The sequence below is a fragment of the Elaeis guineensis genome, chromosome 2, assembly GCF_000442705.2.
Source record: "Elaeis guineensis isolate ETL-2024a chromosome 2, EG11, whole genome shotgun sequence".
Taxonomy (NCBI): domain Eukaryota; kingdom Viridiplantae; phylum Streptophyta; class Magnoliopsida; order Arecales; family Arecaceae; genus Elaeis; species Elaeis guineensis.
Genome location: NC_025994.2, coordinates 63,289,801 through 63,361,889, shown reverse-complemented (window position 1 = coordinate 63,361,889; position 72,089 = coordinate 63,289,801). Strand labels below are relative to the sequence as shown.

At 39.3% G+C, this 72,089-nt stretch overlaps 1 protein-coding gene and 1 non-coding gene across 7 annotated transcripts; one reads left to right on the top strand and one right to left on the bottom strand.

The window, feature by feature from the left end:
* The first annotated feature begins 10,772 nt into the window (after positions 1-10,772).
* On the top strand, positions 10,773-10,878 carry LOC114913032 (small nucleolar RNA R71). The gene has a single exon (XR_003799056.1). It is a non-coding gene; the product is annotated as a small nucleolar RNA R71 (small nucleolar RNA).
* Positions 10,879-33,659: 22,781 nt separating this feature from the next.
* Positions 33,660-51,486, bottom strand: LOC105034307 (nuclear transcription factor Y subunit A-10). 6 transcript variants are annotated; one of them, XM_073251794.1, is made up of 6 exons: positions 51,343-51,486; positions 50,138-50,523; positions 47,713-47,828; positions 47,515-47,583; positions 34,930-35,064; positions 33,660-34,569 (listed from the first exon to the last, which is right to left on the bottom strand). In XM_073251794.1, exons 2-6 carry the CDS (start codon positions 50,415-50,417, stop codon positions 34,168-34,170), a joined length of 1,002 nt encoding a protein of 333 aa, XP_073107895.1. In that variant the 5' UTR covers positions 50,418-50,523; positions 51,343-51,486; the 3' UTR covers positions 33,660-34,167. The 6 variants fall into 6 exon arrangements, with proteins under 6 accessions (XP_073107895.1, XP_073107898.1, XP_073107894.1 ...); XM_073251797.1 differs by having other exon boundaries at positions 50,138-50,408; positions 51,343-51,482; XM_073251793.1 differs by lacking the exon at positions 51,343-51,486 and adding an exon at positions 51,203-51,342.
* Positions 51,487-72,089: the final 20,603 nt, after the last annotated feature.

Below are 72,089 nucleotides of genomic sequence, written 5' to 3'. Positions count from 1 at the left end.
AGCCGAGGTTGAGCTCGGAAATTTTCTGGCCACCTTCTCCTGGCAGAGCTCGAACCCCTTGATGAATGCTTCTTGGCCGAACCTGACGTTCAGGTCCCTTATCTCTGCGGAGGCCTTGAACTCCTCCACTGCAAGAACCCTGACCTTCGAGACCAGGACCAAAATCTGCTCCGTCAAGTTGGCGACCTCGGCCTTCGCCTTCCTCACCGTCTCCTCCGAGGTCTGCCTCTCTTCCTCCCGGACCTGCTTTTCTCTCTCCAGGGCCTCCTGGAGGGCAACTACTTCGGCTGCCTTTTCTTTAGGCAAGCACCTCGGCCGACGATGCTCCTCCACCTGGATGGCATCCCTCCTCGCCCGGTTCGTCGCCTCGATATTGGCGAGGAGCTGGTGCCCAATCTGTAAGGGCGGCTAGGAAATCAGAACAAGGGTCGAATAGCCGATTAAATGAAGGTTTGTTTACCTCGAGAAAGGACCCTAGGAAGTCCCAAACCCGCTGCTCAGGATCGGCGTGGTCGATCCTCTCGACGACTTCAGGCAGAATGCAGCCGTCGATCAACCGCTTGATCAGGTCCCTATTATTGAAGGATTCTCCGGCTCCTCTTCGGAACCGAGGGACTCGTCAGCGGCGGCTCGGCGGCTGCCCACCCTACGGGCCACCGACTTCTTCTCCTCCCCCTCTCGACTACAGGCGCCTCCGTGGAGCGGACCCCGAAACGGGAGCCCCAGTCAGCTGACTCCTTGAAGAGGCCCGGGGGGCCGTTGGTTCGGCGTCTGAAGGAACGTCGATCATGGGGGCCGCCTGGACAGGCGCGGCCAGGCTCGTCTCCTCCACCCTGGCCTTCTTTGCTATCCAGAGACCGCGGCACCTTTTCTTTTGTGGGCCTTGAAGCCCCTGGCGAGCATCCGTGCTGCTTCGGCGTCCTTCCTAAAAAAAAAAGGAGAGATCAGAAATCAATAATGGGATGAAAAAGGAAGGAGTGGCACACAAAAAAAAAAAAGAAGAAGAAGAAAGAATAGAGAAGAAAAAGAAAGAAAAAGAAGAAGGACAGAAGAAAAGAAGAGAAAGGAAAAGATGGAGTACTCGCAGGGATCCTGGGGACTCAGGCCGATGTTGAACAAAAATTCTCCCTCAGAAGGTTGGAAAGGGAGGGAGCGGAATAGTCAAGAAGCTTCCGGACGGCCTGGAGGTCGTCCTCCCCAGGCTGGGAGCCCGACGAACAGAGTCCCTCAGAGAGCCCCAAGGGGGCAGCCCCAACCTCAAGATCGGGCAGTGGACGAAGAGGTATTTTCCCTTCCAGTTGTGGATTGAAGAGGGGGCACCTTTCAGCAACCCCTTCTTGCCAAACTGAGGGAGAAATACCACCAGTCCTTCGCCGAAGGGTGACGCTTAAAGGTATAGAAATGCCTAAACAGAGAGAGGGACGGCTGGACCTTGACTACGTGGCAAAGGGAGAGAAACCCTATCAAAAACCTAAAAGAATTCGGAGCAACTGAAGCCAAAGAGATATCTAAGAACCGAAGAGGGCGACGACAAAGGGCAGAAGTGGAAGTCGGAGTCCGGCACGGAACACCTCCTGATACAACAAAAATGATCGGGTGGGGGAGCGCTAGCCCGGTCGGAGGGGCCAGGCAGCTCCAGGTCATACTCCGGAGGAACTCCATACTGAACCCTTATCAGAAGGAGTTCATCCGGAGTCAGGAGCAGGGAATGGCACCCAGTGCAAAAATCGGACGAGGCCCCACCCCAGGTGTGGGTTCATCTACAGAACGGGGGACCTGGGGGGTTGAGGCGAAAGAACTCCCGAACCGCTAGAAGCGAAAGTACCAGAAGACATTTCGAATACCTTCAAATGAAGACCCTAATGATCCCGAAGAAAATAGACGGGCAAAGGATGAGAGGTCACAGGAGACTAACTCAGAGAATACGACAGAAAAAATGGCAAAGAAAAGGCCCCTAAGTGGCGGGAAGAAAAACAAAGGTTCTGGGACTAACCTAGATCGCTCTGAGGGATGCAGAGGGGCGAGGACAGGGACGACTCGAAGGATGCCTATGGCCCAAGAAGACGTCGAGAGAATCAGGGCTCTCGAAGAAAGGGCAGATACCGATAGAACTCTCAAGCGGAATAGGGCCTCTAAAGGCGGAAGGACGGGTTTAAATAGACCCTGGGATCCGGTGCCATAATGATCGCGAATCCCCCAGGCCGGCCGCGCTCGACACGTGTCCCACTCACCACGGCAGGCGGCTAAAAGCGGCTGATGGCTGACAGAGCCATTACTGCACCGTACCTGGGCCAGCGTACCAGCGAGAATTTTGAAGGGTCCCTTCGTATCATCCCGATTCGAAAAGACTCCAGCACGCGCATATTTAATGCCAAAATATCTGAGGGCAGCCGTGCACAAGATTCAAAGGGGCAACTTCGGCTGTGCAAACCTCTCTGTACTTCCTTCATTCGAAATTCAAACTCGAAAGTAAGGGGACTGGTATTGGGTATAAAATACCTCAGCCGAAGTTTTCAACGGGATTAACCCTCGCGAGTCTCCTCCGACTCCGCTTAGACAGACCTTGTCCGGACTCCTACAGAGCCGGACTCCGCCCACAACTCCAACTGCCAAGTAGACTCCGCCCGGACTCCTACGGGAGCCGGGCTCCGTCACCAACTTCAATCGCTGGTAAGCTTCGTCCGGACTCCTACGGGAGCCGGACTTCGCCCCTGACTTAATTGCAGGAAGACTCCGCCCGACCCCTACGGGAGCCGGGCCTCGTCCCGACTCCGGCTGCAGACAGACCTTGTCCGGACTCCTACGGAGCCGACTCCGCCCACAACTTCGACCGCAAGCAGACTCCGCCCGGACTCCTACGGGAGCCGGCTCCGTCACCAACTTCAACCGCTGGTAAGCTTCGTCCGGACTCCTAGGGAGCTGGACTTCGCCCCTGACTTTAATTGCAGGAAGACTCCGCCCGGACCCCTACGGGAGCCGGCCTCGTCCCCGACTCCGCTGCAGACAGACCTCTCCGGACTCCTACGGGAGCCGGACTCCGCCCCACAACTCCGACCGCAAGCAGACTCCGCCCGGACTCCTACGGGAGCCGGCTCCTCACCAACTTCAACCCTGGTAAGCTTCGTCCGGACTCCTACGGGAGCGGACTTCGCCCCTGACTTTAATTGCAGGAAACTCCGCCCGACCCTTACGGGAGCCGGCCTCATCCCCGACTCTGCTGCAGAAGACCTCGTCCGGACTCCTACGGGAGCCAGACTCCGCCCCCAACTCCAACTGCCAAGTAGACTCCGCCCGGACTCCTACGAGAGTCGGACTCGCCAACAACTCCAACTGCCAAGTAGACTCCGCCCGGACTCCTAGGGAGCCGGGCTCCATCACCAACTTCAACTGCTGGTAAGCTTTGTCCGGACTCCTACGGGAGCTGGACTTCGCCCCTGACTTTAATTGCAGGAAGACTCCGCCCGGACCCCTACGGGAGCCGGGCCTCGTCTCCGACTCCGGCTGCAGGAAGACTCCGTCCGGACTCTCATGGGAGCCGGACCTCGTCCCCAACTTCGGCTGAAGGAAGACTTCGTTCGGACTCTTACGGGAGCCGGACTCCGGGCTCCTCTCAGACGGATAGCTAACCACCCCTCTCCGCCAGACACTCCAGCCGAACTCCGGCCGATAGGCCCGGACCCCCTGGCAAGCCGCAATAACGACCACGATTCTGCTCCACTTCCTGCGACGGATTCCACGCGGCTCCATCACTCTCTGGCAGACCGCAGTAATGGCCACGATCCTGCTCCACTTCCTGCGATGGATACCGTGCGATTCTTCCATTCTCTGGCAAGTCGCGACAACGGACGTCGCCCCGCCCCTCGTGGCAGACTCCACGTGGCACACCCCGGTGATAGCCACGGATCCACTCCACTACTCTTCGCAACAAACTCCGCCTGACTCTGAGCAGCCCATTGACAGATATCGCTATCAGTCTGCTGTCCCCTTTGCCTATAAAAGGGGTCCCCAGATACGTTATTCTCTAAGCTCTCATTTTTATGTAGAAACTCTGCTAAAATTTCCGTTCGAGCACCCATTCTTGTTGAGGCAGAGAACTGACTTGAGCGTCGAGGGTCTTACCGGAGCAACCCCACCTCCGGTTTAGACTTTTTTTGCAGGTCCCGGCGGTGACCGCGACTCCAACTTCTTCGGCGCAAGCAGATTCTCGCACCAACAAGTATGAACCATATCCTTCGATTATGGCTCATCCGTCCAGAGTATAGATTACCTTATCTCAACTACAAGTTTGAGATTTGAATTAGAAATACAACAATTTATCTCACCGAAGCACGTACCATACCTGTAGATCACGATGTGTCTGTGAGAGTATAGATTGTGCATGCTGAATCCAAACCTCTAAAGGATGAAGAAAAAATATCAAATAAATATGAAGCATAAAATAATTTTTTATTTCAGCGTATCAAAAATAAATACAAAAAAAAAAATAAATCTGTGTTGCCGATTTCATCGTCTTCATGAATTGGAGAAATCTAGCCTTCTATAGAACTCTGACTCACTGACATCCTGATGCTGAGGAGACTCCTGGACAACAGTTGGAAAATGTTTGATGGCTGCAGAGGGAGAGAAATAGATTTTGATGTGGAAAAAAATGGTGAAGATCTCGACCCCAGACGTCTTTTGCGATTTCTTTTTATAGACTTCATTTTACCATGCAGCCATATTTGTTTCATATCCCAACAGCTTCTTCTTATTGGTGTTTCTTCGTAAAACCATGCATCCTTTCGTATCTGTTCCACAGATTTTATTTTTTGTTTAGCCGTCCCGCTTTCTACGATAGCTTCCACGGATAAATTTAAATCGCGGTCGCTATTCGCGTGCTTGCTTGCCAATGCACGTCCATCCCATGCATTCAAATTGCTGGGTCCCACATACCTTTTAAATGCTTTAGTGACCACACGCTAGGCCCAGCCAACGTCTTTCTTCTTTTAATGTTCCCACGTGGGTCCCATTTTTTAAACTGTAAATCACCCATTATGTGAAAACTTGTTGACTTTTTAAATCATTCCCTTCTCAAACTTCATGTGCTGTAGACAGACCATGCAACCAACACTTGTACACCAAAGCTTCTGTATATTGTGTCGGCTGCATGAAGCAGTTTCAGCCTTTCATCATTTTGAATTTTTGAATTTTATTTTGAAATTGAGTTAGATTGATTTTGAGTATTACTTGCGTTTGAACTCAATCTCCTAATTATCTGCAAAAAAATTAAGAAGCATTAAATACCAATAATAAAGATTAAATGATATAATTTTTAATACTTCTAACATTATAATTCATGTATTATAATTCATGTACGCACCGTACCATTCTAATATAATATTATTTTTACTCGTCCTCGAATAAAATGATAAATTAGCACTGTGTACCACTCGTTCTTGAATTAAAAGTTATCTTAATAGTTTTAAGGTCAGATGATACCCGGCTAGACCATTAAAGTAATACTTCATCGGATTATCAATTCTACCCATCTAATGGTTGAGTGAAGTCCATAGAATTTTTAGAGTTTTTCTTTCACCAACTTTTCACTTCATTTTTTAAATCCTCTAACTTGTTGTGGACTTAGTTCTTTCTCTTTTTTTTTTTTTTTTTGAATGTATAGTCAGTGCAATGTCCCAATCCCTTAAGCTTTCTAATTGACCCATGTAACAGCTTTAGGCCAATAATGCCCAAACCAATTGACTTTAGGGCATTAGGTGCAGAGCACTCCTTAGGCTTACTTACTCGAGTCAAAAAGACTACGAGTTAAGACTGACTCTACAAGAGATTTCTTTGCATTCTCATTTTTTGATACGAACAACAATGCTTATTTAGGTGAAGGGGCCCGGTTACTCAATGAAAAATATTAAAAATCTATTTTATTAATCAGGATAAACTTTAACTTCAAGGTGGACTTTTTTTTTTGTAAACTTTGATTTTTTCACTTATACCCTCGTGAAGTAGATTCCTTATTAAGATCATTGGGCAGAAGGTTCTAGAATTACTTCAAAATTTATTCTAATCTAAACTCTACCATTTATTGAAATTTCTTAATAATTTATCCCTCAATATTTTTAAAATTATCTAAACCATTAATCATTCATTAATTAGAATGCCCGATTAACTTAATTTAAGACAAAATTTGGTACACAAAACTGATCATATTTTGAGGACTTGATTAATTTAATTATTCTCTCCCCATCTTTATTTTCATTGTACCCAATGGAAGAAGGGAATAAAAAAAATAGAATAAAATAAAAAAAATACAAGAAAAGATACCACCTGAATTCGATGTGCTCATTTATTGTCAGGTGAGAGATTCTTCCTTTGTGGGTGTGATTTGTTCGTGACTCCATCTGGGTCTAAGATGTGTTGCTCCCCCCAACTTGTTTGACTATCGTTCTCAAGTTTTCCTATCAAAAGAAAAGAAGATAGATAAAATGCATAAGCTGGGTTGCCTCCCAGGAGCGCTAAGTTTAAAGCCTTCAGCCAGACTGTACTGCGTATCATGGTGATATTGGATCTATTATATCAATTGATTCAATTAATTTTTCATCATTAATTCCATCTATGTAAGGCTTCAATCGTTGACCATTCACCTGAAAGAATTCCTTATTTGGATCTCTGAGTTCTACAGCCCCATGATGAAATACCTGAGTCACAATGAAGGGTCCGTCCCAGCATGAACGAAGTTTATCAAGAAAAAGATGCAATCTAGAATTGAAAAGCCACACTTTTTGATTGGGCTCGAATATTTTTCATACAATGAATTTGTCGTGATATGCTTTAGTTCGAGTCTTATAAATTCTAGCATTCTCATATGCTTCATTGTGTAGCTCTTCAAGTTTATTTAGCTGAAGACTCCTATTGAAACCTGCTTTTTTCATGTCAAAATTAAATTACCGTATGGCCTAAAATGCATGATGTTCCAATTCAACTGGCAGATGACAAGCTTTGCCGAATACAAGTCGGTAAAGAGACATTCCTATTGGTGTTTTAAAAGCAGTACGATAAGCCCAAAGTGCACCATTTAATGCACAGACCAATCCTTCCTATTGGGCCTAACCGTCTTCTCTAAAATATGTTTGATCTCCCTATTGGAGACTTCAACTTGGCCACTTGTTTGGGGGTGATAAGGTATGGCAACTTTATGGATTATTTTATATTTTTTTAATTACATTTTTAAAGTGCTTATTTGTGAAGTGTGTACCCCCATCACTTATGATGGCTCTTGGGCACCCAAATCAACTAAAGATGTTATGTTGAATAAACTTGATTACAATTTTATGATCATTGGTTCTGGTTACTATTGCCTCTATCATTTTGAAACATAGTCTACTATGACCAAAATATACTCAAATCCAAATGAGAAAGAAAGAGTCCCATGAAATCAATCCCCTAAACATCGAAAACTTCTACAACAAGAATAGGGGACAGAGGCATCATATCTTTTTTTGAAATATTTTTTGTTTGTTGGCATCGCATGCAATTACGGCTGAATTCATATGCATCTTTGAATAGTGTCGGCCAGTAAAATTCACTCTACAACACCTTTGCTGCAGTTTTTCTTCCACTAAATTAATATCCCCCACATGCCAGCGAGTGACAGAAGGTAAGAATACTTTGAACTTCACACTCAGGGACACAACGTCGGATCACTTGATCTGAGCAATATTTGAACAACTTTGGTTCTTCCTAGAAATAGTATTTTACTTGGAAAAAAAATCTATTTTTTTTTTGTTGGGTCCAGTGATACGAGATTTGTCCCACTGCCAAGTAATTGATTAAATGAGTGAACCAAGGAAGAACAGTGGAAGAGATTAAAAAGAGTTGTTCTTCCGAAAACCTATCTTTGATCGCTTCTTTATTGTGTTCTATCAAGATCCTAGAAATATAATCTGCTACCAATTTTTGGAACCCTTTTTTTCTAAAATTTTTAAATCAAATTCTTGTAATAGAAGGATCCATCTAATCAGCCTTGGTTTTGTATCCCTTTTTGATAGCAGATGTTTCAGTGCTATATGATCAGAGTATACTAGGACCTTGGAGCCCAGAAAAATCATCCATGAAGACCTCTAGGAATTTATCAACCATATCAGAAAAGATGGCCAAAATACATCGTTGAAAAGTGGCTGGTGCATTGCAGAGATCGAATGGTATACATCTGAATGTGAATGTTCCAAATGGCATGTGAAGGTGGTCTTTTCTTGATCAGTAGGGAACACCGAAATCTAGTTATATCCTGAATATCCATCCAGAAAATAGAAGAAACTTTATCCTGCTAGCCGTTCTAAGATTTGATCAATAAAAGGCAAAGAAAAATAATCTTTTCTAGTAACGGCATTCAGCTTGCGGTGGTCCACACATACTCGCCAATCAGTTGTTGTACGAGTAAGAATTAACTCGTCCTCATTGTTCTCTACTATAGTAATACCTGATTTCTTAGATACTACCTGGATTGGACTAACCCATTGGCTATCCAAAATCGGATAGATGATACTAGCATCAAGCCATTTTACTACTTTTTTTTCATAACTTTTTGCATATTCGGATTCAATCTTCATTGCATGTCCCTACGTGGTTTGGCCTCAAACTCACAGTGAATGCAATGCATGCAAACAAAAGGATCTATACCCTTTAGATCGGCAATCAACCATCCTATGGCTTCTTTATGCTTTTTGAGCACCCCTACAAGTTGTTCTTCCTGATCAGTGGTTAGGTGATCACTGGTACGGTATCATTAGGTCTGAGAAAAGAATATTTCAGCATGGCAGGAAGAGGTTTTAGCTCTAGGATAGGTGGTGCTTCTAAAGATGGTACTAGAGGGCTTGATTGAGTCGGTAATTGCTCATATTTTACAGTCCAAGGGAGAACAGTATTAAACTTGAGAGGTTCTAGCAAAGCATGTACTTCTTCAGTATATCCATCGATATCAAAATTATCTACTCCAAGATGTGTTAGGCATGCTGTAAAGGATCTGAGTTGAGCAAGGTAGGGGCATTATCTTCTACAACTTCCTCAAGTATGTTGATCTTGTTATGGTCATACGTGGGTGGTCTTTGAGATGCATTGAAAATATTCAATCTCAGCTTTTTATTTTTAAAGATACATCTATAATCCCGGTCCTACAATTTATACAAGCATTAGTAGTTGCTAGGAAGGGTCTTCCTAGGATGATTGGTATTTGGCTGGGGTTGCTGTCAGATTCCATATCTAGTGCAAAAAGTCAACAAGAAAGTAGAATTCATCTACTTTCACCAATACATCTTCTAGCATTCTACAGGATGCCTTAATAGATCGATCTGCTAGTTGTAAGGTCACTGTCGTAGGTTTTAACTCTCCAAATCCAAATAGGTCATAAACAGAGCTCGGAAGGAGGTTGACACTTGCATCCAAATCTAATAATACCTTTTTAATTGTGAGATCCCCTATGACACAGGATATAATTGGGGTACCTGGATCCTTTAGTTTGGATGGGGCAATTTGCTGAAAAACTGAGCTGGCATGCTCAGTTAGATAGATTTTTCTTGGTATCTATGCCTTAGATTTTCAATTTTGTGTGCACAGATCTTTAAAGAATTTGGCGTATGCAGGAACTTGCTTAATGGCATCAAGAAGGGGTAAGTTTATCTGAACCTGTTTGAAAAGTTCTAACATTTCATTCATCTTAATACCCTTCTTGTCGAGAGATAGAGGGGATTCTAAAGCACTGAAAAATGGAGCCTTAGGTGCAGGTGCTGGGTTAACAAATTCTCCCCTCTCTTTCGATTTCTTCTTTTCTCGTGTGGCTGGCATTGGTGGCTCTGATTGCTGGGTTACTCAGGTTGATTTAAGATTTTTTTCACTTCTAAGAGTCACCATCGATTTGGCATGTTCGAAAAAACTTTCAGGACTAGTGGAGCTCTCAGTCATGTACTGTCCATTTGGGTTATTGATGGGCTGACTTAGTAATTTACCTTCCTCCCTTCTACTAAAAGAAGTTGCTAATTGACCTATTTGGGTTTCTAACTTTGCTATTGATTGCATATGGGAGTGAAAAAGTTAGGTGTTTATTTCTAGTCCTTTAAGCCTTGCAGCACATTTTCTTCAAAAGTCGAGCTATGTGTACTTGGGGTGGGTTGAGAAGGGTTCTGATATTGTGATTGGGTGGATGCCTAGAAGTCGCACCCGGATAGCCTGATCCTTGTTGCACTGGAGGAACCATTGACTGTGGTTTCCATGAAAAATTCTGATGGTTCCTCCATCCTGTATTGTATGTACTAGAATAGGGATTGTTCGTACAAGAATAAAGATTTTTCTCGGTCTATAAGTGGTTTGGGCTTAATGGACTTGCTCTTCTATATATTCAAAAAATTATGGTGCGGCTGGACACTCACTCACAAAGTGAGTGGGGCTCGAATATAGTGCACATATATCTTGCGTCTCACAAGATGGAGAAGGAGAATGTCTTATACTTAATAATCGATCTAACTTTTGGGATAATTCATCTACTTTATGATGGATATCTATGGCATTTCCTACTTCATAGATTCCACCCCTCTTTGGGTTTAACATGGATTTGTCTCTAATAGAGGCAGACATATGATGTAATGAATTTTCACTTAAAGTTTCAAATAGTTGCCATGCCTCATCTTCACTTTTGAGCATGAATGTCCCACCGCATGATGCATCAACCATTTGTTAGTATCTTTCAGATAGCCCATCATAAAAATATTGGACTAACTACCACTTGGGTACAGCATGATGGGGATATTTTCTAATAAGTTCCTTGAACCTCTCTCATATTTCATGAAATATTTCTTCATCTAATTGGAAAAAACTAGTTATAATTTTTCTTATTTGATTAGTTTTTCCTATGGAAAAATATTTCTTGAGAAATTTCTCTTGGAGCTGGTCCCAGGTTGATATAGTCATGGAATCCAAAGTATGTAGCCAATATTTGGCTTTGTCCTTAAGTAGAAAAGAAATAATTTTAACCTAAGGGCATCATCGGAGAAGTAGTGAATCTTGACTATTGAGGATATCTCAAGAAATTAGTCAAGATATTTATAAGGGTCCTCGTTACTAAGTCCATAAAATGAAGGTAATATTTGGATTATACTGGACTTAATTTCATATTGGGTGGCCTCTACAGGGGGCACTTGAATACAAAGAGAGTAGATATATGTGGAAGGAGTAAAATACTCCTTCAACTGTCTAGGCGGATCATTCTCCTGATTTCGATCCATATTTCTACATTTGTTAGCTCTAAAGGTTCTTTCTATTTTTGGATCAAAAGGTGGGATTTTAGTCACAACGATCTACGACCAAGCATACACTCTACAATTACCTTAGAGCAAAAAAAGAAAATTTCAATTTTTATAGGATTTTTTTTTTGAAGTGAGAAAAGCGTGAGAGAGATCTAAAGAGAAATGCTTAAGAGTCCTTAATCTAAGTTAAAGTTTTTTTTTTAAGTTTTTCAAACACTTACTCAAACAAATTATTTCTATCCTAGGTTACCTTAAATCTAGACAACTTCTAACTACCAAGGCTGCCTTGGAGCCCTTCAAGTCAGAAATCAACTAACTAACTAGTTAGGTAAGGGTAAGATCGGTAAGAGCTACCCGTGCTTTCGCAACGGACCTAATAGAGAACCACATTTCTTCAGACTCTTGTCTCTGAACCCCATTTCTAGACACCAGTCAACTAATCAATCCTGACCCAATCTAACTCTTTCGGGTGCCTTGTCCTAATGAGCTCGAGCATCTTAAAGCTGACGTCTAATTGATTTTAAAATTAAGGCTTAGGTTAATGCAGAATGATGGATTGTGATTTTTAGGAAGGAGGGGTGATGAAATCCCCACCTTTCTGATTAATGAATTAGCCCTTAAGATATATTATGACCATGCAATGCAGCAAACAAAGTATCCAAACTTATAATTAGCATGCAGTCAAGACTAAATTAAATTAATTTTTTTTTTAGATTTTATGATTAGGCCTCTAATTTCTTAAATAATTTATGAGGTGTCAGTGTAAAATTTTTAAATTTTCTAGGAATGCAAATTTGACTAAGTTAGATAGTACTAAACATAGATTAAATTATGAATAAAAGTGAAAAATAAATCAAATAAAAATTTCTAAGTTAATTCAACCTTTTCATGCCCTAGGACAATCATTCAACGTAACTTTCAATTACGCTAGGGAAACCTTATGTCAAGGCAATCAAGATTGATGAAAAGAATAAAAGTGATCTAATTTCTTTTTTATTTTCAAAATAACTATGCCAAGAATCTCCGACAACGGTACCAAAATTTGATGCACGATGTCAAGGCACCAAAAATAAACCCAATTCTAACTTACCATATAGCTAGGGTGAATCGAGATCATATCTACAGAGATCTGAATAATTATTTAATAATTAATAAAAAAAAAGAGAGAATCAATTTTAATTAATTATTAAGAAAATAGTAATTTTAATTTAATTCATGAAAGAAAATCAAATAGAAAAAAAGTCTCAAAAATTCAGAATCTACCATGCAAAATAGATTTTATTTTTTTTTATTTTATGTAGCAATGATAGATTTGTAATTAAGATACAGTGTAATTTACCTCAGATAGGCATGAACCATATCCTTCGATTATGGCTCATCCATCCAGAGTATAGATTACCTAATCTCAACTACAAGTTTGAGATTTGAATTAGAAATACAACAATTTATCTTCCTATGCACGCACTGTACCTGTAGATCACGACGTGTTTGTGAAGAGTATAGGTTGTGCACGTTGAATCCAAACTCTAAAGGAAGAAGAAAGAATATCAAATAAATATGAAGCACAAAATAATTTATTATTTTATTATATCAAAAATAAATATACAAGAAAAAGAAAATAAATCTATGTTGCCGATTTCATCGTCTTTCGAGTTGGAAAATCTAGCCTTTCATGCAACTCTTGCGCACTGACAACCTGATGCTGAGGAGACTCCTGAAAAATAGTTGGAAAATGTTGATGGCAGCAAAGAGAGAGAAATGGGTTTTGATGTGGAGAAGAATGGTGAAGGTCTCGACCCCAGACATCTTCTACGATCTTCTTTTTATAGACTTCATTTTACATGTTCAAGCCATTTTTGTTTTGTATCCCAACAGCCTCTTTTTATCCTATTTCTTCATAAAATCATGTGTCCTTCCGTATCTGTTCCATAGATTTTATTTTCTGTTTAGCCATTCTGCTTTCTACGATAGCTTTCACGGATAAATTTAAAACGCGCTCGTTGTTCGCGTGCCTCCTTGCCAATGCACGTCCATCCCATGCATTCAAATTGTTGGATCCCACATACCTTTTAAATACTTTAGTGACCACACGCCAGGCCCAGCCAACGTCTTTCTTCTTTTAATGTTTTCATGTGGGTCCCATTTTTTAAACTTTAAATCACCCATTACGTGAAACTTGTTGACTTTTTAAATCATTCCCTTCTCAAACTTCATGTGCTGTGGATAGACAATGCAACCAACTCTTGTACACCAAAGCTTCTATAATTGTGTGAGCTGCATGAAGAGGTTTCGGGCCTTCCATCATTTTGGGCTTTTGAATTTTATTTTGAATTGAGTTAGATTGATTTTGAGCATTACTTGGGTTTGGACTCAATCTCCTACTTACCTACAAAAGAGATTAAGAAGCATTAAATACCAACTAATAAAGATTAAATAATATAATATTTAATACTTCTAACATTATAATTCATGTATTGATCACACTCCCTAACTCGAACTTTTACTCGTCCTTGAGCAAAATGGATAAATTGGCACTGTATACCAACTCGTTCTTGAATTAAAAGTTATCTTGACAGTTTTAAGGTCAGATGATACCCGACTAACTATTAAACTAACACTTCATCGGATTATCAATTCTACCCATTTAATGGTTGAGTGAAGTCCATAGAATTTTTAGAGTTTTCCTTTCACCAACTTTCCACTTCATTCTTTAAGTCCTCTAACTTGTTGTGGGCTTAGTGTAGTGTCCTTTTGCAATTTAGTCCATTTATGCTTTCTCTTTTTTTTTTTGAATGTATAGTCAGTGCAATGTCCAACCCCTTAAACTTTCTAGTTGACCCATGTAACGAGCTTTAGGCCAACAACTCTCAAACCAATTGGCTTTAGGGCATTAGGTCAGAGCACCCCTTAGCTTACTTACTCGAGTCAAAAAGACTACGAGTTAAGACTGACTCTACAAGAGTTTCTTTGCATTCTCACCTTTTGACACGAATAACAACGCTTCTTCGGCGAAGGGGCCTGGTAACTCAGTGAAAAATACTAAAAATCTATTTTATTAATCTAGATAAACTTTAACTTCAAGGTGGACTTTTTTTTTGTAAACTTTGACTTTTTCACTGATACCCTCATGAAGTAGATTCCTTATTAAGATCATTAGGCAGAAGGTTCTAGAATTACTTCAAAATTTATTCTGATTCAAACTCTACCATTTATTAGACTTTCCTAATAATTTATCTCTCAATATTTCTAAAAATATCTAAACCATTAATCATTCATTAATTAGAATGCCCGATTAACTTAATTCGAGATAGAATCAGATACACAAAACTGATCATATTTTGAGGAATCGATTAATTTAATTATTCTCTCTCCATCTTTATTTTCACTGTCCCCAATGGAAGAAGAGAATAAAAAAATAAATAAAATAGAGAAAGAAATTACAAGGAAAGATACCACCTGAATTTGATGTGCTCGTTTATTGTCGGTGAGAGATTTTTTCTTTGCGGGTGTGATTTGTTCGTGACTCCATCTGGGACTTAGATGTGTTGCTCCCCCCAACTTGTTTAATTATCATTCTCGGATTTTCATATCAAAAAAAAGTAGATAGATAAAATGCATCAGCTGGGTTGCCTCCCAAAAGCGTTAAGTTTAAAGTCTTCAACCAGACTGTATTGCATATCATGGTGATATTGGATCTATTATATCAATTGATTCAATTAATTTTCATCGTTAATTCCATCTATGTAAGGCTTCCATCGTTGACCGTTCACCTTAAAAATATTTTCTTGTTTCGGATCTCTGAGTTCTACAACCCTATAGGGAAATACCTGAGTCACAATGAAGGGTCCGTCCCAGCATCAACGAAGTTTATCAAGAAAAAGATGCAATCTAGAATTGAAAAGCCACACTTTGATTGGGCTCGAATATTTTTCATACAATGAATTTATTGTAATATGCTTTAGTTCGAGCCTTATAAATTCTAGCATTCTCATATGCTTCATTGTGTAGCTCTTCAAGTTTATTTAACTGAAGTCTCTTATTTGAACCTACTTTTTCTATGTGAAAATTAAATTGCCGTATACCCAAAATGCATGATGTTCCAATCCAACTGGCAAATGACAAGCTTTGCCGAATACAAGCGGTAAGGAGACATTCTAAGGGTATTTTAGAAGTAGTACGGTAAGCCCAAAGTGCACCGTTTAATCATACAGACCAATCCTTCCTATCGGCCTAACCGTCTTCTCTAAAATATATTTGATCTCCCTATTAGAGACTTCAACTTGGCCACTTATTTGGGTGTGATGAGGTGTGGCAACTTTATGGATTATTCTATATTTTTTATTAATTTTTAAAGTGCTTATTCATGAAGTGTGTACCCCTATCATTTATGATAGCTCTTGGACATCCAAACCGACTAAAGATGTTATGTTGAATGAACTTGATCACAACTTTGTGATCATTGGTTCTGGTTGCTATTGCCTCTATCCATTTTGAAACAATCTACTGTGACCAAAATATACTCAAATCCAAATGAGGAAGAAAAGGGTCCCATAAAATCAAACTCCCAAACATCAAAAATTTCTACGACAAGAATAGGGGACAAGGGCATCATATCTTTTTTTGAAATATTTTCTGTTTGTTGGCATCGCATGCAATTACAGCTGAATTCATGTGCTCTTTGAATAGTGTCAACCAGTAAAATCCACTCTGCAACACCTTTGCTGTAGTTTTTCTTCTACTAAAATGTCCCCCACATGCCAGCAAGTGACAGAAGGTAAGAATACTTTGGACTTCACACTCGGAGACACAATGTCGGATCACTTGATCTAAGCAATATTTGAACAACTCTGATTCTTCTCAAAAATAGTATTTTACTTAGAAAAAAAATCTAATTTTCTCTTATTGGGTCCAGTGAGATGGGATCTGTCCCACTGTCAAGTAATTGATTATATAAGCGAACCAAGGAAGAACAGTGGAAGAGATTAAAAAGAGTTGTTCATCTGGAAACCTATCTTTGATCGCTTCTTTATTGTGTTCTATCAAGATCCTAGAAATATGATCTGCTACCAAGTTTTTGAAACTTTTTTGTCTAAAATTTCTAAATCAAATTCTTATAATAGAAGGATCCATCTAATCAACCATGGTTTTGTATCTCTTTTTGATAGCAGATGTTTCAATGCTACATGATCAGAGTATACTAGGATCTTGAGCTCAAAAGGTATGATCTAAATTTTTTTAAGGCAAACACAACTGCGAGCAACTCTTTTTCGATCATGGTATAATTCAATTGGGCATCTGAAAGAGTTTTGCTTGCATAATATATTACATACAGTTCTCGATTAAATCTTTGCCTTAGGACTGCCCCTATAGCATAATCAGAAGCATCGCACATAATTTCGATCGGTAGGATCCCATCCGGAGGTTTTATGATTGGTGCAGTGGTTAGGCAGTTCTAAGTGTATTGTAAGCAGCTAGGCAATCTTCATTAAAATGAAAGAATTTTTCTTGGCTAGGAGGTTGCATAAAGGTCATGAGATTTTGTTAAAATTTTTAATGAAACGCTATAGAAACCTACATGGCCTAAAAAGGATCGTACTTGTTTAACCAAGGTTGGGGGAGGTAATTTTGAGATTACTTCAATCTTGGATTTATCTACTTCGATCCCTCGTTTGGATACAATATGTCCGAGCACGATTTTCTCACAAACCATAAAATGGCTCTTCTCCCAAATTAAAACCAAATTTGTTTCCACACATCGTTGAAGGACCTTGATTAGGTTCTGAAGATAGTCATCAAAGGTAGGGTCGAATATCGAAAAATCATCCATGAAGATCTCTAAAAATTTGTCAACCATATTAGAAAAGATGGCCAAAATACACCGTTGAAAAGTGACTGGTGCATTGCAGAGACCGAATGGCATACATTTGAATGTGAATGTTCCAAATGGGCATGTGAGGTGATCTTTTCTTGATCAGTAGGGAACATCGAAACCTGGTTATATCCTAAATATCTATCCAGGAAATAGAAGAAACTTTATTTTGCTAGCCATTCTAAGATTTGATCAATAAAAGCAAAGAAAAATGATTTTTTTTAGTAACGGCATTCAGCTTGCAGTAGTCCACACATACTCGCTAACCAGTTATTGTACGAGTAAGAATTAACTCGCCCTCATTGTTCTCTACTACAGTAATACCTGATTTTTTAGGTACTACTTGGGTTGGACTAATCCATTGGCTATCCAAAATTGGGTAGATGATACCAGCATCAAACCATTTTCCTACTTCTTTTTTCACAACTTCCTGCATATTCGGATTCAATCTTCGTTGCATGTCCCTACGTGGTTTGGCCTCAGCCTCACAGTGAATGCGATGCATGCAAACAGAAGGACCTATACCCTTTAGATCGGCAATCGCCCATCTAATGGCTTCTTTATGCTTTTTTAGCACCCCTACAAGTTGTTCTTCCTGGTCAGTGGAGGTCAATGCAATGATCACTGGTAGGATATCATTAGGTCCGAGAAAAAAATATTTCAGCAATGCATGAAGAGATTTTAGCTCTAAAATAGGAGGTGCTTCTAAAGATGGTACTAGAGGGCTTGATTGAGTCAGTAATTGCTCATATTTTATAGTCCAAGGGGGAATGGTATTAAACTTAAGAGGTTCTAGCAAAGCATGTACTTTTCAGTGTATCCATTGATATCAAAATTATCTACTCCAAGATGTGTTAGGCATGCCTGTAAAGGATCTGAGTTGAGAAAGGCAGGGGCGTTATCTTCTACAACTTCCTCTAGTATGTTGATCTCATTATGGTCATACGTGAGTGGTCCCTGAGATGCATTAAAATATTCGATCTCAGCTTCTTTTTTCGAAAGATACATCCATAACCCAGTCCTATAATTTATACAAGCATTAGCGGTTGCTAGGAAGGTCTTCCTAGGATGATTGGTATTTGGCTGGGGTCGCTGTTAGATTCCATATCCAGCATAAGAAGTCAACAGGAAAGTAGAATTCATCTACTTTTACCAACACGTCTTCTAGCATTCTACGGGTACCTTAATGGATCGATCTGCTAGTTGTAAGGTCACCATCGTAGGTTTTAACTCTCCAAATCCAAATAGGTCATAAACAGAAATCGAGAGAAGGTTGACACTTGCACCCAAATCTAATAATCCTTTTTAATCGTGAGATCCCCTATGACACAGGATATAATTAGGGTACCTGGATCCTTTAGTTTGGGTGGGGCAATTTGTTGAAAAACTGAGCTGGCATGCTCAGTTAGGTGGATTTTTCTTGGTATCTGTGCCTTAAATTTTATTTTTGTGTGCACAGATCCTTAAAAATTTGGCATATGCAGGAGCTTGCTTAATGACACTAAGAAGGAGTAAGTTTATCTGAACCTGTTTGAAAAGTTCTAACATTTCATTCATCTTAATATCCTTCTTGTCGAGAGACAGAGGGATTTTAAAGCACTGAGAAATGGAGCCTTAGGTGCAGGTGCTGGGTTAACGATCAAGCTGCACCTCAAAAGGAAGTAACTCCCATCAGCCTAATCTATGTGTGATATCTGAGGATTGGTCAAGACTCTATGGCGTGCACGGCTCCAACTCCCCCTCTATAAATAGAGGGGTGCGGGGACCTACCAAATAGGTTCTCGACTCCCACTCTCTCCTCGTTGTTCTCCATCTCCTGACTTTAGCATAAGAGGGTCGTCATCGAAAAATACTCTGACAAGGCTTTTTTGTAGGTTCAAGTCGAAGCTCAGACGGTGCCTCCAGCATACACCATCATCTCATCTGTTTGACCTCGAGTGTGGGAGCTGGATACAACATTGGCACTAGAGCAAGGGGGCCCCAACTAATTTTGGGGTCCTAATTTGAGAAGGAGAGAGTTCATCGAAGATCATCATGAGGCCATGATAAGGAGCATCAAATGTATCACGATGTTTGAACGAAGCATGGGCTAACAATGTTCAGGGGGAAGATGCCGCATCCGAGCCAATTTAGAAAAATCTTGCACCACTGCCGGCATCGATAGTTTCACAAGAACAGTATAATAGCCTCGTTCAACAAGTACAAGTCTTGTCTGCCATAGTACGAGGGATGCAACAGACCTCTGCACCTCAACCTATCTCAAAAGCTCTGTAGGAGTATACGAGTAGACCAATCGATCGATCTCACCCGCATAGTCCAAGGGCAGGTGCCAGTCAACTCAATCGGCTAGCTAGCTCCATCCAAAGGAGGCATAGATGCTTGCTGACTCCATTATCAAGGAGAGATTCTACACTGGACAACTTTTCTCCACATCACCAACTAGCTCGAGAGAATGAGATGGAAAAGAAGCTCTAGGAGATGCAATGCCAGAATAATGCACTACAAGCGCCACAGCAGCAAGATGTAAAGCTCGATTTCAACACCGAACCTCCATTCACCAAGAAGATCATGAGGGAACTATTACCACCTCATTTCAAAATACCATAAGTGGAACCATATGACAAAACCTCAAATCCATAGACAAGCTGGAGAATTTTAAAACTCTTATACTCCTATAGGGAGCAACTGACAGAACCCTCTATCGGATGTTTCCTTAACTCTGAGGAAGGTCGCTTGCCATTGGTATTTGAGCCTTCAGCCAAACATAGTGAGCTCTTTCAATCAGCTCGACCTCATGTTTGTTGTGCACGTCATCAGTAGTCCCCGTCAACATTGACATTCGGACTTTCTCATCAGCATCAAGCAATAGGAGAATGAGTCTCTTTGGGACTACATTAATCACTTCAATGCTGTGACCCTAGAGGTGCAAAATTTGGATCAATCAGTAGCTATGACTATTCTCAAGGTCAGACTCCTTCAAAGTGACCTTCTCTTCTCGCTCAATAAAAAATATCCAAAGGATTTTACTGAAATGTTGGAGCGAGCTGAGAGGTATGCTCATACACAGGAAGCTTGCAATCAGTAAGGGGAGAAGAATGACTAGAGAAAGAAAAAAGATTATCGATGAGTGCAACACCGACGTGTCGAGTCGAAGCTCCACCAATCTTAAACTCCACCTCAGAGAGACTGAGCCAGATCCCCTCCAAGGCGATGCTGATCTAGAACTCCTCCATAAATGTTTCATTACTTCACTCCATTGAATACCCCCGAGCTCAAATACTGATGGAGATAGAGCAATAGAAGGAACTGCCCAAGCCAAGGAGGATGGCTGCACCGATGCGGGCAAGGGATCCAAAGAAGTACTACAGATATCATTGGGATCATGGCCACAACACGGAGGAATGCTGGCAGATCAAGGAGGAGATAGAAGCACTTATCAGCGAGGGCGACTCCGATGCTATGTTGATGTCCAACAGAATCAAAGGAAACCAGGGGTGATCCTTCATCCATGAAGACCCCCAAAGAGATCGGTCGGTGGCATGAAAAATCCACACCATCTCTGGGGGGCAGTTCGATCACACCTCTCCTGGATCGAGCCGAGCTGAGGATAAGGAGCTAAAGAAGAGAAAGGTCGCGATGAAATCATCTTCTTCATACCGACCTAGAAGAAATAAAATATCCACATGATGATCCTATGGTCATAACTTTAAATATTTCAAATTATGATGTACACCATATTTTGGTTGATAATGAAAGTTCAATAGATATCTTATTTTATAATGCTTTTGTACAAATGGTTTGAATTCTGGATAGTTAATGAAGAAGAGCTCCCCCTTAGTCGGATTATTCGACAATACAGTGTCTGTAGAAGGAGCTATATCCCTACCCATGGTGGGGACAAACCCCGAAGCAGGCCATGATCGAGCTGACTTTCTTGGTCATGAAACTCCCATCTGCATATAATGCCATACTAGGTCATCCTGGACTAAACTCCCTATAAGCAGTTATGTCGACCTATCATCTAATAGTGAAATTCCTGACTCCCCATGGGATTGGTGAGCTTCGAGGCAATCAACAATTAGCAAGGGAGTGCTACATAGCGACTCTACGAGGAGAGACCCTTACAGAATGATGACCTGTGGAAGAATTGGATGCTCGGGATGAGCTAGTAGAATAGAGGAGTCAGCCGATGGAAGACCTCATTCAAATATTAGTAGAGAGGCTAACCCAACTAGAGTTGTTAAGGTCAGCTCCAACCTATGTGAAGAGGATCATCGACACCTCACCCCATTTCTCTGGGCCAATACCGATGAATATGCCTGGTCGACTCTAATATACCAAGCATAGATCTAGAGGTCAGCATTCATTATCTGAATGTAGACTCGAAGCATCCTCCGATCAAGCAAAAGAAGCAGAGCTTCACCCCTGAACGACAAAAACCATACAAGAAGAAGTTGTCAAGATCCTGAATGCCCAATTCATTTGGAAGATCTATTATCCGAAATGGATGGCCAATGTGGTGTTGGTCAAAAAGGTGAACGAAAAATGACGTGCGTGCATCGACTATACCAACCTCAACAAAATGTGCCCTAAAGATAGCTACCCTCTATCTTGAATTGATCAGTTGGTAGATGCAACCTCGAGCCATCAGCCACTCTTCTTTATGGATGCCTTCTCCGACTATAATCAAATTCATTTGCACCCAAAGATGAGGAGAAGATATCTTTTATTACTGATCCAGATTTTTTTTTGCTACAGGATCATGCCGTTTGGCCTGAAAAATATAGGAGCAACCTACCAATGGCTTGTCCATAAGATCTTCAGGGAGTAGATCGAAAGGAATATTGAGGTATATATAGATGACATGCTTATCAAAAGCAAAGTCATCGAGTGCCACATCACCGACTTTGAAGAGACGTTCACAATACTGTGGTATTTTCAAATGAAGCTCAACCCCAGCAAGTGCACCTTCGGTGTCACCTTCGATAAGTTCTTCGGCTTCATGGTGTCACAATATGGGATCGAGGCTAACTCTGAGAAGATTCAAGCTCTTTAAGAAATGAAACCCCCGAGAACCATCAAAGAAATGCAATGTTTGATGGGGGGATCGCTGCCCTTAGCAGGTTCCTCTCAAGGTCGGCTGAGAGAAGCCTCCCATTTTTCAAGACCCTCAAACAGGCAAAGGACTTTTAATGGTCCGAGGAGTGCCAGGCTGCATTCGATGAGCTAAAGAAGTACCTCGACTCACCACCTATCCTGAGTAAGCCAAAACCCAATAAGGTGTATACCTATATCTCACGATCCCATATTTAGCAATTAGCTCAATCCTCATTCCCAAGAAGCCAAAGTGTAGAAGCTAGTCTACTATGTCAATCAAGTTTTTCATGATGTCAAGGTTAGGTACACAAAGCTGGAGAAGGTGGTTTACACCCTTATAATATCTTTCAAGAAGCTGCATCGTACTTCTAGTCACACACCATTACTGTCCTCACCAACCAATCGATTTGGTCGATACTCCATCGACCTGAAACTTCAGATTGGCTCACCAAATGGGCCATTGAGCTGGGAGAGTTTTATATAAAATATCTTCCCAAGCCATCTATTAAAGCTCAAGCACTGGTCGATTTTGTTCTAGAATACACTATTCTAGAAGAAGGGCTGAATGATGAATCAAAAAAGCCATAACACCCAAGGAATGTTGGGTCCTTCATGTAGATGACTCCTCCAACACAGTAGGCTCAAAGGCTGGATTGATTTTGACCAGCCCCGATGGAGTGGTCACCGAGTACGTCTTACATTTCAGATTTTCAGTCTCAAATAATGAAACCAATACAAGCCCTAATCATCAGCCTCAAGAGATCAAAAGAAATGAGAATTCAGCACATGAAGATCCATAATGACTCCTAGCTCATCGTTGACAGGTATAAGGAGAGTATGAAGCACGAAAATCTAATATGATGAAGTGCCTACAAAAAGTAAGAGACCTCGCTTCTAACTTTGCCACTGTGAATATTCAGCAAATTCTAAGGTCAGAAAATGCAAGGGTAGACCTCTTATCTAAGCTCGCCACTCTTGGAGTGGCTGATCAGAAAAAAAGCTCATATCTACAAATCCTAGAACATCCGAGCATTGAGAAGGCCCCAGTGATGCAAGTGGATCCTGAGCTAAACTGGATAGATCTAATTATCTGATACTTATAAGATGGAGTTCTACTAGATGATCGAGAGATGGCCAATAAATTGAGACATTTTGCACCTCAATACCTGATGTATGATGGGAAGCTATACAAAAGGTCATATTCATTGCCATTACTTCAATGTCTCACCCCTCAGAAGTAGAGTACACCCCCACGAAGTCCATGAAGGGATCTGCAGCAATCACTCGGAAGGTAAGGTGCTTGCTCATAAAGTACTTTGACAAGATTATTTCTGACTGAGCATGCAGAGAGATGCAGCCAACTTAGTGAGCAAGTGCGACCAGTGCCAGAAGCATCCCAACATCCAATGTTGACCATTGACTCCCCTAGCTCCGATCACCACACCTTGTCCATTTGCTCAGTGGAAAATGGACATCCTTGGATCTTTTTCTATCATAGTTGCACAGAAGAAATTCTTGCTTGTTACGATTGACTACTTTATAAAATAGATAGAAGCAGAAGCACTGGTGACTATCATCGAGGCTAAAGTCTGTGACTTCATATAGAAATCCATTATTTGTTAATTCGGCTTATCTCGAGTTATCATCATAGATAACAGGTGCCAATTTGATAACCCAAAGTTTACAAAATTTTATAGCAATCTCAAGATTTCACATCGATTAACCTTGGTAGCTCATCCCTAGAGCAACGGCAAAGCTGAGGTGACCAACTGAACACTGTTGCAAGGACTAAAAGCAAGGCTGGGTCAGGCTAAAGGGCTATGGGTTGAAAAGCTTTATAACATATTATGGACATACTACATCATGCAGCAAGTTTCTACTGGAGAGACATCCTTCAATCTTGCTTTTGGGACCGAAGCTATATACCTGTGAAAATTGATCTACCCTTGCTTTGAGTAGAGGAATTTGATGAAGAAAGCAACTCAACAGGACTAAGGATGGATCTGGACCTGATAAAAGAAACTCAAGAACGAGCCTGAATGAGGATGGCAAATTACCAGTAGAGGATAGCTCCGTATTACAACTTGAGGGTTAAAGAAAAAATTTCGGGCAGAAAACCTTGTCCTTTGAAAAGCTAAGGTGTCTCACCCAACTGAACAAGAAAAACTTGCAAACTAGGAAGGTCCATATCGCATTGATGAAGTGGTGCAATCGGGAGTTTATCAACTTCACTGATCGATGGAGCTCCGATTCCTCAAACTTGAAATTCTGATAATCTACGTATTTACCATCCTTAATTGTAATTCTCATAGAATTAGCAATAAAAGTTTTCATTTTGTAGATTTGGATGTTCTCTCTAAAATTCTCTAAAGCTCCTCGTCCATAGATGAGCTAAAAGCAACTCGTACCTCCATGCAATTCTCTAATGCATGCTCCTCATCTAAGGATGAGCTGAGCCGAATACGTCTCTCAAATTCTTCAATACGTACTCCTCATCCACGAATGAGCTGAGTGGAATGCATCTCTGTAATTCTCCAATGTGCACTCTTCATCCATGGATGAGCTAAGCGGAATGCATCTCCAAATTCTTCAATGCATGCTCCTCGTCCATAACAAGCTGAGCAGAATGCGTCTCTCGAATTCTCCAATGCTTGCTGTTCTCATCTACAGATAAGCTGAGTGGAATGCATATCCTGAATTCTCTAACAGACACTCCTCATCCACAAACGAGCTAAACAAAATGTATCTCCCGAATTCTCTAACATGCACTCCTCATCCATGAATGAGCTACTAAATGATCATAACCACAACCAATCTCTTGACCTCATCTTTGCATAGCCTGACTTGGGAGAGCTAAAGATCATCATCATGACTTTGGCGAGCGCCACTTCATCGTCATAAGAAAATCTACTTATGACCGAAGGCTGAGCTAAATGATTGTCAAATTTGACCTCAAGAACTCATGAAACCATCTTGAAAAGATGCAGGGTGGAAATGGAAGACAAGGTGTGAGGAAAAAGGAAACTTACATTAGGAAAAAATTTCTTACAATCTTTAAATCAGCTCAAAACAAAAATACCTTGGTCTGAGCCGAAGGATACAAAAAGGGGCCGACCACTAGCCTAGCTCAGACATGCCCGAGCCTAAGTACAAAGTTTTTGCAGCCCCATCAGGGTCGTTAGAATCACCGACAAGGTCATCAGGGTCTGGGAGTACAATCATAGCTAGGAGGTGGACCAATGTAGCATTTTTTGCCCCCTGATCTTCACCATGCATCAGGCTGATTGTCTCCTTGGCATGTGCCTCCCCTTCTCCGATGACCTCGGCCACTTCCTCCTCCCCTCTGTCTAACTCTAGAGGCCTGAGATCGAGGTCAGAAAATTGATCACGAACTTTTGCCTTGAAGTCCGCCAATCCTTGTACATAAGACTCAGAGGCAAACTCCAGTTTGATCATCCGAAATTCCTCTGAGGAGTGGAATGCCTCGATCGTGGCAACCTTCTCGACTTCCAACTTCTCACACTTGCTAGTCTCTGTGTTCCACTAGACTTCACATCATCTCGAGCTTTGGCATCTTGGCTTCTAGCCACTTCACCTCGTCTTTGAGTGATCTGACTTCCTCAGCCACGACCTTCGAGAGCATGGCCTAGTCCACTATTTTGTTGGCTTGAAAGGCCCTCTCCTCGGCTAGTGCAACCTTGCCCTCAGCCTCCTTTGTGCTTCGTCGGGCTTCATGGATCACGCTGATGAAATGGTCCACATGGTGGACGAGCTAAAAAAAAGGGAGAGGAGAAAAGAGGAAGAAAGAGAGAAAGTAAGAATAGGAATATCAATGATGATAGAAATAAAGAAGATAAAAGCTCAAATGAAGTTTAAAACTTATCCAGAGAAGAGTTTTACATGAATTCTTGACACGAAAGGCCAAACCTTCTGCATCCAACGCCTGGCATCAACCAATGTTATCGCAGCCCTGAGAAGGTCCTGAGGAATCCAATAAGCCCTAAAGCCCAACCTATCATCCCGAACCTCAGATTCTAGCCAAGCAGATGGCCTTGGGGAAACCTCAACCGGCAGATTGACTGGGTGGGAAGACATTTGCATCAAGATCCAGTGAGTGCCTAAACCCCGATGCGATGAAGAAGCAGAAGATCGGGGATTGACTCCACCAAAGCAACGGACCTAAGGGGCTATGCGAGCTGGGCCCCTGACGAAGACTCCTTTCTCGAAGGTGCTTGAGTTGGCAACAAAGAACTGCCGGCTGTGGGTTGGGTGAGCACGGCCTCAGGCCACCTCTATTTTGAAGCAGGGCCTATGGTTGACTTCTTTCTCTTCATAGCTTGACATAGGCCTTCAACATCCTCAACCTCATATCTAGAGAAAAGCTAAGGTCAGCTAAAAAATATAAAAAGATGAAATTAACTTACTGGCAGAATCAATCGAGTTTAGCTGGACCTTGTGCAATGTCTCCTTGGAAAGGAGTTTAGAGAGCAAGAGAGCGGTGTGGTTGAAGATAAGCTTCAATGCCTCCTCCGGTGTTGAACAAAATCGAAGCCTTAATCACCGACCTCTGAAGTCAACCCCATGACATACTAATATCTCAGGGTTGTTCGATCAAGATAAAAAAATATCACTCCTTTCAATTATATACCGAGGAAGAAGCACCTTGAAAAAGATGTTGCCTCTTCTGAGGAGAGGCATACCACCATCCGGCCTCCTTAGGGTGCTCCTTCAACGTAAAGCACACCTTGAAGAGATGGATGGTCGATTCCACCCCAAGGAGAAGGCAGTGAGCTAGAAAGGCTATAATTAAACACCACAAGTTTGGCACTATGCAGCATGGGGTTATTTGATATGTATTTAACAATTCTATGATCAAAAAATTAAAAGGTACTCTAAGTTCGGCCTTGAAGGACTCTTTGTATAGGTCGATCTGACCTCGAGGTAGAATAGCTATTCGCTCTCCGAGATCGATGACCTCCAACCTGAACTCTGTTGAAATCTGATATTTCAGACATACAACTTCTAAGTCCTCCAAGAAGAGGATGGAACCCACCTAAAAAGGACTAAAATCAAGCATTTCCCTCACTTTGGGATCACCCGAAGAATGACTTACACCGGATGCAAGGTCCGCATCTCCTAGGTCGTTGCCTGAGATCCAAGTGGATGAAGACGAACTCGACGCACTCATTCTAGAGATCTTATAGAAGACAAAAAATTGACCTAAAAGGAAAGGTACGATCGAGCAAGTTTAGGGATGCAGTTCGGGGGTCAACAGACGAAGCTCAGCTATGGCTGTTGAGAATTATGTCACCAGTGGTGATCACGAGATTGACCAAAAATTGCCCAAGTAAATCACCTTCACCCCCCCTAAAAAAAATAATGTAGTAAAGGTACAAATCAAAAGATCGGACTACGATCTACTGACGATTCACCTCCCACCATTGATGAATATGATCTGCAACATCTGATTAGCCACAGTGACGCTCACACAGATCCAAGGATTTGATGATTGGATGAAAAATTGACTTACCAAATAGCACCGATCTTCAATGCATGTCAGTGGATAAAACTTTAGTTAGCAACTCGATAAAATCGACCTCAGCCTCAAAACTGTGCTCTCTTGGACCAACCTCATGCAAGCTGGCTCAAGAGTAAGAGGCATCTGTTGTGGATCTCCACTCCACCTCGCCTCGATCAGACATGTTCCTAATGTTGATCGAGGAACTGGAAGAAGCCCCATGATGGGTGATCATTCGGACTTCATCTCTGGTCAAGGTATTCACCTCGGACCGATTGAAGTTCCATTAGATCATCCAATGTCGACCTATGCCCTTGACATAGTGAGCTCCATTGACAAAAGCTGGCCCCTCTGTTTCCTTGGTCTAGATCAAAGTACTTTTAGCTTGATCAAGCCGATCTACACCTATTGCATACACAGGTTTCGTTGATAATCAATCCCGACTCCATTTCGAGAAAGTCCAGACAAGGAAGAATATCTCTGTGTTCGAGCTGCACTCCAAAAAGAAGTAACTCCCGCCAGCTTAATCTATGCAAGGGATTTGGGGATTAGCCAAGACTCCATTGCGTGCATGACTCTAACTCTCCCTCTATAAATAAAGGGGCACAGAGATCCTCAAAGTAAGTTCTCAAATCTCATTTTCTCTTTCTCGTTGTTCTCTATTTTCTGACTTGAGTGTCGGAGAGTCCTCATTAGAAAAATTCTGACAGAGCTTTTTTGTAGGTTCAAGTCGAAGCTCAAGTAGTATCTCCAGCATACACCATCACCTCGTCCGTCCGACCTCAGATATGGGAGCTGGATACAACAAGTGTCATAAATCACTTATCACTTTTTTGGTGGTTAGAAAACATCCTTTTTCCATTGTAGAGGAGTCTGCCTTTAGATATTTTATGTCTGTGAACTATCTGGAGTTTAAAAATTTAAGTAGATATATTATGAGAAGAGATTTGTTCTCCTATTATGTGAAAGAGAGAGCACTTATTCAGGAAGAGTTGATGAAAGCTCCTAGTAGAATTTTTTGATTTTGATAATTAAAAATTTAAGCACACAATTAATGAATATATTTGTATCATCGTTCATTGGGTTGATAGAGATTGAAAATTGCAAAAGAGAATTATCCGTTTTAGAGCCTTCACTCCTTTTAATGGCTATCTATAGCAAATGAGGTAGCATTGTGCTTGGCTCAATGAAATATAGATAATAAAATTTTTAGCATCATATTAGACAATGCATTTTCCAATGATTCTATGGCTAACTTTCTCAAATATCAATTTTTTACAAGAAACTCTTTACTATGTGATAGTAAGCTTTTTCAAATTTATTATTATGGCCATATTTTGAATCTCATTATGTAATGTGGTTTAAAAATTATTGAAGATGTGACTGTTAAAATACGTAATGGAATCAAGTATATTAAAAAAATTAGTTCCTCCAAAAATGAAGTTTTGTGAAATTGCTACTAAGAGTTTTCAATTGAATATAGAGAAGAAATTGTATTATGATGTTTGTGTGAGATGGAATTTGATATATTTGATGCTTGATCATGCACTTTATTTTAAGAATGTGTTATAGCATTGGGCATAAAGGGATAAAAATTTAAAATTTGCACTTTCTGAAGAGGAATGGAAAATGTAAACATACTTTATAGAATCTTAAAAGTATTTTATGAAGTAACATGCATGTTTTCTGGTACTAAATATCCAACTTTAATATTTACTTCAAAAGGGTGTGGAAGATTTATACTCATTCGTTGAAAGCAAAAAGAGGTTCATATAGTTTCATGTCTAATATGATTGATGATATGCTTCAAAAATTTGATAAATATTGGACTGAATATAATTTGATTGTCTTGTGCGGCAATATTGGATCCCCGCTATAAGGTACATTTTGTAAACTATTATTTTACCAAGCTTTATAGTGAGTGTGTTGAAGTGCATATAAAAATTATTGTGACAACCATTTGTGATTTGTTTGATGAGTATAAAAGAAATGCTCCCACCACATTATCTAGTATTGGATCTTCAATTTGTTCAAGTTCTACAATTGGGATTCATGATGCTATCACTAGTAATTACAAACAATTTATGAGCCAACTATCCACTCCTCAATCAAAAAAGTCTTTATTAGATATGTAATTGGAAGAATGTAGTGAATAGATATACATAGTGAAATTGATATTTTAGACTAGTGGTATAAGAATTCATCAAGATATCCAGAGCTTGCATTGATGGCCCATGATTTTTTGATTATCTCAATCTCTATAGTTGTATCAGAATCAGCCTTTAGCATTTGAGAAAATGTGATAAATCCTTAGAGAAGCTCACTTAAATCAAAGATTGTTCAAGCTTTGATTTGTCTTGAAGATTGGATCCGTGCGAGAGGTTTTGCTCAAGTAATTATTTTTATATACTATTTAATTTTTTTATTACTTGTATGCTTATATTATGAACTATTTGTTTATTTTTTGTTATTTTGATTATGTGAATGCATGAATGGGGATTGGATAAATTAGAAAGTACTAATATAACCCTGACTCCAAGGTCATTGGATGATGGATCATATAGCTCTACTGATGATGAGGTTGATGAGAAGGAAGATGATGGAGGTGACATTGTTTAAATAATTTTGATTACATGAATGCATGAATAGGGACTGGATAAATTAGGAAGTACTGGTGTAACCCTGGCTCCAAGGTCATTGGATGATGGATCATCTAACTCTGCTAATGATGAGGTTGATGAGGAGGAAGATGATAGTGGTGACATTCTTTAGATAATTTTGTTAATTTTATTTTCTATTTGCTTAGCAAGAATATTTTCTTTCTGTCAACAATTTTTTTTTATAAATATTGAATCTCTTGATATTTGCTTAGCTAATTTTAATTTAATTGATTTTTTTGTATTTGAGATTTGTAGGCTCAAAATTTCAAATAGTAAAGAACAAAGATAAGGAGAAATATGTAGTTTATTTTGGTAGTGTGATTATTCTACAGTATATTATTGATGTATTAGAAGCATTTATATGAATATTATCTAGTGCTTATTTTCTTTTCATTTAGTCCTATGAGCTGTTGAAACTTAATGCAACTTAATACTTGGTATTTTGATTGTAATTTTATTTTAATCCTTGTATAGCGGATACTTTATTTGATTATTTCCTCTTCTATAGCTTGATTATTTTCTCTTATATTTTATTTAGAAGTTTTCTTCTAATTCCAATATAATGAGACAAAAGAGCTATATATATTTATGCAAAAAGTGGACCAAGGTCCAAAAACAATATATAGTCAAAGTGACTGATCATTTTCGAATTCTCATTGATCATATACCAATAGTGAGCAGAAAAACTACATAATTTGATGTTTGTAAATATTTAAGGACTAAAGAACCTATAGCACCATTCTCCAATCTCATTTCCTTGTTGTCAAAGTGGGGATAGACTGCAATATAGTCAAAATAATAGTGGCCAACATAGAAAATAAAGGCCTAAAAAGATAGTAGACATGATGGCCCAAACAACAAAACAAATAGAAAAAATGTTAGGCCAATACAGAAAATGTTGGCCCAAGTTTTCTGCTATTCCAAGAAACTATAAGAAAAAAAAAAAAAGAAAACCAGAGATCTGAGCGAAAAGTCTAACCCCGATATATAACAAACTCGAGCCTAAAAAAGAGCCCAAAGGCTTGGCTGGGCCAAATTCAGACCTAAAAATATCACTATCTTCCCTTAAGTTGAGTCCGACCTGAATCCGGCCCGGCCCACCGATAAGTAAGTCTAATCATGATTCGGTTCTTCCATCAGAAATCCACATGATAAGAGCATATTAACTTGACCTGAATCAATGCTAGATTGCACTCTAATCACGATATGCCATTCTAAATGGCTCTCAAAGTGTGATGAACCGCTTGTTATGAGCCAAATGCACAAACAGATGAGTCACCAAGGCAAAATGCTTTTGTTGATGAGCTCTTAAGAATATTTTTTGGTGATAGAGAATGAAGCCTGGACTTAGATTCCCCTCTTTAAGCTAGTCAGCGTAGTCAAGACATGAACTATAAGATATTCCACACCAACGAGCTTCTCTCTAATCTTTTCTAGAGAGAAAAGCTCTAAAAAACCTCTTTCCTCCACTCTTTGAGCACCGAGACTTCCTCCGACAACCCTTTCCTCTAGCGGCCGACCATCGGGTTCATCTCTCAGCCTCACTCTCTCTTTCTCCTTCTCTTTCTCATACTCTCTTCCTCTCTTCCCTCTCTCTCTACCCCTGTCCTTCCCCCCATCCTTTCTTTCTTTCTCTCCTCCAGCTATTCTCGTGAGATGGCAAGGACATCTCCGACTGTTCTCAAGATCCCCCCCTCCGATGAACCCCACACCCTCTCAAGACCCTCCCCAATGAGCCCCTCATCCTCGCTGGAATCTGCGTCTGATTTTTTTGCTCTTCTTTCTCACCTTCGGTTGGATCCTCACTCGTCTCCCTTTCTCCCTTTCTCCCTTCTCCCTTCCTCGGGCTTTGAGGACTTCTTCCTCATTTGGGAACTCCCTCCTTTGGTTGGGCTCCCTTTTCCCTCTCGATTGGAACTCTCTTTCCTTCCTCTTCTTTCCTCTCCTATTATGGTGCAAAGGCCCTCCCTGCTCCTCTTCGTGTGCCCGAATTGGGGTGTTCATTGTGGTGTCGCTCTTCCCCCTCCGGCTCATTGGTGTTGGCCACCCTTCTCCCTCCAATGGATGGCCAAAGCCTACTTCCAACTTCCCCCCATCTCTCTTCTCTGACTGTTCTCACGAGATAGCGACGACATTTCTGATCTGAAAGCTGGCTGTTCTCAAGACCCCCCGTTGCTCTCTTTACTGCCAAAGTTTCACGGGTCCGACCAATCTTCCTCGACAATGGGGCAATCGCCAGACCCACGCCTGACTCCTTGCTCTCCCTTCTCACATCCGATTGGGCCCCCCATTACTCTTCCTTTCCTCTGCTCCCTTTCTTCGGCCACAAGATTTGTTCTTCCTTGACTAGGATCTTCCTCCTTCGATCGGGTCCTCCTCTCACCTTTGGCTAGGATCTTCCTCCTCCGATCATTGCTCCTCCGGACAGGATCTCATGTTCCTCTGGTCGGGCCCCCCTCTGGCTTGCTAGCGTTTGGCCAGCCTTCTCCTCTGACAGATGGGCCCCCTTCTCTCCTTTCCCTCACTAACATTTTTCGATTCTCTTCTTCCCCCACTATTTTGAGGCTCTCTGTTCCCTACAGCAAGATCAGGACGCTCGTCAGTCCTACTCGATGAGCATTCCACCGAAAGCCCTCTTCCTTTCTCCTCTCTCTCTCTCCTTCCAGTCGCCAATACCTACTCTTCTCCGATTGTCTGCTTCCTCCACTGACTGCCGAATTCTTTCCTCCTCTGAGCTGTTGGTGTCGTCATAGATGAAGACGAAATGGCCATCCATAATAGCATTGGATGAAGACATCGTCAATTAGTTGTAGCCATATGTCTCCCTTCCTCTGTTGGAACGAGTTGATTCGTTATCTCCTCCAACGATTGGCATTACTTCATCCCATCAACAGCATAATAAAGATTTCTCTCTTTTAAAAATTTAAATTATAAATTTAAATTTCGATGTTTGTTTGATAGAGGTTTCTTTTTCTTTTCTGTAATGACAGATTTTTCTCTTTTTAAGATATAAATGTTAAATTTGAATTTTTGTGTTGAGGATTTGATAGGTTTCTTTTTCTATTCTATTCTGGGTTTCTTGTTTTTCTTCTATATCTTTCTTTTGTTTTTTTTTCTCTATAATAAATTTGGATGGCTCTCTCCTTCTTTTACATTAGAAAAAAAAAAAGAAAAAAGAAGTAAACGATCATCCCGCAAAGAATGCCAATGACATCTGACAACATAACTAGTTTCCACACAAATAGAGCAATACATTACCAAGTCCAGAATTCAGAACTTGCATACCAGACCTTAAGCAAACACACTCCAAAAGCACCGTTTATCCAGCCACATCATGTTTACAAACATAACCATTCCAGAGTTTTGGTTGTTATTCTCATTTCTCACCAAGCAGGGATGAAACCTGCTGAGATCATTTTTTACAGATAGGACTAATCAGCATCACAGCAGTGCCAAGACTGCCAGAGTTCCAGGAACTGCTGAGCGATGAGAAAAGACCCGAAAAGCCAAGGATGAATTGCCTTTAGAAATCAACCAAATGATGGCCGGGATGATCCCTGAACCAGAACTTGACTTCATCAAGCAGAATACCAGCGTAGCCAGCTCTTCCATTTTGGTTGAAAGCTTTGGAGGGGATTTAACATGTTGCAGCATCGCTCTCAAGCCAAGTACTTATCTTCAGCTCAGAGAAGCAAATACTACAATTTACAAACACCCCTCCCCAGCACCACACCATCATCAGACTTTAAGGAGGTCACAGCAGCCATCAGCTGCTGTGGCCCATTTCGTGTGGATCCTGGTAGGATGCTCTCCATCCATCATATTGGGCAGCGGGTGGAAAACAGATGGATGAAGATGCTCAATGAACTGGAAGTGATCATTCTCCCGAGCATACATGCTCGTAACCTCCGATCCTGATAAGCTTGAGCCGCCACTTGCTGAGTTGATATTGCCGCTATCAGACTGCAGGACTTCAGAACTTGGAGATGTGGCATGACGAGCTGCTGGCACCTCATCTCTCACTTTGGTATTGATATTACCACTTTGTCCAGTGCCTTCACTTTTCATGCTCAGAAAGCGACCACCGCAGCCCCTTGCCCGGCGCATAGCATGTTGGTGGCGTGACTCATGCAGGTATGGCTGTAGAAATGAAAACTCAAAGGAAGAATATCGCACTAGTCCAAAAAAAATGGATCGATGTTTTGACAAAAAAGTTGTGAAAATATATTCAATACTTGGATAAAAGTCTCAGTCCCTTCAACAATTAGTCATTTGGTCAAAGAGAGGACAACATGATAAAAAAAGGGCATTTTGTGAAAAAAGGCACCATAACAACATTAGAAAAATTTTGCAACACAGATTTTGGCCTACAAGATTAACTAATATATCAGACATATAACTTAAAAATAATAATAATAAATAATAAAAAACTCTACTCGAATTGAGCAAAAAAAGAGGAATGTTCTCAAACAATCTATGTATTGTAGGGTGGATGCATACCTTCCTGACTTTGATCAGTTTGTTCTCTCTCTCTGCCTTTGCACGAGCCTGTCTACGCCGTAGGATACCATGAAACTGCTTCGCATTCACATAGATCGGCCCATCAGCAGTCAATGGTAAAAGCATGCGCCCCTGCTTCATTGCAAAGAGAACACAGTCATCCACAATGATCCAACTCTTCATAATAATAAAGCATTGACAATTCGTCACCTCAAATATTAGTAAAAATGCAATTGTTAAAGATTGAAGAATGTTCATTGAGCATGTAGAATAAAAGCTGAAAGAGAGAGACCTGATCTGCACCCTACAACCTCCAAAAAAAAAGGAAAGTTCTCTTTATTACATACACTCATGCAACTTTTCATCATCATCAAAACTTTATTTTTTTCATCTTAACAATGCTATTCCATTTTAAAAGAGGCCAAGTATGTTTTAGAATAATCTGTAGTAATTTTTCTTTTTTTGTATTTATATTATTCATGACCAAGGATTACTATGCCAGTATCAAGACCTGTACTGATTGCCTGGAGGCACGGCTCAGTGCGGTATCATGCCATTCTGTGCTAGATCTGTACCACTACAACAAAGTTGGGGGAAGGCAGTAGAGAAGGGGAAGGAGAGAGGAAAAGAGAGGGAGGGATGGTCGAAGGAGGGTTGGAGGGAGGGGGAGAGAGAGAGAGAGAGAGAGAGAGAGAGAGGAAATTTTCAGGAAAAAAAAAAAAAAAAAAAAGAAGGGCCCCCTTGGGGCCCCTATTTTAAGTGAAATAGGGGAATCAAGGGCGGAGCCCTTTGGCCCTCCCTGGCCCTCCTCTAGCCATTCCGCTCCCTCTCCCTCTCTTCTTCTCTCCCCCCCTCTCTCTCCCTCTCTCACCAATTTCTTGTGTTGAGCATCGGAACCATGCCAGTCTGCCCTCAATACGGTTCAGTACCAAGGTTTTCCATACCGGTACCAGCCGGCAGTACGATATGGTTTCGTACCGCATCGAATCGAGGCGAACCGACGAAGAAACCCGGAGCCAAACTGGAAGAAGAAAAAGAGAGAAATAGAGAGAGAAAAAGAGGGAGGGGAAGGAGCCAGCGGGCCGCCAGATGGCCTCTAACTGGCCGTTGGAGGACGCAATCGACGCAGGTGGCGCTGCGGGCGTGAAACAACGGCGACGCCCCTGTTTCATGAATTTTTTTTTTTAAAATTGGGTTTTAAGTGAAGCCGGCTGATATTTTAAAAAAAAAATTCTAAAGTCGGCAACTGGGTTGCCGACTTCATGAGTTTAAAACTAAAAAAAAAAGTGAAAATAGGCCGTCGCTTATTTTGAAAAAGAAGAATAGAGCAGAGCCACTATAACTCTAGACATGTCATTGCACAACCCAAACAATAACACCTTTTTCTAAATGAAGCAATTAAATTTGTTGATGCCAAGTAATGCCTTCATCCATATCAACTGTAGAAATTCATTGCTAGCCCTGTCAATGGATTGGATTCCAACCAAATCCATTCAAAACTTGAATCCAATTACATCAGATGGGGCAACTACCTCTGTCTCGACAACTCAACAATGAACCAAACCCTGTCGTGCAATTATGCATCCATGACCTAGCATTAAATCTTAATCTAATGGTAATATGATACTACAACATGTCATAATTTTCAGTAATGGAAGGTAATTGAACCCTAGACTCTATCTGCACCAATTGCTCTGCTACTCCCTACCTTGCCTTGTTGGCATGAGTAATGATGATTAGAATGGATCAAGCTTCTATCTTCTTTGGGTTGACTGAAATTCCTTTCTTAAATATTATATGACCAAAGAAGATGACACTGTCCAATCAGAACTCACACTTACTGAGCTTGGCGAAGAGCTTCTCTTCCCTCAAGGTTTGTAACACAATCCTCAAGTGTCTCTTATATTCCTCTTTATTTTTAGAATAAACTAGAATGTCATCAATAAAAACAACAACGAATTGATCCAAGTACGACTTGAAGATCCTGTTCATCATATCCATAAAAGCAGTCGGTGCATTGGTTAGTCCAAAAGGCATTACTAAAAATTCATAATGGCCATACCTTATCTAAATGCAGTCTTAGGCACATCTTCATCTCTAATTCTTAGTTGATAATAATCTGATCGTAGATCAATTTTGGAGAAGACTTGAGCACTTTGTAGTTGATCAAATAAGTCATCTATTCAAGGAAGAGGATATTTATTCTTCATAGTTATTTTGTTCAACTCCCGATAGTCAATGCATAATCGCATGCTCCCATCCTTCTTTACAAATAACACAGGAGCTCCCCATGGTGTATTTGGCCAGACAAACTTCTTATCCAAAAGTTCTTATAGTTGAATCTTTAATTCACATAATTCCGCAGAAGCCATCCGATAAGGAGGTTTTGATATTGATCCGATCCCCGACGTGATATCAATTTTAAATTCAACCTCACAATCTGGAGACAGTCTAGATAGCTCATCTGAAAAAACATCAGAAAATTCCTTGACAATTGGAATATCATCCAACTCTATCTTCTCCTTCTGGGCATCCACTACATAGGCCAAATATGCCTCGCATCCTTTCCTTAAAGCCTTACATTCATAACTGAGATAATACTCGAAGAAAGCTTAAACTGTTTGGGTTCCGCATTATGAGCTTCGCCTTAAAAGAAGAATTATGACTCATCCAGAGTTTGAAACACCACTCTTTTTTCCAAAACAATCAATATGGGCATGGTACAAGAATAACCAGTTCATCCCAAGAATAATGTCAAAATCATGCATATTTAATTAAATCAGATCTACTGCTAATTCTTTTTTTTCCTATCTGGATTATGCAATTCTTAAAAATAATGTTAGCAATAGCAATGTTCTTAAGAGGTGTGCTAACATATAACGGCTCAATCAATTCTTCAGACATACAATTCAAAGTAGCAAACTTGAGAGATAAAAAAGTGAGAAGAACCGGAATCAAATAGCACATGAGCACCTATGGAATTGACTGGGATAGTACCTATCACTACTTGATCACTTGCGTTGGCCTCCTATTGGGTTAAAGCAAGCACTCATGCATTTCCTTTCTATTTTTGGTCAACTAATCTGATAGGTCTGGAGTCATATTTTTTCTTATTTGGGCAATCACGTGTCATGTGTCCTTTCTCGCCACATGAGAAGCATGCTCATATCTTCTTGAGACAATGTCCGTTATGATTTTTGCCACAATATGAACAGGATATAGATTCTTTCTTGTCAGAGTTATTATTTTTTCGATTTTTCTACTGATCCTTTGAATTTCCTGCTTATCTTGGCCTCTTTCTAGATCTGATCTTTTTAATTTTGATTCCACCTTCAAAGCTCGTTCCAACACGTCCTTGTAGTCAAAAATATGAGAAGACAGATGAGACCGAATTCTATATCTTAAACCTTGTTAACTCCATAAGCTGGGGGCAGAAGCGGCCTAGCTCGTTAAATTTGTTGGCATATTCCAATACTGTCATCGTCCTTTTGCTTCAAAACCAGAAACTCATCAGTATATCCATAGGCAGCTTCTATTGCAGTCCACCAGAACTCAGCATTCCCTTTCAACATAGGCATGGCTAATCTGACCTTCACATTCTCGGGATACTGTAGGGCATCGAACATCTTCTCCATCTCTCGAATCCATGTCTCTGCAACCAAAGGATCAGGTCCGCCTTCAAATAGTGGTGGGTTGAGCCTTTTGAATCTCTCATAGTATGACTCCATAGATGTAGGTCGAGCGACTTGTGTCTGCTACTGCTAGATAAGCTGGGCCACCACTTGACATACTCCAATAATGTCTACCTGAGTAGTCAGTGCATTAGGAGCCCGCTCAACCAGTTGGTTGGCAGCTCCCCACAACGTCGTTCTTGCTCGTCCTAGCAGCCATATTTGCCAAGGTTTCGTCCTCCTTGTCGCTCATCATTTCCTATCCAAAATTTAATATTATTCCATTTCTATAACAGGACAGTAGTATAATTAATAAAATTTATCCTTCTTTATTCAATTAAGTCAGAATCTAACCATACATGACCTAACTATCTACTGCTAGATTTTAAGTTCTATCCATGATAAAACATATAGCTCTGATACCATAAAATGTCACATCCCAAATCCGATACATAACATGACCATGCTATCAAGGGATACAGCCCATGATAACATGAAGCCAACATTCTTCTTAAATATAATAACAGATGCATCATAAATAAAAGTAATAATAAAGTTCAATTCAAATGCTTAATTAAACCAAAACTGATTTAGAGCATCTAAATCCAAAAGCAAATATCAACTCAAATCTCAAAATTCATAAATAAATAACTACAAGTCCATGATCATAAAATAACCTAAACTTCTACTATAAAATTTTTAAGCTTGCTATGCAAATCTTCAAGCCTGAATTTCTTTCGTCAGTCCTAACCTTATTCCTCTGTATAAAAAAAATAAAAAGAATATGAGCTACACTAGCCCAGTAAGTAGAACCTACGCTTTCTTATCGAATCCAGCATAAATTTTTTATAATAATATAATATTTAAAAAATAACAGATAATATAAAATAAAATATTTCATAGAACATAAAATAAAACAAGTCATAAACCAATCATACATGCATAAATTATGTATATTTCATAATCATGAATCATAAATCATTCTTGTCATGTATTCGTATCATGCTTCAAAACATTGCTCACAGACATTCGTGCTAAAATCACTATTATATCCATGACAGGGCCACGTTTCTTAATCGATAGAGTTCTTATTTCGTATGCCAACTTTATACCCGTTGGCAGAGCCATATTTCATGCGGATGCTAGCTCTGAATGTTGACCTTCCCATAGAGATTCGTTCATAGCTATCTAAGAATCTTTGAAATCTTTATTTTTTTTCTTAAAACATACATATATATAAATAAAAAAAAATCATAAAATTCATGCTTCATAACTATGCTATTTTCATAAAACATATTCATGAAATCAATGTTCATAATAAAACATGCTTTTTCATATCACATATGCTGATCCTTATTTTATAAAAAATATGATTTCATCAGCAACAAATTATTTGCAAAGAAAATATGATAACCTAAAAATAAATGAGCATAAGATCCACTTACTTCAATCGTTCTAAATCTTTAGTCTTCCTTAAATGAATCAGATAATCTTATTTAAAATATTAAATCATGATCAATTTTCATTCCATATATTCAATAAAATTAAATAATAAAAGAAAGTGATTGACTGGATGACCAATTCGATAGACCACTCGGGCACTAAATCAATTCAGGATCATCACACTGAGGTTAACATGGATCCCTAAAAGAGGAAAAAATAGCTCAATACAAGATCTATAGGTCTTTCTTAGAGAAAAAATAGGAGAAAAATTCTAGAGAAGGAAAGAGAATGTTAGAGGGACTTTAAGAGGCTTTTCTCTCTCTTCTTCTTTCTTTTTCTTTTCTTCTCTCTTTTTCCTTTCTTGGCTGATCAAAGGAGGAAGGCCCGGTGGTTTGGTGGTTCACAGTCGGATGACCGACAGTGGGTGGCAAACAACTGGCCGACAGCGGCGGAGTAAGGAACGGTCGGTGGTAGGCAGCCGGCCAACAAAAGAAAACCATAAAATTTTGGAAAAACAGGGAACCACCCCTTTCTTTGAATTTTCTCCGATCATTGACCGATCACCAAAGGCCATGACCTTCGGGGAAGGCAGGCAGGAAGGTGGGGGTCCAGACCTAGGTGTGAGGCGTTGCAAACAATGGCACCGGTGGCCGAAAAAGGGAGAACAAAGTTCAGTCAAATAGGAAAAAAATAGGGTTCTTGCTTTTTGTGGGTTTTTCGGTAAATCCGACGACCGGCAGGGGTGCACGACACCGTGGAAAGGAGGGGAAGGAAGAGAGGGAGGGCCGAGGCTTATCTCCGACTCCAGTGAGATCTCCGACGAGGATTTGAAGCAAACACGATGAGAGCGTCTGCGGCTTCAATGGAAGAATCCAAGAAGAAAAAATCGATGCTCATCGTGGCCGACCATGGAGGGAAGAGGGGTTTTATAGGGCTCTTCCTAGGATCCTCGTTGGCCCTAGGAGACCCCATCCTAATCGGGCACAGAAAAGAAGACTCCCAATAGGAGTCTTCGTTACACTCTTTTTTTTTCATGTGGGCTTGAGGGGCCGATTCATGGTGAGCTAGTCTATTTGGACCGGATATTACATACAATATTATGCTTGATCCGAGTAAATAATGGCAACGAAATGGTTGTACACCAGATCAAGAATTTGCATGGTGCTTTTAATGTTTCTTGGAGTTTATTCAATCTAGAGTATCAAACTTATGGTCACAGATGCCATTAAAACATAAGCTGCAAAGGACTGTAAGAATCTAGTATTGGAATTCAGATGCATCAATAAATTATGCTATGCAAATAAGACGAAGGCAACAGATCAAAGACATCATAAGACAAATCATAAATCAGTAGTAAGCTTCTGAAGTTGGTTCAGTCCAACTTAACAATTGATAATGAATCATAAAGAAATCAAATGATTTTGACAATATTTCTAACATGAGTGTCGTTTAGTTTACTTTGACATCCATGCTAACAATCAAGGCCAGAATGGATCAACAAGGTCTTGCTCCTCTAGAGCAGCAATAGCAACACATTTCCCCTCCTTTTCTCCAACCACATGCCAGCTTCTCCTTTGTATTGATAAGGTCTTGCTCTAAGGCTGCAAAACAACTCTTATCCCCTTTGTCTCTCCAAATGCATGCCCCATTCTCCTCCTTTGTCTGTTCCAAATCCATGGTCGTCCACCTCTCCTTCATCTCTCCCAAATCCAAGGCCCCTTCCCCTCGGTCCCTCCTCCCTTCTCTTTTATTCCTTCATTTTGTACACTCCTCATTTAGGTTTGGGAACTAGACCCCACTTATGAACATCTTGGGGTGGTTCTTTATTAACGATTCCGGTAGGCTAAAGTCAAGATGCTCCAGACCATTCTCCTTCCTCTATCTATTCCTCCAAGCATGGGAAGTGAACCCTAACTCATTCTATATGATTCTGACCCTAAACCTCTGTTAAGGAGTTGCACAGCAGTCTTAGGTCAATGGAAAGGAAGGGGAGAGGGATTTAGCAAGAAGGGGAATGCATGTGTCCATGAGAGAGAGAGAGAGAGAGAGAGAGAGCAAACTGGATCATTAGATCAGACTTTTGGTGCCTAGCAACATTAGACAGTTGATTTTTGACTAATTGCTCAAGTAAATAAATCAAATTGGGCCAAGTGTCTAGATTAATTGATCAAACTTGGATTAACTTTAAACAAATCATGACATAATGCCCATATTAAAAATATTTGAGAATAAGATTTTCAGAACCAGTACCAGAGGCCATATCGGCCAGCCGGCGATATGGTATGGCATGGTACGGTTCCATACCGAACCGATGCGAACCGACAAAGGCAAGGGACCCGAACTAGGAGAAGAAAGAGAGAGAGAGAGAGAGAAAAAGAGGAAGAGAAAAGAGTCGGTGGGGCCGTCAGACAGTGCAGTCCATGCGTGTGGCGCCGCGAGCATGAAACAAGGACATCATCCCTATTTCATTGATTTTTTTTTAAAATAAAAACTTAAGTGAAGCCAGCAAATGGTTTGCCGATTTCACTGTTTACTAGTTTTTTTAAAAAATTCAAAAAAATGAAGCCTGCAATCCGGGTGCCGACTTCATTGATTTTAATTTTTTTTGAAAAATATTTTAAACAGTGAAGCCGGCAATGACCTCATTGATTTTAATTTTTTTTTGAAAAATATTTTAAACACTGAAGTCGGCAAATGGTTTGCCAGCTTCACTGTTGATCTTCGTTTTTAAAAAAGGGCCATGCATGAACAGGGGCAACAGTCCCTGTTCCACGACGCAATGCCGCCCGCACCGCTTCCGTCGCCCGCTGGCCACGACGGCATCTCCACCATCCCATCCTCCCATCTTCGGTGATCTCTCTTTTTCGCTCGTTTCAAAGCCCTATCGGATGACGATCAAGCTGTAGATGCTCCTGCGGTCCTCCGACCATCACAGCAGGCCACCGTCGGCCTCCAATGGCTCCCGCCTCCCTCCCTCTCCTCTCTCTTTCTCACTTTCCCTCTTTTCCTCCCTCCGGTATACCGATTGAACCGGCCAAATCGTACCAATTTTCCGCCGATCCGATACGATATGGGGTGTACCGGCTGGTTCAACACGATACAGAAAATCCTATTTAAGAAGCTATCATTCACCAAAAGAATATATGAAAATATTTTTTAATGAAGATGAAAAGACTTGCTTGAATTAGTTATATATTGACGAAAACACTTTTGATAGCAAGATTAATCATGCAACTAATTCTAGACACTCCACATTAGAGAAGTAAATGACCTAAGCAGCTTGCAAGTTGCTCGAGCTTGACTTGGATCCATGCTCAACTCAACTCAACTCGACTATTACTAAGCTTGAGTAGCAAAATACTCAGCTCAAAGGCTCACAAGCCTAATCAAGTATATTTATTTATAATAATACTATATTTTATTTATGATATATATTATTAATTTAATATTTTAAAATATAATATTTATATTTTAAATTTGGCCTAACTCCTAACTTTTATCTACATTTTTTTTATTAAAACCAAGGCATAAATTTGAGCTTGAAGTCGAGCTCGAGTATGGATCGATTGATATTCAAGTTGAGTCGAGTTGATCTCGAGTATTATTTTTTTTAATCGAGTTCGAGTTCAAGCTTAAAATTAAGGCTTGAACAATCTCCAGGTTGAGTTTTGAGCCCAAGTATTTTGAATCGAGTTGACCTTGAGCATTTAGCTAGTCGGCTCGACTTGACTGCACCCTTAATCCACACCTTTGATACTTAATCACGTCGAATTTATAGTTGGTACTAAAAGATTGGATCTAAATCATATTATTTCAAGCAACTTGACTCAAAATAATCTATCCTGCATTAGCAACTAGAATCCATCATGTAGTACTCTTAAAATCAAATGATACAAGTGGTCTTTCCTTTGATTGATCACCTCAAGTGGGTGATTTCTTAGTGATTTTAGTGATTTTTGCATACCAAGCAAAGTAAAAAAAAGGAGAGATTTTAATAGTCACGCTAAGCAATAATGAAGTCTTTTGACCAAGAGAAGTTTTCATTCCATTGTTTAGCGGTGAACAGTATGTAATTAAACTAGTAAAAGAAAGTTGCCACTAAAAGCTTGCAAAATTTGTTAATATCAAAAATTTTATAGTGATTAATACCTCGCATTCTATATTTAATCGGTACAGAAACCTAGTTAGCCATAGTTTTGAAAATCGAACCAAACCACCCAGTTCAGGCCGTACCAAATCGGACTGACGCAGAACCAGGTCAGTTGGCCTTGGTTTTCGACACCCGACAAGAAAAAAATTAGGAACTGCCTGGTTCGGCCCTGAACTGGATAGTTTCAGATTGAACTAAGCAGTACGCTACTTTACCGAGCCGAGCCGCCCGATTCAGCGGCATTTTTAAGCCCCCGAGACAGGAAGTCATTTCTCAATCCCTCTCTCTTTCTCACTCCCTAACACTGAAAGCGATAGGAAGACTCCAGAAATATGTGAATTAAAGTCTTAAAAATATATTTCTCCTTCCTATCTCTCTTTCCTCTCTTCTTCTCCTATTTTTTTTTGAAACATTCGTGAAAAATGAAAAAACAAAGAAAAACTATATCAATTTTTTTTTATATGATTTTAATATATGTTATAGATCTATGGATGATCTACACAATGACACTAAAATCATTAATTTTCGATATGCATCCATCCTTGTAGCCTAGGCAGCTAGAGCAAGACATGACGAAAGGGCAGGCAGCTGCAATGCACAGAGAGAAAAAATAAGACAATTGCAATCCTAGTAGAGAGAGAGCATTCGGTTCACTCAGATTCAGATATCAGGCAGAGTAGTGATGATAATTCTTCAGCTACTCATGGATCTAGTGATCATGGAGGGACCGAAGGACAAGAGATGCAGCCGATTGGTGATCTTCAATTCACCGATGAGTCTCAGTTTACGCACACCATGCAGAATAGGAACCACAATGCACGAGCTGGTAGAACTCGCGGTGATACGATTTCATACAAACGACGGACTTCACGAGGTCATTTAGGATATGATGCAGCTACATATAACCTTGCACGTAGAGTAGGATCCATAGATGTATCAGATTCATTCTCATATTATAGATCCTCTTACCTGCAGCCACAGACAGCCCATGATCTTGATGGATATGGGTATGGTGTATCAGAAACATCGTCTTCTAGTAGCTACTATCTTATGCAGTCCATAGTGTCTTACAGATCGGAATTTACTATTGGTATATTTCGATGGATCCCTTCACAACCAGGCTATCAGTCCGATGATACCTCTCAAGAGTCAGGATCTCAATGAGATCGAGAATGAGTTATGATCCAACGCACCTACCTTATAGAATAAACACAGAAAATGATAATGCTGTGGCTAGAGGGATGAACTGATGTCCCTCCTGACTATATAAATGATCCTACTATTTATGAACATCGACGGTCGATCAGATTCTGATGATCGATATGTATTAAGTATTTTCAAATTTTTTTTTAGGATTCAATGATATCTAGTCAATGTATTAATTATTTAGAATGCTAAATAACATAATGTCATATTTAGATTCGTGTCACGCATTAAAGATGTATCGAAATGATGCAAACATTAATGAATGCTACTAAATATCAATTTGGACTTTAAAACATTCAATAATCCATAAAACTTTGATTGGACACCCCTCCCCCCTAAAAAAAAAAAAAAAAAAAATTTGACCCGCATGCCAGCTATATCGTATGTCGATACCATACCGAACCGACCGATGACCGATACGGTCACCGATACTAGTTTTCAAAACCTTGCAGTCAACTATGTATCTTCTGGCCTCTTGCTAAAGAAACAAACTTATTTACCATCTGCATCATGGATCAAACAATCTGACCTCTCAATGCATCACTATTTACTTAGAAAAATCATAAAAACATTGCGAATTGAGAACTAGAACTATTAAAATATTTACCTTAATGAATAAGATGTTATCCTTTGTCTCTTTTATCCATTTAAATTTGCCTTCACCTTATAATTTGTGGAACAAAGTAATGTGTGTCTACAAAGCAGAAGGTAGACAATCCAAAAAGATCAAAAGGGGCCCAATGCTAGAACTGTTCGGCTCAATATAATCTAAAATTTCCATTTGTTATTGATTGCATGCCAAGTAACACCTCTTCTAGGTTGGCAACACCTAAGAGGCCAATTTCTCAAATTGAAGCCATACCACAGCTATCTAGTTTGTCCTTTCTGGTATCAGAAGTAGTTGGATGGCAACTAATAGGGACCATACTGAGAAGTTGGAGATAAACATGCAGGATAAAACTACAATTCTGAATTACTCGTCTGACACTGTAGTCTGATTACAAAATCATTGGATTCTGGTTTCAGTTGTGATGGATGAGTTACAAGGAAAGCACACCAATTCAAAGGTCAAAACTGAAGGCGGAAGCAAGGGCAACATGACTGACTATCTAATAGCGCACTTAAAGGAACTTTGATCTCCGGAAAGGGACAATATGATGCCTGGATAAGAAAACAAAGAATAGCAGGAAAACAATAGTCACTGAATAAATGGACAAGTTGCCATCCTGTTTTTAAAATGATAAAGATAATTCTCTGCACTGCACTGACTGTTGTATACACAATTACTCTCATATTTTAAATGGCCTACCTCTTAATCCCTACTGTGATCTATAATTATCTGATTACCCAAACAATCTATTTACTTAAATTATATGATTAAACCCTGCAGCCACTATCATATTCAGAATCCTTATCTACATTTTAAAAAAACCCTGCTAGCACCTATAACATACTGACCAATCAAACAAAGCACATCCATATTCAGAACTATATAGCTGGACAAGACTTTCTGTAACAAAATGAATAACTTAAGTATATTACACTCAGGGCAATAGTAACCATGCAAGCTGATTAGATAAGTAAAATATTATCAGATTTTGTATCATCACATGTACCAATAACCAGATGCAAACAGATGAAATAACAGTGATATCTATAATTATGACAATGAAATGTAACAACAGCCAGTCAACCTGCCAGCCATAAAGATACAGGAAAGTAATTAATAAAGAGACTACTGTGGCTCACATCATATGCAAAGACCAAGAAAACAAGACTAAATAGTTTCACTCAAAATGCAACAAGAGCTAGACATCTTGTCAACGTGTTCAAGTTCAACACCAATGCAAAAGAAGCAAAGTAGCAAACTACTTTCTGGGTCAATTGCAAATTCATTAATTATAGAACTCAAAATTGTAATTCAGAACTCTTCAAGTTCTACCTACTATATATTAACATATTAGATCCAAAAGGCATGTTTTTTACAGAAATTACTGTGGGTAGCTTGCCAAAACATCAATAGAAGCAACTCCATTAATAATACTTTCGCTTGAAATCCTATGGAATTTTCATTTAAGAGATTATCAATCATTGAAAAAGAAAGGAGAAACCAACCATTGCTTGAGCTCCATAAGGTGCATAGAGGCTATAGCTCTGACCAACATAAGAATAATTGGAACAAACCTACAATGTCATTTTCAGCAATCCACAAAACATCAATGACAATAACACATGATGAATCATTAACTAAATTCTTTTAGAAAAAGTTATATGTGTTCAAGTAACCATAGCATAGAAAATGAAAAAGCCTACCACAGATTGACCAACTCCCAGTTCAAAATGACCTTGATGTTCAGGCAAACATGACTGTAAAGAGATGATTCCAGAATGTTGCTGAGCCTTCTGCTCTTTTCCAGAGTCCTTGAAGTCTGAATCAAAAATATTTTAGATGTTCAAAATTCAAACTATATAATATTTAGCATTTAGCCAGCTGTAGACAGAAGACTCCAGAAATAAACATGTTCAAAAGCTATGCAACTTTATATTTATAAGTTACTTGTTGAATGGTGGCTATTTTTACATGTATTTGCCCATATCCCATGTTTTTTTTGTTCTTATCAAAGCCTTTATGAAGAGTGCTAGTCCATCTCGTTGCCCAAATTCAGAATCCAAAAAGTCAACATCTTTGAAATAGTGCCTACCACCTAATCTATATTTTAGCAAATGAAATCACCTAATTAATTTCAAATTAGCAGGTTAGAGCTTTAATTGTGAACATCTGTTATCAATAGCTATGGATGGGAAAAAAAAACTGTGGTGATAGATGTCAAATTAATCAACAGAAATCAAATCTAATGATATAACAGATGCCAAAGATATCGAGGACATCGTGAATGCCTATAGGGTATATGAATAGAGGCTCCAGGGAGATTGCCATAGTCCTTGCCTTGTGGAATGATGATAATATCGGTGTTAAAAATTGCAACCATGATCAAGAGTGACTCACAAGTGAAATAGAAAGGAAAATTATGTACTGAATTTTGGATCCAACTACTGTAGGATATAAACAAACAGTTTGGAGAGCATGAGTAGGAATTTAAGAAATTGAGATGACCTTCTGGAGCTTATGAGGTGATGTTGAGCTTTCAACATTATTCTAATATATGAAAGCAGTTAAGAAAGTGATACATAATGGTGTGCGAGGCTTCATGCATTTAGTTAGTGATCACACTATATATGGTCACTTTTCTAAGAAAATACCTTGTTTGCAGGTAGGGTAACTGTCAATTTCATCAAGCTATATTCTCTACAAAAATCTAAGTAGACAAAATAATTTCACATGATCAGTTACAATCATTCAACTATCAGAAGGTAAACATTAATCTACCATGAAGCCTTCTATGTTATTTAACAAACGTATCTTCTAAGAAGTCTTTCAATCATTTAAGTTCATTCTAACTGAGTTCTTCATACCTTTTCAGATTTTCCTGGGATTTAATTTGTTTCCCTAATTGCTAGGCATTCAGGTCATTGATGAAACAATACTAAGGCAGCTTGAGTTAATTTATTTTTTTTTCAAAACACCACAAGAACTAACTATTATCATGGTATAAGCATAATCTATCCTCCATCCGGGAATCCATTCATGAAACCCCCCACCTACCTATCGTTACTACAAACGCTATAATGCCTACCAGCTAATGCTACAAAAACACTTCTTTAGCTATTTTCTTAAAAATAAAGATTTGAATACTTAATATATAGAATCACCAGGTCGTATTTCAATTGCTTTGGGTTGATTTACTATTGATTTTTCTTTTTTAGTGTGTCAATCCTTTTTACTCAAAGCTACATGCTCTACCAAGGCAAGCTTTCTGAATTATTGCAAACAGCTAAGTTTTACAGTTTATGAGGTTTGCTTTTACCTAGTTCACATCAACCGGTAGTGATAAGAGAATTTACTAGGTCTTGCTAATTCACACCTTCTTAAACTTGCAACCACCTCCCATTTGTAAAATTCTGTTATTTTTCACTATGTAACAATATGAAGTAGTAATGAGTTCATCCTATGTAGTCATCAGTTGATTATTTATCCTTCATCCTAAGATCCACCTTTGCCTTTTCTGCTGGGCTTTTTATCTCTACTTGCTTCAAGAACTGAACCTTTTCTTTTAAGAAAAAGAACTGGACTTCAAGGTTCTCTTTTCTTTATCATCTAACAAATGATGGAGAGGTGTCTATTGAGTGAGAGGGAGGGGAGAAATAACTACAAGAGGAATAAATACAAAGGGATCTAAGGAGGTGGAATCGCATTGTCAATACAAGAGCTAGTCCTTATATATACCATTTCCTAGTAAGCCTTGCGGTTAAACTTGTAGCCGCTGAATGTGAGTTAAAAAGTCTTATCTCAGTGAAAAGTAAATCGACCACTTCATAAAAGTTGCTGAGTATTTTCCTCCTTTTCTCTACTTTTTTCATAAAGGAAATTATACCTCCCAACATTGTGAAACATAACACCGACAAGTTCCGTACTTGAAACCCCAAGAAAGAATCATGAATAATAACCAATACCATGATGGACAGTTGTTTTATTCCAGGACCACAGGATAATAATAATGGTCTATGTTGGGACTTGTTACAAAATGGCCAGTGGAACAGAAGAAGCATAAAAGGTTCTTGCTTCATTTTCGAAGTGGCACAAGACAGTGACTAGCATTAGAGGTGAAGGAAATATTACCTGGAAATAGCAAGAATTTAGTCATACCATCTCCCCCTTTCTCGGGGACAGCCGGCCCTGGCCCTGGGTTTACAGCATGATGCATTTGTCGGGGAGCAGCTGGTAAGTGGCCCTCTCCATGAGGATGTTCCTCGGTGAAAGACTTCAGTTGGCCAAAAGGTTCCCCATAGAGTGGTTGAGACCCAATCCACCAAGGCATCAGAGTAGCCTGGGATGGCTGACTGACATAATTCTCGCCAAGTCCTCCATGATTTTTGAAGGCAATTGCAGTCTGCATCATGGTCAATCACACCACACCTAAAAAGATCAGATCAAAAGCTAATCCTCTTGCCCCAACCAAGGTCTAACTCCAAAGGTATTTCATGCCCAACGGCCTCAACACTCACCTGCAACCGAAATCTTTACATTTTTTTAACTGCATCCACAGCGAACAAAAGGAAAAACATGGTATCCTAGATGATGACTGACGACAAAGATGATCTCATGGGCATATACTCAAAAAAACCCCGTCTAAAATTGATGCCCCAAATCTAAACCCCCATGCAAAGATGGGAAATTTTGAAAGTTCACATAAAATCCTGAATGAATGAACTGAAACACCGAGATCAAATTAAGTAAATGGAAAAGCAGGAGCAAGACCAAGGAAGATACAGCAGCGCAAACATCTAAAAGACAGAGAGATTAAAACCAAGCAGCCATCTTTCTCAAGAAACGAGCAATCATTCCCCTCAAAACTCGATTTTTCTTTGAAAGAAACCTTTTTTCAACCGGAGATTGGGATCCATACATCAAAATTCAACACACTCAAGTATCAAGTTCCACAAAAAAAAAAAAAAACAAAAAAAAATCAAAAACCAATAAGAAATACGAAGAGTCACAAGAAGTCAAAGTAAAATCTCAATAAAACCAATACACGAGAAAGTATGTTCCCTTCTCAAATGAGGGAAGGAACAAAAACTTGCTTCGTAAAGCACTGAGTACAGAGAGAGAGAGAGAGAGAGAACAAGGATTGAACCCGATAGAGGGTAAAAAAAAAAAAGCAAAGAGAAGAGAGACATAACTCACATTCTACCCGCAGAGAGGTACCTCGCGAACTCCGGACCCATAGAGAGAAGGAGAGAGAGAGACCTTGTCGGACTAGAAGAGAGAGAAAGCGAGGGTGGGAGGAGGGGAGTGAGGCGTGAGAGGTGTGGGTATATGCGTACCGAGCTGAGAGAGGAGAAGGCAGCCAATGCGGAGAGGTTTTCATGCCCTAAAGCCTGTGAAATTTCCTAATGCCTCTTAACATGCCATGGCCTATCCACCTCTCATTTCTTTGCTTTGTTTTTTAAACAACTTTCCCCTTCTTTGTGGGACAAATAATTTAATGGGCAAACAAGTTGGGACTAGTTTATTAGGGCTTGATTGATCCAGCAAGGTAAATGGCCAAACAAGGCAAACCCATGACTCACAACTGGTTCAATTACAAGGTTGTGGACTTCCCCTTCCCCACAGTGCAAAGTTCCATGATGCTATCTATGCCTTTGTCTTATTTGAATTTCTTTTTTTTTATTGTTGTTTATGAAAGAGATGGTGAATCTACTACGTGCCAAAGAAAGGAGACACATTAACCAATTGCGTGGGTTCAATAAATGTGGATCTAATGTGGTGAATCTACTTGTTTGCCCATCAAATCTTGTCCCAACTATCTGGCATTAGCCGTCCCTGAATGCCCCCAAAATAAAAAACTAGAAAGATACAAATCCATTCCTTGACTCCATTATTTCATTTCCTTAAATAATTATGGTAATTATAATAAAGGAGATAATTTTCCTTGCTTCTTTTATTAGCAGCATATCTTGGACCTTCCATCATTTCATAAGATTTATCATGATTTTATTGATATAATGGAAACATACAATTGAAACTAACTTACTACCTCTGGTATTACATAAAATAATTAAAAAGCTCGTCTTGCTTCCATATTTTATTGATAGTTTGTGAAGTGGATACGACGTATTTTTAGTTAGAATTCATTATTTGTCCGATGTTCATGAACATTGATATATGGAGGGGGGTGTAGGGGTACAATGTATTTCCACGATCCATCTAAGCTGACATTTCAAAAAGCATTATATTCGATTGTTGTCTGATTTATGCTAATTAGGGAACTCCCAGAATCCATGTAATAATTTTTCGTGAGCAAATAAGAAAAAGATAATGACGTACCTCTCTAATAAGATAGAAATAATGAGTGTATTCATCATATAAGATAAGACTAATATCTTGATTCTCCTTCAAACTTACGGTACCTCTGCCCTCACCTATAAATAGAGAGTCAAAGGGACCCTCAAGATATACACTTACTTCTCTTCCAATACTCACTCTTTTTCTATTCTAAAATTTTCTGACTTGAGCATCGAGGATTTCGTTGGAGCCAACTCCGATTAAAAACTTATTTTGCAGATCAAGCCGTTGCCGCCAGCACCAACCACATCTCTTCTGTGATCGATCCGGCCTAGGCTAGAAGACCAGTGATAACATGCTAGTATTAGAGAAGGGCCAAGCTGATTTATTAGAAGGAGCAAACAACCAGATATCATGGCTTTATGTAAAGAAACCTCATCGCATCATTCAAACGCCATTGCCTCGAGGCCAATAGAGATGCAATACCCGATCACGAGGTCCCTACCAACACCCAATGCCAATTCAACAACCAGAAGCACCACCTCCACCCTCACAACCCATCATGGTGGTGACTCTCAACTAATTTGACTAGCTCGTTCAGTAGGTGCAAACCTCACTACAATAGTTCAAGCAATACAGTAGGCTAATGCAACGCCTGAGGAGGTGCCTTGGCCAAGACCACCTCACTTTAGATACTGATGGAAATAAAGGGGCAGTTGCCCAAAGCAAGGAAGGCTAGGTTTTAAAATTTTCATTCAAAAATCTGGGACACCAAAACCTAATGCTAGAAATCCTTGACTATAGCAATTAAAGTATAATTAAAATAAACTTGGATAAGAAGAATACCTGTAATGCTTATCCCAATTCCAGCAGAGTTTTCATCAAATGCCCAAGTGTTTGCCTCCAACGGTGATCCACAAAAAATTAATTAAAAGCAACCTTCTTCTTAAACCTTGCTTCAAAAGTTTTAGTCTTAGAACTCGACTATTCTTTACTGATCAGGCTTCTCTAAGAACCTAATCACCCTCACTCTCAGTTCTCTGGACTTCTAAAGTTCCTTCTTTAAGATCTTTTCCACCCTTGTCTAGATCTGATTAGGTTTTGTCTTAAATGCCAAAGCTTTATCCTAAAACTAAGATGGGTTGTAAGAAAGAAAGAGAAGCAGGAAGACGAAATTGGAAAGTAGATTAACATGTTCGAAACACCCAATGCGCACACCTATATATAGGTGTTAGGGGGATGCCTAAAGAAAGACATGCTCCATTCCAAATGCCTTATCTGATCTGCATATCAAGGATTTAAGAGTCTTCTGACAGGACTCTTCTGCCTTGATATGTCGATTTGATTTCTCACCCGCACGCTCATCCAGAAGGGATGTTTCTAGCATCCATTTGACCAATGATTTATCTAAAAAAATTCCAAATAAATATCTATATAAAAGTAGATCAAATGAGGAATGTTATTGATAGGTGGCATTCCAAATAAATCAAAATGTGAATGGTAGAAGAATATCTTAACACGAGGAGATGCGTGAGTCACCTCGCATGCTACCGCATGACTTCACTTCTTTCCAATTTTCTCCACTATATAAATTCTAAAAAATCATATCTCATACTTTGAGATGTGTGTCAAAGGATGAAGGATGATGTGGGCTACCACACGTATCTTAAAACTAAGGTAGAAGGATCCTTCCTTCTGCTTACACCAATACGTGCGTGACACTCCTTTTGTGTACCAAGAGTCCAACCAAGTTTGGACTCTTGATTTTAATGCCCCACAAGGCAGTGTGGCTCTTTCCAAAGTAGCCATACCTAATCCAAATCCAAATTAGCTATGACTCAATTTGATTTGATCAGAAAGTAAGATTAGAATCGAATCTAAATCCAATTCAAGGAGCTAGGGTTTTCACACGTACTAGTATGCTTACCAAAAATTCTGATTGGATCAAAAATTTAATCAACCTTATAAAAAAGATCATTGGTTAGTTTTTTATGTGTATGATCTATTGGGTTTCACATCTAGCCAGCAGTAGGTCTAATATAAGTTGATCTAATTTGATTAGACTCTTAGTCGATTAAGATCCAAAATGAGCTAACCGAGTTCAGTAATTAGAACTTTTCTAGTTGACGATCGAATTAAATTCTTTAATTCGATCAAATCTATAAGCCAAAATTAATGTCTAGTAATGTATCATGACTATCCAAAAAATATAAAATTTGATAGAAAAATCAAATATATCTTTCAATTATAAGTTACTATGTAATTTAATCCTTCGATCATCCCTACATCCCAAATATGTTCATGAGTATGAAATTTTGTCAAACTCAAACACATATTCATATTGATTCTCTATCAATCAGTGATGACTCCAATGATGAAGTATTAAAATTTTTTAATCTCTATTCTATTTTAGTTAAAAATTTTTTTAAGTCATCTAGTGATGAAAATTCACAGGATGTCATCTCCTCTTACAAGGAGTGATCGATTCCATATTGATCAACTCACAACCTTCGTACACACTCCACCATATCCAAAATATTCTGTATATATCTTAATGCCATGCTAGGTATGAACAAAATATAGATTCATATACACAAGATTCTATGGTGATCTCAGATCTAAGAATCACTTACACAACTCTCACTTAAAGAAATATCTTTAACATGCAAGTAAGACTTTCATAAGATGTTCTCTATCGACGAGTTAATTTTATAAACTCATTTCCTAATGAGCACCCACATCTTGTATTAATGTCTCCATATAAGTGACTAGTAAGATCAGCCACCCTCTTTGTCGAGCATATATAGGATATGCCAGTCTATCTAAAATATTGATCTCCAACTCAATACTTTCACAATCAGAAATATTTAAGATTAGAGTTTTAAATTTTAAGTCTCATAGGCATGACTCATTTATGCTCTTAAAAATATTTCCTAATCTTTGAGATTCATCATAATCTTAAACATAGTAAGATACAGCTAAAATAATGAATCAATGTCTCATTTTATTATCATATGAAAAATATTATTATATGAGTTGAAAGTTTATAAAAAAAATCTCATTGCATCATATATGTGATTGGCTTGTAGGACACTCTTCTTTCACACTCAGTGCCAGTTCAACAACCATAAGCACCACCTCCACCCTGACAATCCATCATGGTGGTGACCCCCACTAATTTGACCTGCTCGTTCAGTAGGTGCAAAACCTCGCTACAACAGTTCAACCAATACAGCAGGCTAATGCAACGCCTAAGGAGGTGCCTTGGTCAACATCATCTCACCTTAGATACTAATGGAAATAAAGGGGCAGTTGCCAAAAGCAAGGAGATACGGGCTTCGCTGACCCAATATGACCTAAATAGATAGTGGCTATATCATCGGACTATAACCACGACACCAAAGAATGTATCCAACTACAAGATAAGATTGAAGAGTTCATCTAGTGTGGGTGACTAGATAGATACCTAAGGTATCGTAGGAGCATTGTGAAGCTCTGCCTGAATTACCTCATCTACCTAAACCACCTCAATAAGAAGAATCTATGAAAAACCTACCGACTGCTGGGGTGATAAACACCATCACTAGGGGTGATGACATATCGAAAAGCTCGATAATGCCAACCAAGAGGACAGGATTTGAGAGCGAGAGACTTCATAACTCAAAGTTCCATAGTGAGAGACTCACAAGCCCTCATCCATCATTCTATTTTCTTTTCTTTTTGTAGGTCCACAAGTCTATGAGCATCTGAGGTTGAGCTCAAGGTGAAACCCAAGTCCGAAAATAAGATGAAGACCAAAACAAGGCCAAAGTAAAGCCCAAGCCTGACGTCGAGATGACCCCAAGCCAAGATGAGCCCAAGACTGAGGTTGAGGTGAAGACTTAGTTCAAGATCATAAGAAAGTCGATCTAAGAAGGTTAAGATAGAAAGCTGATTTGATAAGGCCAACCTGACAAAACTAGCCTAAGAAGGCTGAGGTGGAAAGTTGACTTGAGAAAACCAACTGAGGAAGCTGACTTGACAAAGCTAGCATGAGAAGGTTGAGGTGGAAAGCCAACCTGAGAGATTTGACCTGAAAAAGCTGATCTGAAGAGGCCGACCTGATAAAGCCATCTTGAGAAGGTCAAGACGGGAGGCCGACCTTGCAATAGGATGCAGTCAAGCTAGTAAGGAGATGTGATCGATGTCAATAGAACGCCGGTATTCAACGATGACTTGGCCAAAGATCTCGACCAGTCAAAGAGTGAGGGATAACCCCATAAGATCTTATGGATAGCCTCTCATCCTTAAGATGAGCTGAGCTAGAAATCTTGACTATTCTAGAAGCGAGGGATAACCTTATAAGAGGACTCTTAGAAGCCCCAAAATCTTTCTACAATGACCTAGGTCGAAGATCTCAAATGATCAAGAAGTGAAAGATAATCTCATAGGACCTCGATAGCCCTCCAACTCAAAGATGGGTTGATTTGAAAATCTTAGCCACTCGAGAAGCGAGGGGTAAATCCATAAAAGAACCCTTGAAAGTCCCAAGATCTTATCCATGATGACTTAAACCAAAGACCTCGGGCAACCAAGAAGTGAGGAGTCACCCTATAAGAGGACCCTGAGATAGCCCCATATCCTTGAGATGAGTTGAGCTAAAAATCTTGGTTGTTTAAGAAGCAAGGGATAATTCCATAAGAAGATCCTCAAAAGCTCCAAAATCTTATCCACGATAATCTAGGCCGAAAATCTTGAATGATCAAAAAGTGAAGGGTTACCCCATAAGAGGACCTTCAGATAGTCTCTTATTCCCAAGACAAGCTGAACTAAAAACTTTAGCCATTTGAGAACTGAGGGATAATCATATAAGAGGACCCTCAGAATCTCCAAAACCTTATCCATGATGACATGGGTTGAAGATCTTTAACGACCAAAAAGCGAAGGATAACTCTATATATAAGAGGACCCTTAAATAGCCCTTCGTCCCAAAAATGAGCTAGGCTGAAAATCTTGACTGCTTGATAAGTGAGAGATAACCTCATAAGAGAATCCTCGAAAGTCTCAAAATCTTATCTGCAATGATTCTAGTTGAAGATCCTAGATGACCTAGAAGTAAAGGGGAACTCCATAGGAAGACCTTCGGATAGCCCCTCATCCCTAAGACGAACTAAAAACATTAATCATTCAAGAAGTGAGGACTAACCCCTTAAGAGGACCCTCAGAAGCTCCAAACATCGGCAAAGCCAACTCAATCCATAAGTCTAAGTCGAGCCAAGTGAAACACTTAGTCACCCAATGAATGAGAATAAACCATAGAATGGGAATCTTGGAAGTCCTGAGCCCTCATCGAAAATTATTTACTGCCTCAAAGCTAACAACCGAGAAACAGTAAAGATAAAAATGAAAGGAATTAAGCCCTGTATTTATAAATACCTTGGATGACTCTGATGAGGTATTGATTTGGCTAGCCCCTTTGGATGGCCAACATCTAGCATTTTTTAGTTGGCCAAACCTCCCACAGATGACCAATCATGAAGTGTGATGCTTGGTATGGAGCAATTAGAGTATGACATGTGTCCCTGGTAAAATCTGATCTACTCTCTTTATTTGACCAAGCTGCAGTTTGAATTCGAGAGTAGGGAGACATATAATATGGAGAGAAAAATCTTACCTTGGTAAAGGCCGATGTGCTAGGTGTTGGGAAATGTGTCCCAAAAAGCCAATCGTCAAGCTGTTGACGGTTGAGCAACCAAGTATTATAATTGATTTGTTAATAAATAAAATATATTTGGCATCTTCATCATAAGCTTTCATCTTCTAATGAACTCCGTTGTTATGATGAAGTCCTTAGGACTATTTAGGTTCGATAAAGAGAGGATTTATCGATTAGTCCTTAAAACTGTTCACGACCAAATGATAGGCTGTTAATAAGGACGACAGCTTCTATCAAGCATAGGTCGCTGTAGGCCATATGGGTTGGTTGTCCTCTTAACCAAAGAGTGTGGAGATACTGGTATGGCATACAGGTGAGATGTAAGGGTACATCATCATTGAACGTGATCAACTCCAGAGCATTCTGCTGTCGAGAATGTCTCTGATGGGATATAGGTATAAGTGTCCCTTAGACTTGAGATCACCTCAGTGACTTGCAAGCAACTCACTGTGCTTTGGTACTGGACTAACTGAATTTCTAATTCAGAGACGGAAGGCTTCTGGGCACAGTCAAGTACTTGCGAAGTCAGAGTGTGATCGAGATGGGATTGACCACTCCAAGAGTTGGAGAAGAATGAGTCGCTGTATTTCAATTTAGCAAAACCTTGGCCAGGGTAATCCATCAGATGGATTTGATATTTTGAAATACAATGTGGACAACCTGATCAGAGTTGACAGTTGAGCTCTGGGGTGTCCTATGATCATTTTGGTCAAGGAGATGAATTATATGAAAACTATATCCGCATGGGTTCTAAGGATGTTGTTCTACACATTCGACCTATCCGGACGTCGGGTACCATTGCTAGATGGTCACTTCGATTGGTATAGAAATTTATTTCTATGCTACCGGCTTAGGTTCGGACCTATGAGGTCACACACATTAGAGTTCATGATCCGATCGGATGGTTGATCAACGATTAAGAATTATTATAGGATTAAATAATCAATACGATTGACATTTAACCCAGTGCAAGTGTTGCAGGAGGATCGATTAGCAATTTGATTGCTAATTGGCTTAATTTGATTAAGCCAATGGGCTGAGATTAAGTATAATTAAATATGATTTAATTAGATTTGGTTTGGGCTTGATTGGATCAAGTCCAATTGGTTTATTGGATAAGCCAAGTGCAAGGAAAGACTAGTCCTAGTTCAACTAGGACTTGGGTCAATCTAATTTCTAATTTGATTAAAAAATTAAATTAGATTTAAATCTAATTTAATCTGATTAAATTAGATTCTTAATTAGATTAAGACCTATTTTAATTGGGTTGATCTAATTTTGATTTGATTTGGTTTGGAAAACCAAATTAAAACAAGTTATGAGACAGAATCCTAGTAGGACTAGGATTCCACCTTGCGCCATATAAACCTTCTCCACGCCCTCTCTCTTATTCAACGCCAATCTTCACTTATTTTGTGTGACAAAAGCCCTCTCCCAGATCTCTCCCACGTTCACAAAAGGTCTCCTCTCTTCTTTCTTACATGGAAGGTGATTTGGATCAAATCTAAAAGGAATAAGTTTGGATTTCGAATTCTATGAGATAGAGTTTTAGAAATCCAAAATTCTTTCAATTTTGCACCGAATTTATCCAATTTTTTTTTGGAATTTTCGTGGCTTTTAGGGTTTACATTGTACACCCTTTTCTGGTGATCTATGCACGAAAATATGGAGGAGGTGCTCAAGAGTTGGGCATCCCTTAACTTGCCATGTTTGGATAAGCCTTGACTAGGTGTTTGACCTAGACAAGGACTCTATCATATCTCTCTATATAAGACGAGTTTCTTCGTGAAATTTTAAGGGAGATAGATTTTTGAGAGACCTTTCTTCCATCCAAAAATCAGAGAGAAATACCTTTGGGTCGTGGAGATATAAAAGACACAAGTTTGGGTGTCTAGAGAGAAAAACGTGAAGAAGAAGAGGGTCTTCTTCTAGGATTTTTATTTTCATATCTTTCCTCCTTCCATCTTGAGTTTTCTGAGAGCGTCTCAGATCTGAAACTCCTCCTTCTACTTTCCATCTTTGGAAGAGTCCAAATCAAGAAGAAGGAGGCACCTGATCAACCATCAAAGAAGGATCAGCGCAGTACTAGCATACTGTGCTGATTTCCTGAAGCAGGACTTCTGATCGAGATTCGTGGGCTCGTGTGGACGACTCCTAGAGGCCGGATGCGTGTGCGGCTTGCAACATCATCCTTAAGCCCGGATCAGCGAGGTTAGAGTGTCTAACTTGCAAGGTAATAGATCTGATCTATTATTTAATACATACATTAGATGTAGCTAGTATAGAAACATGTTGATATGATCAACATGTAGTTCATACTATATTTATATATTTTAATTTTTGATTTAATGCTATGTAATAATCATGTAATAGGATCTTAGATCTAGAGATTTTCTGATCTTAGAAAATAAATTTTGATTTATTTTAGTCTTCCGCTGTATGATCTTGAAAAAGTTTCAAGATCTAACCCTGAAACCCTAGATCTGGTTCCTTCAATTGGTATCAGAGCCCAGGTTCTTTATTACATGATTATTTATACATGCTTAGATTATTTTTTAGATTAGATCTAATTTATAATCTGATTATTAAATCTGAAATTAAAATTTTAGATCAATCACAAACTGCAAGGTTGTCCTGCTGTAAGGTTTACCCCTTACAGTGCAAAGGTTGTCCTAGTTTGTGTAGATCTATCTTTAATCATAAATTTGTTAGATATGATCTAGATTAAATTTATAATTTATTAGATTTAAAAGATGTTTAAATCTGAAATAAAATCTCTTTGTTAATAATTTTTATGCAAAGAAATTATTTAAAGTTGAAATTGTTTCAATTACATGAACCTGTTTAGATTAGATCTAAAGTAGTTTCATGTTTATTTCACTTGCATCTTGATTATAAATCAAACATGCAATATGATTGGTAGAATCATATTGTAAAATTATTTTACAAATATGAAAATTATTTTTGAAAAGCCGAACCCAACCCTCAGCCCAAAACTTAATTAAGAATTAAGAAGTTGTTTGATTAAGTTCTAGGATTGTGAATTGAAGAACCTAAGACACAAATCATAACACATTGGGTTAATGGGTTAGTGAAAATTAGGTCCATTAATTGGGTTAGACCTATGGTTAGATTAAAGATGGACTTAATTAGAGAATTGACTAAATCTAATCAATTGTTGTCTTAGATTAGGTCAAGGATTTTCTAGATCAATTACAATAGTTGTAGTTGGTCAAGTCCATGTCTTTAACGAGAACCAAATGGACTTGATTCTTAGCTAAGCGGTCTAGCACGAACTGTTAGGTTGATCTAATCGAAACTAATTAAACCAGTTGGTGTCTAAGATAAACCAGACCGGTGGTTTTTAATTGGGAGCCCGCTTATCTGGCCATTCATGATGGTGTCTAAGGCAAGCTTTGGCAGACCCTCCCACTGATCGAACTTACCTGGCCTCTTGGTGAAATTATGTTTTGATCGGATCACTTGACTATTCGAGCTGACCCATGTCAGCTAGGTAAATCAGTGTGACTGATTTAGGTGCTCCTAGACCAGCCCTTTTAATGGTCTCCCTTAAGCTGACTTGGTGAAGTCAGTGGGAGGATCATGATAAGCTGGTTCATCTGACCTCATCCTCTATATTATTTAATCCTCTAAAATTATTAGGTCCTTAAAATGATAAAGTTATGGAGATAACTGAGTCATAGCCTCCCATTAAGGTGTTTGATAATGAGTCCATGAACTCAATAATCATTGCAGACCCAAAGGCCTGGTGCTTGTTGACTAATGAAATTATCACTCATCATATGACGACTTGGAAGTGTCTCTCTAATGGTGGTTAGGTGAGCCAACCAAAGTTGGGCTTAATCATTCGTTGGTTAGATACACCAAGTATGATCATGTTAATGGTTGGACCTAACCGGATCCTTACAGTGGAGGCCAAAGCCTACTGATTAGGTTTCTGGGGCAAAATTAAAATTACTAGAAATTGTTTAGAGAAACAATTTGTTATGAACCTACCCTTAGATGTACATGGGTTGGCCAACCAAAGTTGGGCTTGTGTGCAGTCTAAGTGGATTCTAGTACCCGCTAAGGAATTAGGGTAATTCCTCGAATTGAAGGTAGAGGCTACCAATTCGAATAAAATAGTGGGAGAAACCTTTTGATTAAAGTCCAAATCTTTAGGTTTAATGAATCAATTACTAATTAGGTTATGGTTCTCCTTTGTGCAAATATGGCCACTTCCCTATCGCTCCGATCATTGTTGGACAATGATAAGTTGGTGGGACCCACCTTCGGTAGCTGGTACCGAAAGTTGAAGATAGTCCTGGAGCATGAACGGATCCTATATGTGATAATGGATCCTGCACCTGAGGAGCCAGCTGTCAATGCACGTGGAACAGTCAGAGACACTTACCAGAAGTGGCTCAGTGACTAGACCACGGTGCGCTGTATCATGCTGGCTGCTATCATGAGCGACGAGTTCAGTCGCAGATTCGAGACGGCTCAGCCAAAGGACATGCTTCAAGTGTTGGAGGATACCTTTGGCACACCTGATGACGTAGAGAGGCACAAGACTAGTTGTGCCATCTTCAACACCAAAATACGGGATGGAGTCTCTGTCACTGATCATGTATTGTACATGATCGAGCTGATGGAACGATTGAGCAAGCTCGGCTTTCCCTTGCATGAGCAGCTTGGGAAAGATGCAATACTGAACTCGCTGCCCAAGTCTTGTCTCCCATTCCTCACTCATTATAGAATGACAAAGCCTGAAGTAAACTACCATGGGTTAATGGGGTTGCTTCAGAACTTTGAGAAGGATCACCAACTCCTCAAGGAGTCGGTGAACTCAGTGAACTCAGTGAGAGGTTCGTCTTCTGGTTCTCGATCCTTTGAGAAAGGGAAGAAGAACAAGAAGAAGAAAGTGAAGAAGGTGCAAGTTCAGACTGGGACATCTGTGCAGAGCCAGACCAAAAAGATCAAGCCTGATAAGAGTCTATTCTACTGGCAAGCACCCTAGATTAGATAGTGTGTCAAATATCTACTTATGGCACTGTAGGCTAGGTCATATAAACAAGAACAGAATAAATAGGTTGACTCAAGAGGAAATCCTCGAAGTAAGTGATTGTGAATCACTTTCAACCTGTGAGTCCTGTCTTCTTGGTAAAATGACCAAGTCACCTTTTACTGAAAAAGGTGAGAGAGCTACTGAGCTCTTGAGCCTAGTACATACTGATGTATGTGGGCCCATGAGCACCAGTGCTAGAGGTGGATATTTCTACTTCATAACTTTCACGGATGACCTATCCCGATATGGATATGTCTATCTGATGAAACATAAGTCAGATTCATTTGAAATGTTCAAACGATTCTGAAGTGAAGTAGAAAAATAAACTGGGAAGAGTATTAAAACTCTTCGATCTGATCGAGGAGGAGAATACCTTTCTAGTGAGTTTCTCACATATCTAGGAGAGAATGGGATTCTCTCTCAATGGACTCCTCCAGGAACACCACAGCATAATGGTGTGTTTGAAAGGAGGAATCGGATTTTGTTAGACATGGTCTGATCCATAATGGATTTTTTGCTAGCTTGCTGATATCCTTCTGGGGATATGCACTCGAATCGGCCTGTTATCTGTTAAATAGGATTTCAAGTAAGTCTGTAATTAAGACTCCATATGAGATATGGACGGGACGTAAGCCAGCACTTTCACACCTTAGAGTCTGGGGGTGCCCGGCCTATATCAAACAATTAGTCACAGACAAACTTGGACCTAGGTCTGACAAATGCTCATTCATAGGGAACCCCAAAGAGGCAAAAGGATATTTTTTTCTACCATGCTGATGAACAAAAGGTGTTCGTCAGCCTTAAGGCAATCTTTTTAGAAAAGGAGTTCCTTGGTGAAGGAACCGTTGCCTCTAAGGTTGAACTTGATGAAGTTCAACAGGTAGAAGGACCGACACCAATAGCTGAACCTGAGTCGGATATGATTAGATCAGATCCGGAGCCCAATATACCTGCACCATTAAGGTGATCCGGTAGAGTACCGCGTCAGCCGGACAGATACTACGGTTTCTTGGTTCGGGACGGTGATCCCATCGAAATTGATGAGAATAATGAGGATCCGATCACCTATATTGATGCAATGCAGAGACCTAATTTCGAGAAATGGCTTGAAGCCATGAAATCCGAAATGAAATCCATGAAGGTCAACGATGTATGGACATTGGTTGACCCACCTGAAGGGGTTAAACCCATTGGGTGTAAATGGGTCTTCAAAAGGAAGAGGGGCACAGACGGAAAGGTGGAGACCTATAAAGCCCGTCTGGTTGCCAAGGGGTATCGTCAACATTATGGTATTGACTATGATGAGATGTTTTCCCCTGTGGCAATGCTCAAATCTATTCGGATAATGCTTGCAATAGCTGCCCATCTGGATTATGAGATCTGGCAGATGGATGTAAAGACAGCTTTTCTTAATGGAGAGCTGACCGAAGAGGTGTATATGATACAACCTGAGGGGTTTACATCCACAGATGAGTCCAAGGTGTGCAAGCTTCAGAGATCCATTTATGGATTGAAGCAAGCTTCTCGGAGTTGGAACATGCGTTTTGATAAGGTGATCAAAATGTATGGCTTCATTAAGAATGGAGAAGAGCCCTGCATCTATAAATGGGCAAATGGTCCAGTTGTGGTATTCCTTGTCTTGTACGTGGATGACATTCTCTTAATCGAGAATGACATCTCCGCACTACAGGGAATAAAAGTTTGGTTGTCATCACAGTTCTCCATGAAGGACTTGGGTGAAGCATCCTACATCCTAGGGATGAAGATCTATAGGGATAGATCTAAAAGGATGCTTGGGTTATCCCAGTCCATGTACATAGACACTGTGCTGAAGAGGTTCAGTATGGAAAATTTCAAGAAGGGCTATCTACCGATAGGCCATGGAATTTCTCTCTCTAAGAAGGATTGTCCGACAACTCCTGAAGAGAGAGAGCGTATGAGTAGAGTCCCATATACTTCAGCCGTGGGATCTATCATGTATGCCATGATATGTACAAGACCAGATGTGGCATACTCACTAGGAGTAGTGAGTAGATACCAATCTGATCCTGGAGAAAACCACTGGAAAGTGGTTAAAGCCATCCTTAAGTATTTGAGAAATACTAAGGACCAATGGTTGGTTTATGGCGAGTCAGATCTGAAACTTGTGGGGTTCACAAACTCTAGCTTCCAATCTGACCATGATGACAGCAGGAGTGTGTCGGGTTATATCTTTACTCTGAATGGTGGAGCCATCTGCTGGAAGAGTTTCAAGCAGCATACTGTGGCAGACTCTGTTTGTGAAGCGGAGTATATCGCAGCATCAGATGCCGCGAAGGAAGCTGTGTGGCTGAGAAAATTCATCAACGAGCTTGGAGTAGCACCCTCTCTTGATGGTCCAGTCCTGCTCTACTGCGACAGCACTGGTGCTATAGCTCAGGTGAAGGAACCCAAAGCACATTAGCGGACGAAGCACATCCTGCACCACTTCCACCTGATCCTAGAGATCGTGGATCGAGGTGACGTCGACCTTCAGAAGATCGACGAAAAGGAGAACCTAGCCGACCCCTTCACTAAAGCCCTGGCAATAAAGGAGTTCGACAACCACAAGTCGAAGATGGGTATTAGATACTGTGCCGAGTGGCTTTAGGATAAGTGGGAGTTGTTGGAAAATGTGTCCCAAAAAGCCAATCGTCAAGCTGTTGACGGTTGAGCAACCAAGTATTATAATTGATTTGTTAATAAATAAAATATATTTGGCATCTTCATCATAAGCTTTCATCTTCTAATGAACTCCGTTGTTATGATGAAGTCCTTAGGACTATTTAGGTTCGATAAAGAGAGGATTTATCGATTAGTCCTTAAAACTGTTCACGACCAAATGATAGGCTGTTAATAAGGACGACAGCTTCTATCAAGCATAGGTCGCTGTAGGCCATATGGGTTGGTTGTCCTCTTAACCAAGGAGTGTGGAGACACTGGTATGGCATACAGGTGAGATGTAAGGGTACATCGTCATTGAACGTGACCAACTCCAGAGCATTCTGCTGTCGAGAATGTCTCTGATGGGATATAGGTATAAGTATCCCTTAGACTTGAGATCACCTCAGTGACTTGCAAGCAACTCACTGTGCTTTGGTACTGGACTAACTGAATTTCTAATTCAGGGACGGAAGGCTTCTGGGCACAGTCAAGTACTTGCGAAGTCAGAGTGTGATCGAGATGGGATTGACCACTCCAAGAGTTGGAGAAGAATGAGTCGCTGTATTTCAATTTAGCAAAACCTTGGCCAGGATAATCCATCAGATGGATTTGATATTTTGAAATACAATGTGGACAACCTGATCAGAGTTGACAGTTGAGCTCTGGGGTGTCCTATGATCATTTTGGTCAAGGGGATGAATTATATGAAAACTATATCCGCATGGGTTCTAAGGATGTTGTTCTACACATTCGACCTATCCGGACGTCGGGTACCATTGCTAGATGGTCACTTCGATTGGTATAGAAATTTGTTTCTATGCTACCGACTTAGGTTCGGACCTATGAGGTCACACACATTAGAGTTCATGATCCGATCGGATGGTTGATCAACGATTAAGAATTATTATAGGATTAAATAATCAATACGATTGACATTTAACCCAGTGCAAGTGTTGCAGGAGGATCGATTAGCAATTTGATTGCTAATTGGCTTAATTTGATTAAGCCAATGGGCTGAGATTAAGTCTAATTAAATATGATTTAATTAGATTTGGTTTGGGCTTGATTGGATCAAGTCCAATTGGTTTATTGGATAAGCCAAGTGCAAGGAAAGACTAGTCCTAGTTCAACTAGGACTTGGGTCAATCTAATTTCTAATTTGATTAGAAAATTAAATCAGATTTAAATCTAATTTAATCTGATTAAATTAGGTTCTTAATTAGGTTAAGACCTATTTTAATTGGGTTGATCTAATTTTGATTTGATTTGGTTTGGGAAACCAAATTAAAACAAGTTATGAGACAGAATCCTAGTAGGACTAGGATTCCACCTTGCGCCACATAAACCTTCTCCACGCCCTCTCTCTTATTCAACGCCAATCTCCACTTATTTTGTGCGACAAAAGCCCTCTCCCAGATCTCTCCCACGTTCACAAAAGGTCTCCTCTCTTCTTTCTTACATGGAAGGTGATTTGGATCAAATCTAAAAGGAATAAGTTTGGATTTCGAATTCTATGAGATAGAGTTTTAGAAATCCAAAACTCTTTCAATTTTGCATCGAATTTATCCAAATTTTTTTTTGAAATTTTCATGGCTTTTAGGGTTTACATTGTACACCCTTTTCTGGTGATCCATGCACGAAAATATGGAGGAGGTGCTCAAGAGTTGGGCGTCCCTTAACTTGCCATGTTTGGATAAGCCTTGACTAGGTGTTTGACCTAGACAAGGACTCTATCATATCTCTCTATATAAGACGAGTTTCTTCATGAAATTTTAAGGGAGATAGATTTTTGAGAGACCTTTCTTCCATCCAAAAATCAGAGAGAAATACCTTTGGGTCGTGGAGATATAAAAGACACAAGTTTGGGTGTCTAGAGAGAAAAACGTGAAGAAGAAGAGGGTCTTCTTCTAGGGTTTTTATTTTCATATCTTTTCTCCTTCCATCTTGAGTTTTCTGAGAGCGTCTCAGATCTGAAACTCCTCCTTCTACTTTCCATCTTTGGAAGAGTCCAAATCAAGAAGAAGGAGGCACCTGATCAACCATCAAAGAAGGATCAGCGCAGTACTAGCATACTGTGCTGATTTTCTGAAGCAGGACTTCTGATCGAGATTCGTGGGCTCGTGTGGACGTCTCCTAGAGGCCGGATGCGTGTGCGGCTTGCAACATCATCCTTAAGCCCGGATCAGCGAGGTTAGAGCGTCTAACTTGCAAGGTAATAGATCTGATCTATTATTTAATACATACATTAGATGTAGCTAGTATAGAAACATGTTGATATGATCAACATGTAGTTCATACTATATTTATATATATTTTAATTTTTGATTTAATGCTATGTAATAATCATGTAATAGGATCTTAGATCTAGGGATTTTCTGATCTTAGAAAATAAATTTTGATTTATTTTAGTCTTCCACTGTATGATCTTGAAAAAGTTTCAAGATCTAACCCTGAAACCCTAGATCTGGTTCCTTCACTAGGTATCTCAGATATAGCCTATTTTTTGCCTTGACTCACCCAAGGTATTCCCACGACCGACCTAAGCTAACATTTCAAGAAGTATTATATTTGATATTGTTGTATGATTTATGCTAGTTGGAAAAGTCTCAGAATCCATATAATAGCTTGTTATGAGCAAATAAGAAAGAAGATAATGACGTTCCTCTTTAGATAAGACAGGAAATAACGAGCGTATCTCATCCAATAAGATAAATCTAGCAATCTGATTCTCCTTCCATCTTATGGCACCTCTGCCAACACCTATAAATAGAGGATCAAGGGGACCCTTAAGGTACACACTTATTTCTTTTCCAATACTCGCTTTTTTCCTTATATTTTTAAATTTTTTAACTTGAGCATTGGATCGTGGGACTCTGTCGGAGCCAACTTCGATTAGAAACTTATTTTGTAGATTAAACCATCACCGCCTAGTACCAGTCACATCTCTTCTTCGACTGATCCGACCTTAGCCAAAAGACTAGTGGTAGCAAATATAATTATGAAACATGTTATTTCAAGGCAATTAACAAAATCTAAAGTATCAAATTTGGCCATTAGTTGTTGGAGTACTAAAATAGACGTGTTTACACACATGCATGGTGCATGCTTGGATGGATTGGGGTTGGTTGAAAAGTCAAAGCATTCAATTACCATGGCAACATTTAGTTTTGGGGTAAATTGAGAGTAATAGAGTACCTGATTTTGGAAACTCTCCATCTTATAAGGTAGAATACTTTATTAGGAAAAATAGGAAAATAGCTTTACAGATTTTTAAAGATATTCATTTCATCCTTGGTATAAATTAGTTGCCTTTTTGGTGTTTGGAGATTTAAAGTGAAACAAATAGATTGAAGGAGTCCTTATTGAATTAAAACCCCTTTTGTCCAACAACCAAATACTAAAATTTATTCAACAAGATTTTTATTTTAAATAGTTTTAATCATATTTTTAGAAAACCTTTACTCTATTAAATCCTTTAGAGAATTTTATAAAAATAGGAATAAATGGGCATATAACAAATTTATTGGACAAGACTTTTGATATTTTAACTAGTTTTGATCATTTTTATAGAAAATCTTTATTCTATTAAATCCGCTAGAGAATTTCATTATAGAAAATATTGCGTCTCACTATTTCCAACATCAATGCATTTTTTTTCCAAATCTACCAATTGAACAAGTTGATAAAATCTCTTCTATTGATACAAGAGAGTGGGGTTTAGCCATACCTTCACTTTCGTTTCTTACATATACTCACCTATCTTAATTCTCAAGAAGAGGAGTTTTAAATAATAATGAGAATAGGTGATAAAGTCTCTTCTCTATTGATAAAAGAGAGTGGGTTCAGCCATACCCTTACTTCCATTTCTGACCAATACTCATCTTTCTTAATTTTCAAAAAGAACATTTTTAAATAATAATGAAATTTTTTCTAAGTATTAGGTGAAAGTGTCCTTGGTCAACTCCAACAGTTAAAAAAATTTCACAAGTTATATTCAAAATCTTGTATGAACAATGTTAAAAAATCCATTCAAATATTTTAGCAATATTACCTTTCAATATACAATGATAGATCTATACTTTTGATCTTCAAACACATAAATTTTTTTTTATAGAACTAACGTCTTTTAAAAATGCGCTTTTGGCCTAGAATGCTGGTCTATCTGCTCTTCACACAGCCATATAACTTTATGGTAGGAGTTGCACAAGTTTTTAAGATGAATTTACAAATTTGTATGAAATTGATGTCAAAAATTTTAACTTCATGGTTTGAATTTTTTTTTTTTAAAAAAAAAGCATGAGTCTTGAATATTGTTTGCAAAATGTTATCTAATGATGAAAAGACATCAAATGCTTGCCAAAATAAAAAAAAGGTAGCAGCATCAAAAGTTGCAAATAATAAACTAATTGTGATTCTTCTATAAAATTTTCAATTTCCATGTAACAAGAATCTGATCACTGCCAAAAAAAATGTAAAAAGAACCTAGCTTTAGTTTCTCATCTTCTACAATATATATATATATATATATATATATATATATATATATGATCAATGATTTTCTCGATACATATATTGCATTTTCTATTGATAATCCAAGCACTGGGTGCACAGGAGGAGACATCAGAAGGTAGACAGTTCATGTGTCCAACACTGAATGAAGTAATTGGTAGAAAGCCATGCAGGAACTGCTCTCATGTGCTATGCAGACAAAGCATGACATGATAAGAGCTCAGAAAGGTTTCACTGAGGTGTCTGCCATTTACTGCTCCTTTTTAGTTCCTGGCTTTCTGATCCCCTCACCAAAGGTGCCAAAAACTTTTCCGATACGACTTTTTGTATAAATTAGTTTGGTCATTACGAAAAAAACTCACATGCATGAACGACTGTTGATCTAACCCTCTAGCTATGAGGAGTGGATGCAATTGTAGAAGAGCATGATTCCTCCCCATCAAGACTTCAAAGCAAACAGTGGTAGTCAGTGGAGACCACTGGCTGGTTGCTGAACCCCACTCTGCCTAGTCCTGTGCCAGCACACTCACGTGGTCCCCCATGCAAGCCACTTAATATTTATCTCCATGAATGCGCTTTGGTGCATGGCCTCCACTGTTAAGTTGGATGTAATGGTAGATGGCCATCGTTAGAAGATGAATGGTTATCAAATAGGATACCCTTATGTATCATGCATGGATGCACCTTGTTTGATGGTTGCTTCCTTTTCTATTCTTTTAGAATACGAATTCTCTATAGTGTACGGTTTTCACTATAAAATCTTTTATACTACTCGATGGCCACCATCTTCTATCATCACGGGATGCACGGCCATCAAATAATTTGTTATATGTCATACATGATGCATCTTATTTGATGGTTATCCATATTTTGATCCAATTTTTTTTTAGTAAAATAGATGCATTAAATTAAACTAAAAGTAAATAAATATATTCATGAGAAATAGAAAATAAAATATTGAAAAACTGAAAAGAAAGATTCATTATAAGATGACATATAGTTTATAACATTATTAGCTTCTTAATAAATATTCAATATGCAAGATGCAGTCAAAGATGCATCGGTCTAATCGGTTTTTGATAATCTTTTCCTATAAAAGTATTGGTTATTTTTTTTGGGAAAAATTCCAATTATTTTTCATAACTTAGCTTTCCATGTACGACTAGTTTGATTTGTGGGAAGAGAAAGTGGAAAAGCATGATTAACAGAAAACTCATATTATTTAGTTGAGTTTTCAAGGAAGGGAGATTGAAAAGTGATATTCTTTTAGAAATAAACTTCTCATATTTCATTGGAAAGAAAAATGCATATCCTATATGGATTTTAGCTTTTCCACAGAAAAAAAATGAAATTTTCTCCAAAAATACCTTCAAAGTCATAAATATTATAAGATATTTTATTTCAAAATATAATAGATATTTTATATTTTTTTAAAAAATATTCAATCAAATATAATATATTATTTTTTTATGATCAATTAAGTATATCATAAATTTTTTAGAGATATGATTTTTTTTTCTTCCTGCGAATAAAACGAGCCTATTGTGATGACTGCAGAGTCCTTTACCCAAATAATATTTAATTTTCTTTTACAAAACTAATATATTTTTTAACTTTTTTACAAAAATGATGCAAAACCATAAAACATCATTTCAAATTACATTTTTTTGATAGAAAATGCTATTTGCAACGGCGTTTCTTCACTCCACGTCATCTCCTCCCCCATCCTCCATAGAATTAAAAGACCCAAAAAAAAATCCTCCGTGGAATTAAAGGATCTAAACAAAAAAAATCGTCATTTGAAATGACACTTCTTTGAAAGCGCTATTTGA

Excerpts from the sequence above, each read along its gene's own strand:
- LOC105034307 (XM_073251794.1), bottom strand. The coding sequence starts at position 50,417 with ATGATGCAGACTGCAATTGCCTTCAAAAATCATGGAGGACTTGGCGAG. Across the intron at positions 47,584-47,712 it reads TGGGAGTTGGTCAATCTGTG|GTTTGTTCCAATTATTCTTA; the intron begins GTAGGCTTTTTC and ends ATGACATTGTAG. Across the intron at positions 35,065-47,514 it reads CTTATGGAGCTCAAGCAATG|CAGGGGCGCATGCTTTTACC; the intron begins GTTGGTTTCTCC and ends TTTGCAATGAAG.